This window comes from Eublepharis macularius, chromosome 4, assembly GCF_028583425.1.
Source record: "Eublepharis macularius isolate TG4126 chromosome 4, MPM_Emac_v1.0, whole genome shotgun sequence".
In the NCBI taxonomy this organism is placed as follows: domain Eukaryota; kingdom Metazoa; phylum Chordata; class Lepidosauria; order Squamata; family Eublepharidae; genus Eublepharis; species Eublepharis macularius.
Window position 1 is genome coordinate 69642713 of NC_072793.1, and position 60948 is coordinate 69703660.

Sequence of the window (60948 nt, forward strand, 5' to 3'; positions counted from 1 at the left end):
GTCCTCTTTTGCAGCAGATCAGCCTAGGCAGCATGAATAATCCTAACCAAGTAGAGAATCTCTACATCAATCCTGCATATTCAGATATCCAGCACTTTACAGAAACTCCAAATTATTTTTGAGGATACTCAAGGCAAGTTATTGGAGATGCTATAGACAAAGCAAGGGAAGGTCACAAAGGGCATGTTCATGCTAAGGGAATAAATCCAACAATCCATGCAGTATGTCTTTAAATCACTGGAATGTAGTAATTGCTGGACAAAAGAATAAAAAGCCACTTAAAATAGTAGGCAATTTTTAGTAAACACTATTTTAATTAATTATGTATTTGTTTTCTCAGAACTACCTTTCCACTTATACATCTCCTTGTATTAACTATATGTTATGCAGTTAAATCCACAAGCACCCAGTGCTTTTTTGTTTTTTAAAAAGGTGCTGGTATTCAAACTTATGGTTGCACTGATTCCAATCAATTCCTCCCTCAGCATTGAGAGAGGTCCCAATAAGGTGCCAGTACTCAATATCGGTGAACGCTGCCACAAAAAGGGCCCTGAAAACTCCACACAGATTTCAGGTGCCTATAGGCTTAATTTAGCAGTCTTCTTCAAAAAAAGTATTTTTTAAAAAATTGCTAAATAATATGGATCTCACTTTAAAGAACTAGATAGATAGGTAAACACAAAGGTTAGGAGAAAACTGGCAAATGCCACTAAAGGAACAATCCCAAGCAGGTCTACTCAGAAGTAAGTCACCAGACTTGTTCACCTGGGGTTCTGTTTGCTTAACTTTAGGGACCTGATGAGTACCATTCTGTTTAGCTCCCTTGTGGATAACTTTTTTTTCTTTTCTGCTTCATTTATTAATTTTTCAATTTCTGACTGTTCTGGCTTTTATTAGTGTGATGTTTAAGTGAAGTCATATAGTGTTCTTTTATTATATCTGATTTTATTGATGGTTGATTTATTATTGAATGCTGGAAGCCACCAGCTCTCAGAGTTATGGGAGATACACTTTAAAATAAATAAGGCACTGTATATAGTGCAAGGGATATGGAATAGCTGCCAGCACTCTTCTTTGCAAAGCAGGAAAGACCAGCGGTAGCTTATGGACTGTTTGGGCATTATTTCCCCCTCAAAATTCTTCATGGAGAGAGACTGGGAGCAGGTTTCAGACTCATGATGAACTTCTTCTTCCACAACTCCCCTTATCCAAGGGAGAAGAGGGTTTTAGTCTTTTTTTGGTCAGGGTTGATTCCACATTCCAATAACCAGAGAATCTTATGATTTGTTTTTTTCACTTTTTTGTGAGCAGAACAATTATAATGACGGAGAAAAGAGCACCCTCAAACCAAAGATCTACTTTTAGCGTCTTCCTAAAGAGTAGGGGAAAGAATAACATCTAAATAGGGTTTTCAAGTGGGTAGCCATGTTAGTTTGTAGTAGAAGAGCAAGAATCGGGTCCCTTAAACACCATCTAGATTTCCAGGGTATGAGCTTTCGAGAGTCAAAGCTCCTTTTGTCAGGCAAAAGGAAATCTAGTTGGTCTCTAAGGAGCTACTGGTGCAACTCTTCCTCTTCTACTATAGACTAACATGGCTACCCACCTGAAACTCATGTCTGATAAAGGGAGCTCTGACTCTCAAAAGCTCATACTTTGGAAATCTAGTTGGTTTAAGGTAGTACTGGACCCAAATCTTGTTCATGTAAATAGGGGGTCTTTCTGAGTATGACAGGCATCCCCAGATTTACCCCACCATTTTAAAAAGTGAGTTCCCAGTCAGGTACTCCTTTTCTATGGAGGCCCAGTTCTTGTCAGGACCTCAGTGGTACAGGGGAGGAGAGGATCCTGCTTCCCCCTGCACTGTTTTTCCTTCTCAAAATTGCGCCAAAGATATTATTTGCCTGCATGCTCTCCAGTGCTCTTTTGGGGAGGAAAAATGGTATGTGTGGGGGAGAAAGAATATCATCCTTCCATGCTGTGAGTCCTGACTCATGACCAGAATTGGGCCCCCACCATGAAGCTTAAAGGGTTCATGTTTAGGAACTCACTTCATAAAATGGCAAGAAGTGTGTCCTCAGGGTGAACCCTGTCATGTCTAGATGGGCACTTAGTTGCTGCTATGTGGCTTGTAGAGTCAGAACTGGGCCGTTTCCACACGGCTTACCTCTCTTTGTAATGTCCCAGTAGATCGCGCAAAAAACGCGAAAGATCGCGTTTCCTCGCGTGAGATTTTGCGCGACGTCATGTGATATCGCGCAAATCTCAAGCGAGAAAACGCGAACTTCCGTGTTTTTTGCGCGATCTGCTGGGACATTACGAAGAGAGGTAAGCTGTGTAGAAACGGTCAGGGTTTGCTGATTATGGATACAATTACTGGGGAGAAAGCAGTGTGGCCAGGTTGTCCCTGGCAACCAGAGGGTGGCTTACCTTTGTGTGTGCATAACTGTGCGGTCCAGAAAAATAATCATGTCACTTCTGATAAGTGACATCATCATGTCGCTGCCATGCCAGAACCACCCTACTATTTGGGGAGCAACTCCACTGATGTGATGGCATCACTTCCAGGCATACAAGACGTGGCATCATTGTGTTGCAGGCAACATCGTGATGTCATCCGCAGAGATGCATAAGTTCTCTGTTTCTTCCCTCACTGGCCAACTGAGCAGTGATGGGGAGTGCAGTCTGGAGGCTGGCAACCTTAGGAGTAAGTCTTAGCAAAAGAACTTACCCTTGTGCCTTTGAACAGATCTTATTTAAACAGGCTTGCTACCTGTGCAAATTTGCTAGGTGTGCTTAGTTGGTATGCCATCACAACACAAACTACCAGGCTCTACTGTATTAATTGTTTATGAAGTAACAGTCTGATTAGGAGACATTGAATAAAGAGGGGTAGGAGTGTCAGCTGTCTGGAGAAAAATATGTTTTGTCTCTTTAACAGAAGGTTGATAAGTTATTATCTGGTGTTACGATTTACCTCCAGTTCCACCCATTAAGCCTCTAAAGGGACAGGACATTTTTTCCAGGTCTGATGGCAACCCTATTTGTCAAGGTTAAAACTGCAGCAGACCAGCAGGCAGGAAAATAACAAGGTAATCTGTTCTCCTGCTACTTCTCTATATAGAGACCTGAAATCAGTTTTGGCTTACTAAAACTGAGTAGAAGGGCTTTGTTCCAGCATTTAATTTGCCTTAATTGATGCCTGTTGTTTGTATGATAAAACTTTTTGGCTTTGTTACAACCCACACACTAAACAAATAACTGGCATTCAACACTTTGGTAGAGATCATTCAGTGGCCACTAAGTCAATTATATTTCATATGCAAAAGGAAACAGACACAATCATCTCCAAATCACCGCAGCTTGTCTGAAACAACAACGTTTCTGTAAAAATGAAAGCAACTTCTTGCGTCCTTAATGCTATGCATCAGAATAAGTAGGCATCATAGCTTCAAACAGAAGCACACTTTGATAAGTCAGGTTCTTTCCTTATGTGGAGCTGCAGTGCCAACAACTTTCTCCATGATCCTGCCTACACCATGTCCTGGAGTTAAGCTTCCCAGTTGCCCACCAGTGGCGAGCAATCTCTTGAGGGTTTGCCCCATTGTCCACTGATCACTGGCGATCAGCAGGAGGTGGCAAACCTGGAGAAATCATAGGAATTTAAACTGACTACGCTCCAGAAAACAGACATTGTTAGAACAATAAAATGCAACCTTACATTTTTAATGAACACTAGAATGATGGAAGAAAGACCTTTCTTACAAGAATGCATATCTTCTTCCCTTGTACACTACACAATTCGTGTTGCAATCATAAAGAAAGGATCCAAACAGGAAAGCAGCAGGAAACCTCTGTTACAGGGCTCTCCAGCTTTTAATCAGAGCTACTTCTGAGTAATGAAAACCACTTCCCCCCCAGGGTGTTACCAAGTTTTGCTGTGTTCTAGAAAATGGACTAGGAAGAGCACCAGAAACGAAGCTATCACCTAAGCAGTACAGAGAAAAGTCCTACAAAATAAAAGCAAGCCAAGACTAGATTTTTGTGGGGAGGAATATTTCCTGGGTCTACTAGGGAATGCATGAGCTACTCTATAGCAGCCAGTGAGCTACCAGAAGCTCCCTGTTAAAGAGTCCTGCTCTATTAGGACCAAGCCAGAACCAGAAACGAGTTTTGAACTGCATAGAACTTCTCCTCCATGTTAAATAAAATAAGAGGTGGGGAAAGCTGCTTATCTTCCTCTTGCTTCCTTAAGGCAAGAGCCACAGCCATCGTAAGGAGGTCTGAGCCCTCAATTTCCCTTCCTTTTCATCATCCCTGCTGTCAGACTCAGCACTTTATCCTCCCAGACTGCTGCTTTTACTAAACTTTTAAAGATGGCTTCCCCCTCCAGAATGATCTTTAAGTACTTTTGTTTTCTTAGAACCACATGGAGGAACACATTTCCTACCTATGCGTGGACTTCTTTTCTTCAGAGGTCCTCAAAGATCCTTGAGCTGAGAGAACAGATTAAAACAGACAGGCAGTAGTGGCAGTTTTTGTTGTTCCCTGATGTTCAAAGGCTCACAGTTTCTATTACGCTCTCAGCTTCCATATTCAATGCATCTTCTATGGATCTCAGATTAGCAAATGAAAACAAAAAGTAGATCAGTAGTGCTTTCACTTTTATTTCTTGCCGTTCTATACAGCATCCTTTAGCAAGAGGGAGGGAGGGAGGGAGTACTAAGGAGAAGCTTGAAAAATAAGGCTTTACAGGCTTGAATTGGAATCAGAACTCAGCAGAGGGTTACATTATTTTTATTTACCTAGGCGTTGGACTGTTGCTTTTCATTGCTTGCTTGAAATCTCTATCTCCATCCTGTGAAATAAATTTACAGTTTTTAACCTGCTGTGCTGGTTTTATTGGCAGTTTATTTATTTTTTTTTTTTTGACTACAATAACACAAGGGATAGGAAAGAGGAAAGAAAAAAAAGAGAGGGAGGGAGGGGTGGAAAAAAGGGGAAGGTACCCTACAAACACTAAACACTAAACACTACATTTCTGTTTTCCCTTCATACTGCCATTATTCAAAAGTTAAAGCTTTATATTATATTGATGGAGTGGTTGACCTTACTAAATGCAAATTACAATTTAATTTCAAGTTAAATTTTTCTTCCCCTCCTGGGTCCCGGACGGAGTTCTCTCTGCGCAACTGCAGCCGCATTGCTCGTTTCCTCCCCCTCCCCCTCAGACTTCTCCTTTTCGTCTTGCTTGGTGCACTGGAATTCTGGGTTCCTGTCCTCAAAATCCCTTAGTTGATCTTCTGATAATATCTTAAAGGCTTGATCTTTATGGGTGAACCAGATTCCTTCCGGAAATAACCATTTGTACTTTATTCCACGTTCTCTCAGAAGAGCTGCGAACTTTTTATACTTAAAACGTCTTTTCCGGACTAGAAATGGGACGTCTTTCAATATCTTAATTTTGTTGCCCAAGAAGTCCAAATCCGCATTGTATGAATTATATAGGATAGTGTCCCGGATCCTCTTAGATGAAAAATCGATGATGATCTCGCGCGGCAACTGACGCTTCATTGCATACTTTGAAGTAGCCCGACGGGCTTCCAAAATGGCGCTTTTAACTTCTTCTTTAGTTGCCCTCGCGGGTGTCGCCAATAGTTCCGAGACAAGACCCCGTAAGTCCTCGTTTTCCTCCTCTTTCACATTCTGGAGGCGCAAAATTGTCTGTGTTCGTTCCACTTGTAGCCTGATCAACTGATTCTCCACCAGTTTAAGCTCTTTATTCGTAGCCTTCACGAGTGACGCACTTTCCCGAGCAGACTTCTCTGCCCCCCCCGCTGCTTCCTTGATGGTTTTCACTTCGCTCTCAATTAAGCCGACCCTTTGATCTGTTTCATTCAGCTTGTCAACAAAGGGTTTTATAGCTTCACCAACCGCCCTCCGTACAATTTCCTCCAACGATTCTCCCTTTAAGGCAGCCGAAACTGACTTGCCAAGGGCAGGACTTTGTTTCTTTGTTGCCATTTTGGGGGGGGGGGCGCCAACCAAATTTTGAGACTCAGCAAAGGGGAAGAGTGAGCCTTCTTGGCTTCAGATCTCACCTCTCCTTCACGTACGCTTGTAATAACAGAAGGAATTCGCTTACTTGTAGGCTCTCGCCTAATTCTGCTCTTTGCCGTTTCTCATGGCCCGGCAGCACTCGAGGCGCCGCGCACGTCCGCCGGCCTCCGTAGGGACAAACGGGCAATTAACCCCCCGCGTTGATTCCAGGGGGCTCTTCCCGCAGCGTCCCGGACCCAGCCTCCCTCACTGGGAGTTTTGGGGGCTAATCTTCGCAGATCAGCCGCCCGGACAGGGTGCTCGGCCGCTTCCTCTCGAGCCAGCGAAGAGGAGCGTCCGACATGGCGGAGAAAACGAAACCGAATCCTTTTATTGGCAGTTTAAATGCACTGTCGCCTGTTGTAATGTACTGATTGCAATTATTGCTGGTGGTTATTCTGTGATGATGATTTAAGTCATCACTCTAGGTGCATGACTGATGGGTGCCAGAGAAATCATTTAGGCAAAGTAGTAAACCAGCTGAGAAGGATGACTCCTTCTCAGCTGAGGAGGATGATTCGGAATATGCTATAGAATGGAGGTGAATAAAATAAGATTGTTATATAGTGCTCATGAAAGCTAGTGGGACAAAATTGTTATATAGTTAGTGGGCCAAAATTGTTATATAGTGCTCATGAAAACTAGTGGGCCAAAATATTTGGAGTGGTGGTGGAATACCTGCTATCCCTTGGATCATCCCTTTGACAAAAGCCAGCCCCAGAGACCTCGTATTGAAGGAAAGGTGATTCAGTTCAGTGATGTGATACCTGAGCAGGCTTTGACACATCTCAATATTTGGGGTGTATATGTTTTTGTAAATTGTACTTTGGTTTTGTAAATTCTCAGTCTCTCAGTGGAAAACTGGGATAAAATTTTATAAATAAATAAATTTTAGAAACCACACAGTATTTATTGGGATGTAACACCAAAATCTGGATTCAGAATCCAGATTTGGAATTAGAACCCTTTTGATTCAGAATCTGAAATGTAGAGAATCCAGAATTTCCAAATATTCAAAAGTCCATTAAAATCAATAGAGATATAGATATTTCCCACTTAATAAAATAACCCCAAAGGAAAATAACTTTTTAAAAGGTATCCCTCAGCCTTGACCCTTTCCTGGTGCCTGTGCAAAGAGTTGAGAAAAGGTAGCAAATACACACAGAAAGGCATAGTGGAGTACAAGACAGCTTGTTCTGGGGAGAAAGAAAATACCCTGCAGACAGACAGGTGGAAACTAGCCCAACAGCAGTGGGCACAGCACAGGAGTGAGTGAGCACAATACTGGAGTAGCAGCTAGAAGAAGGACAAGGGGCAGGAGGAGGAGGCAGCAGACTAAAGCATGTGGATTGAGGTGTGCCATTCTCTTATTCAAAGGGCACCTCAAGCTTACCTTACACAACGTTTTCCCACAGTTTTCCCACAGTTCCAGGCTCCAGCACAAGTGGTGTGGACTGATCATATCCCCCTGCCCGAGAGAACATCCACTCACTGGGCACTCTTGTTGGTGGGCAAACTATCACTCCCACTGCCACGTTGGCCAGGCTTCCCCACACAAACCTCTTCTCAGCTTAGCAAGCAAGGGGTCATTCCCTTTCAGCCTGCAGGGCTCCTGCATATATGCCTCCATCTCTGCCATGTCCTCCTCTGGGGTGGTGTCTCTGAGGGACAGGACTAGAGATGGGCACGAACCGAAATACGAACCAAATTTCATCATGAACCATGCCGGTTTGTGGTCTGTGAACAAGTGGTTCATCAGAGCCCATTTCTGATGAACCACCATGAACTTTAGGGTGGTTCGTTTGGTTCATTTTTTGGTTCATCACTGCAGACAGCCTGGTGCCAATCAACCAGTTTCTTAGGCAACGGGGGTTGGGCTTTCTGCAGACCGTATGCTGACCTGGAAGTGACCCAGAAGTGACCTTATGCTGACCTGGAAGTGGTGATTTGCTGGCCTGGAAGTGACATTTTCACAAAACAAATGAACTGGTTCGCAAACCAGGGCAGGTTTGTGAAAGTTCGTGGTTCATGAAACATGATGAGGCACGAACAGCATGGTTCTTTTTTTTTTTTCTGGTTCATGACCATCTCTAGACAGGACCCTGCCATGCTTGTCAGGACAGTGTCCCAGAAACCCTGCCCTGTTTTGCGGGTACATGGAGGGACTTGGACTGGAACACAACGGGTGGTACTACTATTCACAGTCCTAAGGGCAAGGCCAGTTTCCTCCTCCTGACCCCTCAGTGCCAGTTCGAACTTCGTCACTATCTGCTGCTACAGATAGCACAAAGTTGACTGTCATTGACCCCTTTTGCTGCTGCCTAATATCCATTGCCTCCTTGCCTTTTAATTTGAGAGTCCAACAGGGTTGCTAAATGATGCAAACCTACTGTGGAGTGTGCCCTTCAGCTTGCTGGCCAGGGCCCCTCTGGGGTCCCCATCCACTTAGATTGCCCCTCAGTTATGACCTCCACCATGCTAACCAGGCCCTGGAACATTAGAATCACCTCCATAACTAAGGACCTACATTGTACCCTCAACGCTTTTGAGGACATAGACCACCTGAGCCATAAAGTCCTACTCCTCTCTGCCCAGAAGAGCAGTCGTGGAAATGGGAGTCTCCAGGGCCCCTCTGCTGCTCCAGCACTTTTTGAATCATATATAAAAATAAAAATAAATACTCCCCCTCCCCTAGTTTTAGACTCTGTGATGAAAATGCCCTGCCACCTTTCTGGCCCAGTCAGTTATATTAGGTATGTGGCTGCCTTCTTAACCTGCAAAGCAACCTGAACCACCAGATCGAGGTGGTGGACCATACATCACATACATTTCATTTTTCCAGCCTGAAGTAACAAAGAGACCTTGCTTGTATAGTATATTCCTTTACCAAAGCATCTTTATGAACTATTTCCTTACAGTATGGTCCTATTACCTGTGCACAAAAGCCTTCCTGAATAATTCAGTTTTGTATAGTTTGCAGAAAGCCGGAAGAGTGGGAGCTTTCCTGACCTCAATTGTGGAGGCCACAACAGAGAATACATGTGTGGGCAGCTGTTGATTTTTCGCCCATTTGCAGGTTAGCATACCTCCAGAAGGCCGTGTTTAGAAGATTGAAGCTGCTGCAATGGAGCATAGTGAGAGAGTTGCTTCTGTAGATACAAGGGAGCAAGGCTATGAAGGGCTCTGTATGTGATACCCAAAACTTTGAATTGAGCCTGGAAACTGATGAGTAGTCAGTGTAGTGACTGCAGAATGCTCGTAATACGCATGCTCCACCTAGCTTCTGATAAAAACTGAGCTGTAATGTTCTCCACCAACTAGAGTCTCTAAGTAGATTTTGAGCAGAGATTTATATACAGTGTATTACAGTAGTCTAGTCTTGATATTAGCATGGTGCAAATCCAAGAGGCCAGATTGGTTGTGTCAAGGTAATGGGCAACCTTGTAGTCTACTGAGCTGGAAGAAATTTTTTTTTTTTGCAGTTTCGTTAACTTGCTTCTCCGGCAGCAGTACTGAATCTAGTATAACCTTTAGGCTTTTAACTAAGTCAGCCAGGGTCAGATTAACCCCACTGAAAGTAGGAATCCTTCAAGATCTCCAGCATCACTTCATTCTTGTCTGAGTTCAGTTTCAATTTGTTAGCTTTCAGCCATTTGACAACAGCAATCAGGTAGTGGCTCAGAATCTCTATTGCATCACCAGGGGATTTGGGTAGCAAGATACAGAGCTTAGTTTCTTCTGGCATTGCCCTGCAGTTAATGCTGGTCTAGGATGGCAATTGGTAATGGGGTGCCATTTCTGTCATGAACCTACAGAAACCGATATTCTCCACTAGGGAGAAGCGCTGGTCATCCGGGGCTCTCCTCTCCCCTAGGCAACAAATGAGTGTGGCATTTCTGTTCGCAGAAGGCCTGTCCTGCACCCTCCAGGCTCCTCCACAGTGCCCTGGTGCTGCTGCTGGAGATGGGGAACTTCAGCCTGCTGCCTCCCACCTCTTGTCATCTACCCATGTGCTTCCCTGGGCCTGGAGCTTACCCTCTGTTGGCCAATACCCTGCAAAATAAGGAAGCAACTTGGCCTCATGGTGCCCACTTTATGAACCAGCTGCAGCTGGAGGGTCAAGTGCAGCTGGAAGAGCAGTGTCACATGCTTCTGGAACAGTGCCCATCTAAGTTTCCTCTGCCTTTTCCACATCCAATGTGTGTGTGCTTGGAAGCGGAGATCTTCTCTAACCACAATGCTACATAGATAGGAATGGAGGCAGGAAGCAAATCATTCCTTGAAATTAATTGCTGGGCTTTCATCTGATATGATACTGAGGGGCAACACAGGATGGATTTAGACGGGAATGTTTGGTGCTCTTTGTAACATCCCTGCCTCTACCCACAAAGCACCAGTTCTGCTGATGCTTGGGCTGGCAGTGTCAATCTCAGCGCTGATGCCATTCTTGTCCTTCTCTGGTTCATCAGCCCCTGAGGTGAAGAGTGCCTTCCTCACCTCCTTCTTGACTGGCATGGGTGGCTTCCCCACAGGTGCTACCGGAACATGTCCGAGGTTCATTCACACCTGCCACACCATGAAGCAGCAGCATCTCTGCTGCCTTTCTTTGGCTGGGGCACGCAAACCCTGTACCATGGCCTGCTACTTTTTCATAGTGCCAGTGCTGAACTAGTCAGCGCTGAACTAGTCAGAAGGATCTCTCTCTCTCTCTCTCTCTCACACACAAACACACACACACGTTAGGCAGATCATGAAGTGTCAGGGCAACAGAAGATGAAGGGTCTGGAATAATAATGGCTAGTGCAGTCCTGAACACAGTTAGACCCTTCTAAGACCATGGATGGACTTCAATGGATTTAGAAGGGTGTAACTCTATTTAGGATTGCACCACAGGTTTACATTAAAGCCTTCTACCAATTTTAGTCCCTTAACTAGAATAATGAATGGAAAAATAGATTTTTGCCCCCTTGGCAAAATCTTAGTTATTTTCCTTTATATTAAAGTATTTTTCTTTTGGCAAGTCTTTCATGGATATTAAATACTTACTGGGGAAAAGTGTGTGTGCACACAATTTTCAAGAACAAAAATGTCTCCTCCCCACTTAAGATACATGCAAAGTGAAATATAAGAACTCTGGAATGTTTGAAAAATGATGCAGAAAATGTTCAAAAACACCTTACATAGTACATAATTCACGCAGGTAATGAGAGTGTTCAGAAAATTACCACCACATCTGATTTTCAAAAGTTTTTTTTATTTTGAAATGAATATCCTATCCAAATTAGTATGAAAATATTTCATAGAAAAATTGTTTCAGAATCAGCACTGAATATTTAAATATAAACTTATGTTTGATCCAAATAGCTTTAACATACAAAGGCCAAAGCCTGCAGCAGCTTTTTAGGCATACAGAATGGAGGGCCTGCCCACTCAGAGCACAGTTGCTTTTTTCCTCTTCTAAATATAGCCCCAGATATTTAATTCCAAATCTCTGCTGAAACTTCACTGTCTTTAATGTCAGACTGTGGCTAGATAAGGCACTCTCTGCAAGGTTCCCTTTAGAAGCAAGAATAAGTCCAGTGTCTGGCAAAGGAAGTTTTATTGCAGAAAAGGTCCATTATAGTCCACTGTCCTGAATAGGAGACTCAGGATGGTACATGATCATTGTTACCAATGAAGAGCAAGCATAGGATACAAAGTAACAATACCCATCTGGATCAGCCTCCCCCCACAGTTCTCAAAACAACATCTCTCAGTCCTGGGAAGCTGCTCTCCTCCAAGGCCAATGCTTGGTGGAACGGTGTTAGACAAAACAGTCTCCTCCGGTGGGAACGCTGCCTGGGAACTGGTGCACCTGGGAAGAAAACACTCAAACACTAGAAGCATTAGAAAATGGTGTCAGTACAGTTTAGATATACACTGGACCTGACATTTAAAAGGGAAGGGGTATTGGAGGAAGACATTAATAGTGCAGTTTAAATGAAGAACTTGTGATATAAATATAATCAAGTCCTCAGGACCAGATGAATTGTAGGGCCTCTGTTGATCACCTTTGAGAATTCTTGGAATACGGCTGAGGTGCCAGAAGATTGGAAGTGGGCAAATGTTGTCATCATCTTCAAGAAGGGGAAAAAGGAGGAGCCAGGTAACTATTGACCCATCAGCTTGGTGTGTCCATACTTAGAAAGGTCCTGGAACAAATCATCAAACAGTCAGTCCTTGAGCGTTTAGAAAAGACAGCTGTGGTTATTAAGAGTCAGCATGGGTTCCTCAAGAACAAGTCATGTCAGACTAAGCTTATCTCCTTTTTAAGAGACTTATTACTTTGGTGGATCAGGGGAATGCTGTGGACATAGTTTATCTTGATTTCAGTAAGGCTTTTGATAAGGTTCCATGTGATATTCTGGTTGACAAATTGGTAACATGTGATTTGGATCCTATTACTGTTAAATGGCTTTGTAACTGGTTGACAGATCATATCCAAAGAGTGCCTGTAAATGATTCCTCATCTTCTTGGAGAGGAGTGACAAGTGGAGTGCCTCAGAGATTGGTCCTGGGCCATGAGTTGTTCAAAATCTTTATAAATGACTTGGATGAAGGGTAAAGGAGATAATCATTAAATTTACAGATGATTTGCAGATAAATTGGGAGGGGTTGCAAACATAGTAGAAGACAGAAGCAAGATTCAAGGTGATTGTGACAGGCTGGAAAACTGGGCTAATACTAACAAAATGAATTTCAACAAAAATAAATGTAAAGTACTGCATTTAGGTAAGAAAAATGAAAGGCACACTTATAGGATGAGGGAGACCTGTACTGGCAGTAGTACATATGAAAAGGATCTAGGGATATGATCTAGTAGATCATATGCTGAACATGAGTCAGCAATGTGATGCTGCAGCTAACAAGGCAGATGTGATTTTAGGCTGTATCAGCAGAAATATAGTGTCCAGATCATGTGAGATAATGGTATTGCTTTACTCTGCTCTTGTTAGACCTCATTTGGAGTACTGTGTACAGTTTTGGGCACCACAGTTTAAGAAAGATGTTGACAAGCTAGAACATACCCGAAGGAGGGCAACAAAGATGGTGAGGAGTCTGGAGACCAAGTATTATGAGGAGAGGTTGAAGGAGCTATGTTTAGCCTGCAGAGAAGATGACGGAGAGGTGATATAATAGCCTTCTTCAAGTATTTGAAGGGCTATCACATAGAGGATGGAGCAGAACTGTTTTCTGTTGCACCGACAGGTTGGACCAGAAACAATGGGTTAAAATTAAAGCAAAAGAGTTTTTGGCTAAATAATAGGAAAAACTTCCTGACAGTTGGAGTGGTTCTTCAGTGGAGCAGGCTTCCTTGGGAAGTGGTGGGCTCTCCTTCCGTGTCAGTATTTAAGAAGAGTCTAGCTGGGCTTTTCAGAACGGCTGCAGTGGGAGTCAGCTATGTTTTGGGAGGGCTCCTCAAGACAGCTGTTCTCCATCTGGAGGGGGTCCAGACCTTTCTGGACTCCTAGGGGGGCTCTGGAGAAGACCCCTGAAGCTTTGGATGCTATTTGGAAGAGATCCTGGGATGCAGCCGAGGAAATCTCCCCAAATCAATCCTTCAGCTCAAGACAGAAGCTGAGCCATTATGGCGTTCAGCTGCTAGCCCCCGATAAGTCACTTTATCTTTCTCTGCAAAAACTTTCTGCTCACAACTGTTGCTGACAGCCTCCTCTGTGGGACGTGTGAGTTTTAATTGTTCATGAATTGTTTACGAGATTGACTTTATGGCTTAATTAGTAGATAATTCAACTTACATTGGGAAAGAAGATTCTGGGACATCAACATTGTTAACTAGAAAATATCCCTATTAAGAAGTGGCGTGGACCAAAGTTAAATACGAAGAACGATTTGATAAGATGGGAATGTTAATATAACAACTAACCAAAAATTGCTGAAGCTTAGTATGATTTGCAGACGTATGAGTTCCTTTGTTGTTGCTTCTGCTGTTATCTGCCCCATATGCTGAATGTGCAAATGAGTGCTGGAGGGAATTAATGACTTAGAGATATTGGACAGGAGTGAAAGGAAAATGGAATTTTAAGGACTGCTATAGAAGAAAATACAAGGAAAAAGGGAGATCATTTCTGTCTCTCTTTCTATGGAGAGAGTTCCGGCCCCCACTTTCCTCATATCGTTGGACTAGATAGCAACTTTCTAAACAGAAACTACGTATGTGGAGTTATTTGACCGATATTAACCCCACCAGATTGGACTTTCTCTACAGACATCTGCTGGAAAAGGAGGGATAATGGAATTGCTACAAAAAACCAGAACAGAGTTACAGGACTTGTTACAATCAACTACCAGTCAAATAAATAGTACACTAGATCAAATGATGCATCAAGTAGAAAACTTCAAAATGGAAATAATAGAGCTGAAGGTGATAATGGTAAGAATTCCCAGCCTATTGAATTCCAAGAGGCAGCAGACCTGAAACAGGGGACTGGTATACAAACACAAAAAGAAATTTAAATGGAAATATGAAAAAGAACGGAAGATAAAAAGATTAACAAATAAACAAAAGCAACAAAAGGGATCCAGAAAACAAAGAAAAGGTATAAAGAAGAGGGCGGAGGAACATCTGAAAGACATAAAAGAAGATAAGCTGGAAACTACTCTGCTACATTCTGCACTTGAACTGCAAACCAGTCCAAGTTGCATTAACCAGTGCCTGTTTAAGGATCTGAAGAAACCTAAAATCTAATCATCAAGGGAAAAAACCAAAAATCAAACTGAAAGTGTATTGGAAAAGAGGGGGGGGGGGGAGAAAAAAGAAAAGAGCATTATCAGGATACCCAGCTCAGTAAACACTAAGTTTGCTGGAATGATGATCATTGGTAGCTGAATCTGAGGACTTGAAAATGACTAGATATATACCTATGAAATAAGATAAAGTTGGGACCTAGAAAGTTTGTTGAAAACAAGTTGAAGAAATTTGATTCTTTTGATAAGTGGTAAAATTGATATAAGGGGGAGCAATGTAAGAATAATAATCTGTGCAACATGTTATGGATGAAATGATAAAAAGAAAAAGATATTTACACTAAAGCAAAGAATGAAAAAGGTAAAAGAATATAAGACTAAGTACTTGCAGAAACAACGCAGGAGAAAAGAAGTAGAATAATGAAAGAAAGGATAGAAAACCAGAATAAAAACTAATTAAGATGTTAAGTTAAATAAGCACTCTCTTCAAAAAGTCTTAGGGAGGTTATTATATGTTCAAATAACTGATGTAAAATGTGTAAGACTATTTTAAGTAAAGGTTGGAAAAAATGCAAAGTATATACCAAGTTAGGTAAATAGAAGGAGTAATTGTTTAAAGCTCCAGACAGCTTTCTAAGGCTAGAAATAGCGGTTAGATACTAGATCATATATATATATGAGTCCATAGTATAGTATAGACATGTATATCTGTTTAAGAGGGATGTTTTGGTTACTGAAGCTTTTCCCAGATAATAAAGACTATGAGAGACGGAGGAGATTGCTAGATAGTAGAGATTACTATACTGTTGGAATGACAACAAATATGAATAATAATGATGAAGCTCCTTTTCTTTATAAAATATAAAAGAAACTATATGAGTTATTATAAATACTACAATGTACTTAACAAGAATATTGCAAGATATATTAGAGGCTATTGTGAGCAGAGCAATATGAAGACATTCCCCTTCTTCCCCTTTCTTACCCCAGTCCCATTTCCCCAGTCTACCCTTTTCCCCATATAACTTGTTATGCTATTTTTCAATACCTGTGATTTATATTCCAAAACTAACCAAAAAACTATATATTTTTTAAAAAAGAAGAGTCTAGCTGGTCATCTGACAGGTATGATGATTCTTTGACTTAATATGAATGTACACAGATCAAGAGAGGGAGTGCATGAAGGAATGAACCGGTGCTTGGCTCTCGCAGCCCTTTCTTATAAGCCCAGGGTAATGCTGATTACCACTTTGGTGACAAGTTTGGTGTAATAGTTAAGGGCAGCAGGACTCTAATCTGGAGAACTGGATTTGATTCCCCACTCCTCCGCTTGAAAGGGGAAGGGAACAGTCAAGTTTAAGGGGCGGCAGTGATCAAAAATTTGGAAGCAACTGTAAGTTTATGATGATGTCTGCAAGCTGTGTTATCAAAAAGTTTTAAAAGGCACTAGGAAATTGGGACCATTACAAATAGTTACTTTTATCTTATTATGCATAACTGAAATTAGTTTAATTATTTATAATATAATTAGTACTATAATTAGCATGTTGGTTTAAAGGGAAAAAATTAAAAAATGCAACCAAGATGTTTCCCAGTGTCAATAGACAATTTTCTGGTCAGTTTGAAACCATTATTTAGGCATAATCAAAAAGAGTCCAGTAGCACCTTTAAGACTAACCAATTTTATTATAGCATAAGCTTTCGAGAATCAAGTTCTCTTCATCAGATGCCTGATTTGTTTTTTTAATAATTGCATGATACCTATTTAAAATATTGTACTGTATAGCTATAGTTAAAAGACAGCAATTAGGGACTTTAGGCACTGAGTGCAAGTGAGCAATATATACAACAAACTATTATAATGTAACTGAACTACATACCTAGTATGTAATTCCATACGGACAAAGATGAGAGATTAAAGGGTTTGGATATACAAATGTGTTCTTCTGCAGCTTTACAGTATTATAGGCACTCAGGGAAAGTGAATGTATGGAACACTGAAAGGAAGGAGAAAAGTTACAGGTACAAATAATTTTATTGTTTTAAAAAATAAATATAGGTTTAGAATATGCAAAACACCATTTTCAGATGTAAGCAACTGCATCCAGTGGTTATATTTAGAACTACATCTGAAAGGAGTAAAATAGTTTTACAAACAAAACTAGACTGTCACTGTCTCTGCATTATGTCAAATGTTGATTTAAAAAAAGCTCAATTTCTTCTAAAACTTGCATTCTGCAAAAGGAATTTATGTAGTTTTCTGTTTCATATAATCTTGATGTTTCATATAATCTTGATATTAAATTAATCTTGATGCTTCCACATCATTTCATGTTTAAAGTTTTTGTAGCAAAGAGTATCAAAATCTCCAGCTGAGAACTGGGCAATATGTGACAATACTTAAAATTGGAACACATTTTGCCTTTTGTGTTCATGCATCGAGCAAAGTCTCTCCATCAATCTGTATCTTCAAGCATCATTTATAAATCTGATTTTACAAAAAAACATGGATGTCAAAGCTCCTATGGCCAAACACATTTTGTCCGCCTATGTAGATCCATCTAACTTGCATAGCTGCTAGTGGAGATCCCACAATGGGATATACAGTATCTACATTCACAAAAACGAATGTATTGAAGTAAGTGCTTTAATAAATAAGTTCATAATTATAGGACAAAGCATTTCCATTATTCCTTTCCAGAAGAAAATTAAAGGAAATGTTTTGGTACTTTTCAGTTGCATACAGTGTAGTTTCATCAGAAAGATGTTGTTTTTAGAATTACTGGATCTTCTTCATTCTTGGACCTCCTTTTGATTTTGGATGTATTTCTATATTTAATTCTGAAAATAAAATGAAATAAAGTAATTGTTAAAAACACCACAAATCTTTGAAAATGCAGAGGTTAACTTTGTATGTACTCCCCCCACCACCACTGAAACAAAGAGATCAATATTCATTCAATGGGTAGAATTATCAACCAAATTCCAAATGCAAAACTGAACACTGGCTGTAGTTAGATTTATGAAGCAGCAACACAGACATACTATGTGCATTTACACAGCATTAGTTCCTTCCTGTTGTTCCTCAAAATTTAAGTTATTTATTTATAATTTCCCCCCAACTGTTCCTCATACAACTTTCTTCCACTAGGCCAGGAGTTCCCCAAGCAGCAGTATAGGTAGTAGAAACCCTCATGCCATTTTGTGCTAATCTCTGCTATAATCATATTGATTTCCAGTGTTTTTACAACATGGCCCACCTCAGCTGGAAGCCTGATAGCTTCTTCCTTATCTAATTCCGCTACAAATCATTCAGCCTTACCCTTTAACCCTAAGCATCTGATCAACTGTATCTGGAAGAGATGTGCCATAGCTTTCTGGGAGAAACAAAGTCAGGATTCCTGTTAAGACTGTTAAACTTCCCATTAAGATGTAGGGCAGAAATCGATCATAGGCACCTAGAAGAAAGCACAAGACAGAATCAACAGTAATATATATATAAATTAGAGACTAAAACAACGATTCTTGTGCCCATTGCATCAAATGTAATGAGGTGAATTCTCAATCAGCAAGATTTTTATATACAGAGGAAAGAAAAAACTGTGAGCCAGTAGTTTTAAAATGGCGATCCAGGTAGCATGGGGTGGCTTCGAAGCTTATTACGAGATCTTCACTATAAAGGTTAGCAATGATGGATAAGCTTCCCCATAAAACAACTTAGACACTAGGCAAGTGCACTTCAAAAATGAGCATTTTAACTACATATTGGACAGTTGGGAAGGGCATGATTGTTGTGTTTATTAAATATCAGGAGTATTAATATCATATCAAAAAGTTGTGCTGAGGAAAATGTTTTAATTAATATCAGAAAAAAATATCCATACTTCGAAAAGTGAATGAAAACAATGATGCCCTTCCAAAATTCAATTCAAAATTAAAACATAATTTTTGAAAATGCCTGCAGGCAGCAGGAGAGGGGAGGGAGAGGAAGCACACCCCAGTTGGTCAGTTGCATGCCTGCAGAACAACAGAATAGCTTCCCAACCGAATTCTGGATATTTCTAATATTTATCAGAAGTGAAATATCAGAATCAGGAAACATCAGGAGTGTTTTCTGAGATATGGAATATTGCCATGCCTCTCTGATACTTGAAATATTAGGCATCATATTGAGTGGGCAATATCCAATTGCATACTCCTAATTAGAGATGGGTACAAACCGAAATACGAACCAAAATTCATTACGAACCGGGCCAGTTCGTGGTTTGCGAACCAGCAGTTCGTGGGAGCTCATTTTTCATGAACCGTAATTAATTTTAGCTCAGTACATTTGTTTCATATTGTGGTTCGTCACTGCAGAGAGCCTGGTGCTGATCAATCAGCTTCCTAAGCAATGGGAGCGGGGGAGATGGGCTCTGCAAACCTTCTGCTGACCTAGTAACAACGTTTTCATGAACCAAACAAACTGGTTCACAAACTGGGGCAAGTTCGTGAAATGCAACGAAACATGAACTGCACGGTTTGGAATTTTCCCAGTTTGTGCCCATCTCTACCCCTAATATATCCTTCTACAAGTCTCTTCCTGTAGTAGAACATAAAGAATTTCTCATGTATAATGAAGAAGTATGTATTAGAAAATATATGTGGAAAGAGCAAGAGTTTGCTGGATAACAGGGCATTAGTACAAGGCTGGTAGAACATAGGAATGTTGCTGATTTACCAAGATATACAAAGTAAGGTGAGAGGATGCTGCCAATTCTGGAGGCCATTGAACTGGCACCCACTCCCATGTTCCTCACGACTGTTGGGTAGAGCTCAGCAGTATAGACGTAAACCATTGAGAAGGAGGCTGTGATCCCAAACTTTCCAATCATCACCAAGATAATAGATACCGCGTTGAGGTCTACAATAAAGAACCAAAGGCTGTATCAGTAAAGTTAACTGCTTCCTGCCTCTACTGTCATTCACTTTATTCCACTATTTTCAACAGGAAAAAAACCCCAGGAACAATTGTCACATTGGTCTGTTGCAGAAAACATAAATCTTGTGACAGCTTAATGATTATCAAAGCTATTTTGGTATAAAGTTTGAGTAATAAAAAATGTACTTCATCAGTTGCTCAAGATGGAACAGATTCTTTTATTTTGTAGACTGAGAGCCATGTCAGCTTTCCACTATAATAGCTTCCTGTGGCTGTTCCAGGTTGTGAAAACAGAATGGGGAGGGGGTGGGGGGAGAGCTGGGAAACAACTCTCCCCATGTGCTGCAGTCCCAATCTTAACTGGGCCACACATGCCTGAAAATTAAGTTTCTATCTTCAATAAGGCATCTAGTTTATCTTAATATGAACTCATCTCTAACAACTGTTAAACAGCAAAAAAGAACAATAAACAGAAAGAAGGCAAGTGAATTCATGGCTTTAATGTGATTAGATTAAAAAAGCAAACCATGAATTAAATACCACAAAAATATACAACATCCTACTTCCTTTCATAGTAACTTTCATGCAACTTTCTGCTATACAAGAGTGCGCATATCTAAAAGAATAACTGGCAAAAAAAGATCACGGTGGCAATCTTTGGAATTATTATAATCCCTTACCTTAAGATAAAGGAAGAAATAATTCTATGGGAGCTGACAGTACTATAGGTATATTTATGTTGCACTTAAGTATTTCATGCTAATTTTATACTAATGCCTGTTTGTCTCATGCATACAATGAATCAAATGCTGATATTGCTATCTGGCTCCTCCTTTCTTGTTACTACTGTTATAATCTCAGGGCCGGATTGAGGGGGACAGGGGGGGTAGTGTGCCCCCAGCGCCACCAAGGAGGGGGCGCCTGGGCGCAGCTGCCAGCAGCTGGGAGCACGTGAGTGGCAGCGTGCCCCCTATCCTGCAGGGCAGGCAAAAGGCAGCACGGGGGGCTGGGAGGCTGCCTGTGCCATTCGCCTGCTCCGCAGGACAGGGGGTGTCCAGCTGCCCCCTGTCCTGCAGGGCAGGTGAATGGCGTGAGTGGCTTCCCAGCCCCCCGCGCTGTCTCCGCCAACTCCACGGCGCGCTAGGGCACCCAGCTTACCGCGCGGGCAGCACACTCGACCCTGTGTGATAATGTCACGGAAGTGACGTCATCAAGCAGAGCCGGGAGCGCACATGTGCACTGTGTGTGCGCGCAAGGGGCCAGACTTGGGTTGCCCTGGGCGCTGGCAACCCTAGATCCGGCCCTGTATAATCTTCCCTTACAACAAGAAAACAAGGTGCATTGCAGGTGTGTAGGTGCCTAAGACTGGTTGGGCTGCTGCTCCCTGGCTCCAGGGCACTTTGATTCCCTGCATGAGAAGGAGGTGGTAAAGGTGTCAGCTGTTGCCAACGAGGTGAGCAAGCAGGGAGGATCAAGAATATCATCTCAGTGTTTTTATTTGTGGTATGCTTGAGAAGGAAGCTAATGCAAAAAGAAAGCTGATGGTATGCTTGTGAGACTTCCATTTTCAAGTGGTTTTCTCTGTGCAAAACAGCGTAAAACTTTGCCTCAAATAAATTGTCCTTACGTGAAGGCACCAACTGAATGAAGAGAAGAACACATCCGCCTAAGAACAAGACTCCTGCCATTGAATACCGTCGGGGAAGATTTTGGAGAAGCAGCCAAGATATGATGTATGCTGGCACTTCAATTACTGCTGAGAGGAAGCAATTGAGGTAGATATCGCCATGCAAGTTAGGAGTGTCCAAAGAAAGGCCAAAGTAGCCTATGGAAATGACCATCCTGAAAGATAGATCTGTATTGTAATCAAAGTATTTTATTGGACTAAAACTATATCCTAATTACATGTGGCAACAAGTATTCCCCAAGCAGCAAGAAACTTTGACTCTACTCTTGCTATTTGTATTAAAGTACAAACCTAACCATATTCATTCAAATCACAAAATTAATGCTAGTTCAGAGACTTTACCATGCAGCAATCTTCTTCATATGGAAGAAGTGGATATATGTTCCTCCTTTCTTCTCCACCATACATTTAAAGTAACATTTACTTTACAAACATCTGTAGAGGGTATGACTTGATATTTCATGTAAAGTAGGGCTCCCCAACCTTTTTCAGCCTGTGAGCACCCTTGGAATTCTGACACAGAATGGTGAGCACAGCCACCAAATGGCTGTCACAGAAGGTGGCACCAGTCACAAAATGGCTGCCAAGGTGACATTTTTAAAAATCTGCACAGTAATCAACTATCTAATGGCCAATTAGAAGCCTTGCTGGGCAAAAGCTCCACTTGACCTCGAACACTTTCTAAAAAATATTTGGTGGGCACCAGGAAAGGTGTTGACAGGTGCCATGCCACCCACGGGCACCATGTTGGGGACCGCTGATATAAAGCTTTACTCAGTTTTCTTGTTGAACCTTTAAGGTGGCTTAGGAAAAAAAAAAGAAAGCAAAGCAATCAACATAGGACATCCCATAAACAATGCAATAAGACTAGGATTACAAAAGAAAAAAATGGTGCACCAAAACCAGTGTAAGACATGACATATAATATATAATGAATATTAACAATGAAATGGAATTACAGAAGTAGAAGACAATGCATTAAGAACAATGTATTTCAAAAGCACACTTCTGAACCATTCAATTATACTACAGCTTTATTCTCTTTATAAAAATGTCAACCTGAACAATTCTGTTACACAATCTGTGGAATCAAAGGAGTGTGGGAGGCTTCCTGGCCTCCTCAAGCAGGTCATTCCATATGGTGGAAGTCACAGCAGAGGATTCGTGAGTACGGGCTTTTGTTTTTATACATTTGCAGGGCGTAGCACCTTTACAAAGCTTTGCTCAGATCAGTGACATTGTTGTGCCAGAGCACAGCAGGAAAAGCGGTCCTGCAAATATATGGGTCCACAACCATTAATGGCTTTCTATATGATACTCCGTACCTTGAACTGAACCTAGGAACTGTTTGGTAACCAATGGAGTGACTGTAGAATGCGCTTAATATACATACTCCATCTAACTCCTGAGGGTTAACTAAGCTGCAGCATTCTATACCAGCTGGAGTTTCTGAGCTGACTTCTCTGGCAGACTCATATAAAGTGAATGGCAGCAGTCTAGCCTTGAGGTCACTGTGACATTTTAATTAAGTATATTTAAGTAAAATATTTAATTAAAACAGATCAAATACACAAATTACTAATTAAAAAACAGTAACATTAAAACATAAAAAATTAAAAGGATCAGCAAACTCACAGCCATATGTGCTGGCACAATTTACTCTCCATCAAGCTCTCTGGAATAAACATGCCTTACATGCCTTCCTCTCACCCACTCTGGCAAGTCATTCCAAAGGACCGGGATGACCAAAGAAAAGGCCCATGATCTCCCTGTAGCCATACAACTAGTCCTAGCAGAAGGCACCTCAAGGAAGATGCTATGTTTAGAATGGAACTGGCACTGGAGAGTATAATGGGAGATGTGGTTCAGTAAGTATGAAGGCCCTAGGCTGTGAAGGACTTTAAAAGTAATGATGACTAGCAATCTGAACAGGATAGATCCATGTATTCAGATTGGCTGAGTCAAGATAGAGAGCCATCTTCTGGGCTAAATGGAGGGAAGAAAGTGCCTTTTTCCTGCTGGATTAACTTGCTTCTCCAGCTGTAACCCATCAAATGTGGGAAATACAACCCCACCAACATTATTACCTCTGTCTCGTCAGGATTCAACCCCTCCCACACACACACATTTTGATAAAAGTGAACTGCATGAAAGACATTAATGTGTATACAGATCTCTGCATACAGTCTCCACCTCACACATTTCTTTAAGTGCACAGTAGGGAACAGAGGCACATAACAGTTTCTCTGCATATGAACAGATTGCTATCCTTTTTAAAGTATTTAATTCAACCAGTTTTTAAAAGGTTATTAAGACCACCGCTTCAGACTGCAGGTGGAAGGAAATGAATATCTGAGTGCCCTTTCATTTATAAGTGTCTGTATGTATTTAAAAACAGCAGAGCCATGAGGCCTGAACCTTCTCCCTGACATGTTAATTTATCTGCTAGAGCATTCTTTGGGGGTGAGAATTCAGCTTCAAAGAATCTCATTTTGACACAGTCTAGTGTCAGGTGCATCATGCGAAGCTGCTGATTACATGTTTTAAACCAGACACACATGGAGAGACAATATGGGCAGTTTAGAGTTCTAGTTTATGGTAAAGAAGCAAAGCCTAATTCGTTAATGCACCAGAATTCAGAGCAGAGCTAGACATTACTTCTGGCACGGGTTTGTACCTGTGTCAGCTGAGGCCATTTTAACTGATTTGTAGTTTTCTAACAAAGATCCATGAGGCCCCATCCAGAACAAGCACAGAGAGAAAGAGATGGTGACCTGTCAGCAAGTCTGCTCAGCCCATCGTCATCTTCTTCGTGCTCTCACAGCCAGGCAGAGGACTGAGGGGCAATCCCTCTCTCCCCCAAACTGGCATGCTGGGGCAAATAGGTGAGGCCATACCTCTGGGTGAGCTGGCCAGCTGGCAAGCCTGAGCACTAGGGCTGCCTCACTCTGCACCTGTTCTGGATGGGGTCTTGAAGCTCTGTGTTAGAAAACTACAAATCAATTTAAAAATAGCCTCAGCTGACACAGGTACAAACCTGTGCCAGAAGTAAGATCTAGCTCTCAGACAATACAAAAATCATGTTACAGGTGCAGGACATGACAGGAGGACACAAAAAAGAAGGATCATGCAAGGCAGAGGATGTGACATCTGAATGCAGAGCTACTTTCTCAGTGCAGATGTAACAATTCGCACAATGCTAAGCATCTGCTTCTGCCCCTCTCTCCTCCCCATTCCTCTATCAAATTTCCATCTTTTGTAATTCAAGCTAACCTAGTGTGATACCAGTCTCTACCAATGTTAACAGTAACCATGGTTAGTGACAAACCAGAGTTTGTAATGAGGACAAGAAGCTATATTGTATTCTGGTGCTGGAAATTCTATGGCCACAGAAGTGCTCTATTGCATCTAAGTAATTCAATCATGCGATTTTCCACTTGCAGGCTTAAGTGGTGCAGTCCAGAAACAGTCATTATATAACTGATTTTGTTAGACTTCTAGACTGTGAAAGTCTAAAACTTAAATATGGATTCTCAGGGAAACAACAGCCAAAAGTAATAGACTGTAATTTAGATTATGAGGTCTTTGGGGGCAGGAATATTGTCTTATGCTACTTTGTAAAATGCCATGTACAGTTGTAGCACAATTAACATTGACTACATTTTATGAATTTGAGACTTCCCATCTACAGAAATGAAATTCTTGGGTCTTAGCTATTTGGGTGAACAATTGGACTGTGTTCAACATTTGCTCACCATAGGATCAGAGACATGATAGTGATAGATCTTATATTTCGGGTCCTCACTAGGTCCAAAATGCTGTTTGTCTGTTGGTCCCGGGAATTCAAATCTTCCAGCTAGAGAGATAGATACATATGTGTATGAAAACCAATGTATTTTTACTGAAATATGTGTATGTAAACCAATGTATTTTTACTGAAATATGTGTATGTAAACCAATGTATTTTTATTGAAATAAAACCTCAACAACATGGCTGAGCAAATGACAGGCAATCTCTGTAACATGCTGGATGAGAAAGAAATGCATTTCTTTCCCTAGTACAGGGAATTACACACACACACACACACACACCACCACCACCACCACCACTTTTCTCTACCCCTTTCTCTCACTGCCTCCTCTTCTTTCCATATTTTCCCATCCACACCACACAGCTTCTCCCCCCTTACCCCACTTCCCCCTTCCCTCTGTCTGCACCTCTTTGTTCAATCTAATATTTGCTATCCTACCCCTCTCCCCACTGCTGTCTGCCTGTCTTCCATTTTCCCTGCAATTCTGCCCATCTCCTTCCGGCTGCTTTACCCACTTCCCTTGCTGCTCTGCCCTCCCACCCCCTTCCTTGCTGCTCTGCCCTATACCACTCCTTCTCACCAACCCACCTCCCTCCAGCGGTGCTGCCTCAGTCTCAGCAATTAGCAGCCAATGGGAAAGTTTGGGGAGGGTGGCTGAGGCATTGTGGTTGCAGGCAGGTGGGTGAGGAGGATCCTCCAGAGCCAATGTCTAAATTTTCCCCTCAGCTACTAACCACTAAGATGGAGGCAACGGAACTGAATGCAAGCAAGTGGGCAAGGAGGCCCTATCTCCTTCTCACCCATCCTCCAGCTTGGATGTCGGCAGTGGAAGAGAGAAAGTTGGTGCAGTGGAGGCTCCCAGTCATCCTTACAGATCTTCCTGCCTCCAGCAATACTGCTTTCATGTGTGCAGGGGAGGAGGAGGCTCCCATTTCTGTACTCCCCACACCCACTGCAGTAATGGTCTGTTTGGTTTTTTTTAACTCCCACTTTTTTGGTGAAAGTTTCAGATTTTTCTACAGAGAAAAATTGCTCTGTCAATGTGGCTGCAATTTGGAGATTTAAGTATCCGCAGCATATTGACTACACTGTGCAATCCACCTTGAGTCTTAATGAGAAAGGTAGATTATAAATAACGTTAAGTAAACAAATAACTATTGATTCTGCTTCAAGCTCTGTCCAATTACATAGGCCCCAATTTAGGTATCGACACATGTATAACTGTATCACAATGATTTTCACTAGATTTCTGACATTCCCAGTATATTTAGGTTTCCTGGAGAGGCAGCATATAAGTTTTCTAAATCAATAAATGTTTTCCTCTAATAATAGGCATTCTTGGCTTTGAGACTTTTAGAATATTAGCAACATTATTCTTTTACAGTATTTATAGCCTGTTTTTATGTGATTTTCTTGCCATTATTCTTTTAACTATTTGATTGTGTCTTCATGTTCACTTAACTTTTATTCTGACCTCACTTTGAGGCATAAAACGTTCAGGTCATCCACCTGCCCACAAGGGATGTTATCCAGAAATCAGTTTAAAAGTTGCTTTGGAACTTGTTTGATTTTAAATTGTTTGTTTCCATTTTGATGCAACATAAGAGCGAGCAATCTCACTACAGCCCTGGAGTCACATGAAGCTGCCTTCCATTGAATCAGATCACTGGCCCATCAAGGTCAGTATTGTCTTTTCAGACTCGAGTTGGCTCTCCAGGGTCTCAGGCAGAGATCCTCCACATCACCTATTACTTTATCCTTTTTTAGTGGAAAGTGCTGTAACTGAACCTGAGACCTGTGGCTCCATCACGGAGCCACAGACAAGCCTCCAAGGTTCACTTTTTGTCTTTACTAAATAATGTCAAGGAAAGGAATTGTCTGAATACTTTTAATAAACAGACCATTATAAATGGGCACAAATCCAAGGCTTTGGGTACAAAGCCAATGCTTTTGCAAGCTATGTTTCAAACTATGTTTTTGCATCCTACATTTCATCTCCTAAGCCAAGAACCCAAGACATGCCTAGAGAGGAGACAGCAGCACAACTTTTCAAGCATGTGGCAGCTTTATAAAATCCTAAGCCTGAGGCAATTTGGGGGGGGGGAATAATCAGCAGATGTAATCATATGCGCATTTACCTCAATAGGATCAAATATTATAGCTGGGGCTTGAACTCCATTCTGTTTTGCAGCCTTCTGAATGATGGCTTCAGCCTCCTGAATCCTTCCTTGAGCGAGCAGCCACCGAGGAGATTCTGGAATGAACCTGCAACAGGTTTCAACAGAACTTGCATGCAACGATTTCCTCAGACACCTCATTTTGACAACAAAAGACTTTAACTGTAAGACTGGCCTTGCCTTCTTGCCATGCTAGAACAAAGTCTGTTGTGGCAAACAAGGGTCAGCAACACTAACTGACAACACATGCAGGGAATTCAAAAAGTAAAGGAGTTAACCACAATTTTACTCCACTAATTATGAAGTATAACAGAGAGTGCATCATCAATGGGGGGTAGCCATGTTGGTCTGCTGCAGCCAAAATAACAAGCACATCATGCGGCACCTTAAAGACTAAACAAATGTACCACAGTATAAGCTTCCTTGAGCAAGAGGCCATTTCATCAGATGGAGGAAGTGTTACACAGAGCTGGCAGAGAGATTTATACTCAACACACAAACAGCAGGTTTCCCTACATGTTTATGTGTACTATTCAGATTCATCCTACTTTGCCAATTCATTGACAGCTGGGAATGGTCCACTCTCATGTGCACAGGAGTGGATTATTTATTCTTTTGACTGGATCATTTTTTTACCTGTACTCTGCAATGTAATATAACACACATCATCCTGAGAAACTCTCTTTGCAACAGCTCTTTTCTCTGCCAACTGAATGTAATGCCTCATGCATCAAAGTGTGCTCTGGCTTAAGAAACGTTATACCAAAATAGTTTTCAAGGGGTCACAAGACTCTTCTATTGTTCCATCAATTAAAGGGTCATGAGACAGCAGTAACAGTGCACTGAAGTATAGACTGAAATAGATCATGCCTGTGCAGGGCAAAATACAGCAACAACATAGACCCGAGTTTTTATGATAGCTATTAACAGAATCAATATCACATCTGGAAGTTTGGAGGCCTAAACAGAGGTTATATATTAGATAACAGCAGCCACACTTCACCTCTCAGCTTCTAAATGGTGTGTATATGTTCAATGATGGCAGTGGGACCAGCTCTCACAAGACTGTCAACACGCTTACAAGATCCTGTAAATATACATCTGTAAAAGGTATGACTGGTTAGCCCTGAAGCAGTTCCAAAACATGATGTGAGCGGGAAGGCTCCAGGGACACAAAATGCCCTCACTGTGAAGTAGCCCCCAAAGTGAGGGAGACTGGGGAGTGGAGACAAGGTATGTATTACAAGATGCAGACTATGTAATACTAAATGATAGGTGCAAGAGGCCAGAATTACCCTTTTGGAATTTGAGAGTTTGAGTAGAAGGTCCACCATTGACAGAGATAAGGAAAGAAGAGAAGAGATGGAAAAGGAATTGTAGTTATATAGGAAACAGTGGGATGGTCTGGCAAACTTGAATTAGTGTGTGGGGGGATTGGGACCATTGTAAGCAAAGATGTGCATATATACCTTTGTGCCATAAGCTACATGGTAAACAAAAGCCCCTTCCCTTTTTGTGCATATACTATTTATGGCTTGCTGGCTGTATGCATTTGCCCTATGAATCCAATAAAGCAGAACTACTTTATTAAATAATAAAACTACTGTTTTATTAAATAATAAAACTACTGTGGCCTACTCTAACCGTTACTGATACAATGTGTTGTTTTGAACTGTGTAACCCAAAACTAAATTCACAATTTTTTCTTTGTTCTAAGTTTTAAGTAATTAACTAACTCCCAGATTTGGAAACTGAAAAACGACTGACAAAAGACAAAGTACATCAATATATCTAATAGTCAGCATGGCTCCATCTGTGGATACTTAAATCTGCAGATTGGGGTCGTATAGATACAAAAGAGGTATTTCTGCAAACCTGGGGGGGGGTCACCCAAGTTTGCAAAAAAATTCTAAAACTTAAAAAGAGTTTACAAAAAACAAAGAACAGTTTTCTACACAAGTGTAGACAACTGTTTTCCTGCTACATGCAGGTTTGTGAGCAGGTGAGCAGGGGAAGGAGAAGTGGGAGCCATTGCTGCCACTCAGCTGCTGAGGCGAGGTGCTGGAGATAGGCAGTAGAAGGAGGAGCAGAAGAGCCCACCTCCCTCTTTCACCATTGAGGTGGCAGTGCTGCAGGCGGACTGTCTGAGGAGGAGGAGCTGCTGCTTTCTCCACCACCTGAAGCAGCTGGGCATGGGAGGCAGGCAAGCAATAATGACTCAGTCAGATAGGCTGGCTGGCAACTGGCTGACCTGCTGAGTGAGAGGGAGTGGGGGATGGGATCTCCTCTACGAATCTCACAGGTCCCCACTTGTTTAATTGCCTTTAAAAAGTACTTTGGCACCATCTTATGGGGCGTTTCCCCCCAAGAGAAGCAAATGGGGTCAAGTAGCTTGTGAGGAGAAACTGATGATGAAAAACGAAACTGAAAAGTGGGCTTAGAGGGATATAACTTTGCTTATGATTACACTGTAAATCTACAATAGTATTTTTATCATTACAATGATTATGGAAATAAGTAGAATTATATAGCAGAAGTTATAGCTCAAACCAGAACAGTGTACTTTTAAAACATACAACGAATAACCACTGAATACTCTAGACTCTTAGTTAACAAGTCATATTAAAAACTGTCAAAATACTGCAAGGAATAAAAATGGGAATTCTTATGGATGAGAACACCAGGACAATCTATCTTGATGGGATAGTTTATCTCTTGGGGTACTTTTCTTTTGAAATCTGTTGTTTGCTTGCTCTTTGATGCAAATCTGACATTTTATAGCCACATATGCACAAGAGAATTGTTATGTAATCTTAATTGCTTGAGAATCCAGCCCATTTTAGCCATTTCAGGGGAGCAGCATTTGTGTTCGCAACTAAAGTTATCCCTATCAATAATCTAATAATGTCCATTCAAGTTCCTGAAATATAATTCCAGTCCTCATTAACAGTGCAATCCTATGCAGAGTTAGTCTGGTCTAAATCAATTGAAATCAATGAGCTCAGACTGGAGTAATTGTAGGATTGTACTGCAGGTCAACCAGAGTTTTCTCACCTACTTTAAGGGCATTAGCAGGTATTATATATAGGGGTGTGGGGGGCGGTGTCAGAATGTGAACACCTTTGTTGTAAGGTACACTCACCACCACAGTGGAACATACAGCAGCCCTGGTAAAGTAAGAGTCAGAAGTAGAGTCCGCCAATCTCTGATGAAGTAAGCACACAGTGGCAGCAACATGTAGCCAAATGCATAAAATATGCAAACACCTAATGTGCAATATATAATGCGGATTGATTTGCCAAGAATTTCTGTGCCTGTTCAAAACAAGGGATAAGTTAGTTAAAATTCAAACTTTTAAAAAAGCTGTTTTCCATAGTACATAGCGTGAAACTACCTCTATAAGAAGAGACATAAAAACCCTAGGTTGTTGTGTAAGAGCTATGCCTGTAGCTTTATGTTTGACCCTGCATCAAAAGTAGTATTTAGGATTGCAGCAATGAGAGAGGATATCATGCTTGGGCCCTGAAGTTCTTTGCCAGCATGATATGATTTCAGAATGCTAAATAATCTGACTGATAATATTTCCACACTGTAGCAAGTCTACAACATTTGAAAACAAGCAGCACACATCAGTATAGACTTCATACAGTATTTTAATTGACAAAGATTTCAATTAAAAGAGTACAGCTCCCTCATCAACATGGATACCTTGGGCTCTATTTTCCATGCAGTTAAGTTGCTTAAATTCCATTGCATTCCGTGATAGTTAAGTAGCTTGTGTGAAAGACTGCAGCAAACAGAACAGAGTGGGCCATTCCCTAATTGTATTGTGGGAGAGATGCAATGCACGTGTTCCTGGAAACTTCAGAATAGTTTAAGAACATCTTATACGCTGTGTTCATTTCAGTTTTGTCCATAAAGCCCGCATGCTGAAATCCAAATCTTAATGTAGTTTTGTAACTGAAATGTAACATACCAAGTTTACTTTTATATGGACTGCAGATTTTGATTTAAGCAAAGGAAAGTTTAGAAATACTTGGTGCTAAGGTTTGCTTAGCAATGTCGGCAGGACTGCTGGGGCTTGATCAAAAGACACCATTTGTGTGTTTAACTATAACAAGAATGTGTGTTACACATGAAGACGGTCCCATACCAAGTACAAATGCAGCCACATAATTGGAGATCTGTCCCATTCCAACAATGAGAAAGAGAACTGAAAACATTTCCCAGCTTGTTGAGAAGACCTGGATGAAGCCAAACCCAGTCTGGACTCCCATTGTTGCAAACATCACATTCTTCCTACCAAACCTGCCATGGGACCAAATGAGAAGAAAAATAACCATGTCAAAGGTCAGTTAAATAGAGTATATGCACACACACAAAAAGAATAAGGCCAGTTCATTCACACTATCTTTTAATCTTAGCCAAACATTTGAGAACCATCCACATTTTAAATATATTAAACATCCAAAGCAGAAAAATCTCCTCACTGAAGGTGAGCACTTGAATGATGGAAGAAATTAACACCTATAAATTCTTTCAGGTCTCTTATTTTCTAGCATATTCCTTCCTTACAAAGAGCCCCGTGGCGTAGAGTGGTAAGCTGCAGTATTGCAGCCCAAGCTCTGCTCCCAACCTGAGTTCGATCCTGGCGGAAGCCATGTTCAGGTAGCTGGCTCAAGGTTGACTCAGCCTTCCATCCTTCTGAGGTATGTAAAATGAGTACCCAGTTTCCTGGGGGTAAAGTGTAGATGACTGGGGAAGGCAATGGCAAACCACCCCATAATAAAAAAAAAGTCTGCCAAGATAACGTCGTGATGTGACGTCCCCCCATGGGTCAGAAATGACTCGGTGCTTGCACAGGGGACCACCTTTACCTTTTACCCCCTTCATTACTGTGGCATATGAGGAATTTGCCCTCAAGGGAAGGGGGAAGCAGACATAGGGTAAAAGTATTTTCCCTTCTCTTCCTTCCAAATTTCTCATCAAATGTGGACTCTGACTGGGGTCACCAAGGTTCAAATCCCCATTCAGGTATGAAATGCACTGAATTACCTTAAGATAGTGAACCTAACCCATTTCACAAGGTTAGTAGGAAGTGGGGTGAGGTTTGCTACTTTGAGCTTCTTGGAGGATAACTAAAACAAACAAATTCATTACAGTTGATCAACTCAATTCTAACTAAGTTTTAAAAGCTGTGTATAAAAAAGAGAGAGAAATAATTTACTTATCGGAGAGTAGTCCAGACATAAAAGATCCAACCAATACACCCACAAAAAACAAAGAGGTAGTTAAAGGTGATTTCCAGTCGTTGTCACACACAAGATTCCACTGTAAAAGAAAGAAAAGAGTATTTTTAATTTATACACAACATTAATTTTTTAAAATAACCAAACAATAAGTTACTACAATGGATCCTTTGTGTTATTAGCATTTACATGGGGGAAAATTAAAAAATAAAAAACTATACAGTTATGAAAGAACCAAAATCTACTGTTTTGACGTAACAGTACCAAAAGCAATCACTCACAGTATACCTTCACAAAACAGAAGCCTAGCTTATGTGGAGGGATCTATTTCAGAGTTGAATTTTTCAGCTTATGGTGAGTTGGATAAAGGCAGAAGTCTCCAAATAACTGATTGCTTATGCATCTCAGCTATTTGTGCCTCAAAGATGATGTATACATCTTCTTTCAACAAACTTTTGATCAGTTTAGATATCATGCAAAACTATGGTTTATTTAAACTTTGGTTCCTTTGTGAAATGAGGAATTGGCTTTCAGATGGTCAGTGAATCCTGGCTTGTGTTGGCAAGTCTTGCCTTCAGCATTGTCATTCTTTCCTCTTGACAGATACATATCCCTGCCAGCCTCATGGCAACCAACTGATCAAAAAGCCTCCCTGCATTAGTAACTCATTCATTACTGATTACTGGCAATGTCAGAGAGGAGAGGCTTGTGAAATAAATGTAAACAGGATGTTTGTATAAACCATTTTGTTATTAAAATGTAGGCTATCAAGATATTGAGGGCACAACTGGCATAATTGCCTTTCTCACTTTTATTATTTATTTATTTTTATCTATTTACTTACTTCATTTATATCCTACCATTCTCCCTAATGATGCCAAAAGCTAGCTTACATAATTCTTATCTCCTCCATTTTATCCTTCCAACAACCCAGTGAGATAGGTTAAACATGTGTAACTGGCCCAACGTCACCCAGCAAGCTTCCATGGCAGAGAGGGGATTCGAACCTAGTTCTCCCAGGTCCTAGTCTGACACTCTAACCTCTATAACATGCTGATTCTCATGGATACACAGAAAGAGCTTGTGGCATTCCTGTGTATCTAACAGGGCAGGAATGGAAAGAGGACTCAAGTTTGTCACCAGGCAGGCTGGGAACTGAGGATGGAAAGAGGCTTGGAGCCAGAGCGAGACGGCTGAGGGCAAGAGCATTTTTGTTTTTGACCAACTCTTGGCAGGTGACTCTGTAGGCTGGGTGGGCTGGAACATAGCCAGGAAACAAACCCTGAATAAAATAACATACAGTTTTTGTATGCCTTCACCCGCATTTTTTGTGCAACATTTTGCAATGTTTCGAAAGCAAGTAAGTAGTGTGGAAAGGGCCCTGGATAGCCCAAGAGAGCTAAAATCCCACCAGGGATCATCATAACTGAACTCTGACTTGAGGACACTCTCTACCACCACCACCACCACCACTTTTGTATATAATACCATAAGACCAACAGAAGTTAATAAACTAGTTCCATATTCTGGCTAAGGTCCAAGCTTGAGATAGCCTAATTAACAATAGTTAATGTGGTGACATGGATTCTGATAATCATTTAACTATGGTTAATTAAACCATAGTTTCACATTATATCTGAACTGACCCATTGGCTTCATTCAAGCATCATGATAAAACTGCGACTGAACATCATCAGGTCTTGTTGCTGCACATGCACAGCTTGATTCAAAATTTCCTCATTTGATAAAACTTCAGTTCTCCATGATGTCTAAATGCAGGGACCACAGAAGAACTGGAGGGTCTCAGAAAAATGAGCACTGTGAATTGTGCCCAGTAGCCAACTGGCAGCCAGTGTAGTTCTTTTAATGCTGGTGAAATAATGTTCCCTATGAGCTACACTAAATAACAATTTTGTTGCTGCATTTTGCAGTAATTTAACCTAAGTGTGATCAAAACACGGATAAAAACAGGCAGATTGCACTACTGAAGAAAAGGGTGTAATTGGTGCATCAACTGGTAATTAAAAGCTCTCTGAGGCCAGATTCAGAATTAGATAGCTGATCGAACATAGAAAGGCATATCTAAGGATGGTCTGCAGACATGGATCTGATTCTGAAGCACTTCTAAGTGGTGAATCTGAGTCTTTATGAGGAGTGTAGCCCCACTTAGAATAGGGTGATTCCTTATTTCCCGATTAGCATTAGTGACCACAGTGCCTTAGTCTTGTCAGGGGTATGATTCAGTTTGATATTCATCCACTCAATCGCTGCCTCCAGATACTTGTTCAGAACAAACTACAGAGGAGCTGCAATGCAAATACTGCTCATTTTAAAACATCAGTTCTCATAACTACATAATTTTGAGTTTGAAATGTATACCCCATATATAAGGTAGTTTAGAAAAATGGTACAACAGCTGGGCTTTCCAACATAACAAAAATTGCAGTAAAATATTCATTTTAAAAATGCTTATGATCTGGGGTTAAACATAGAAGGGAGAAAGAGAAAATATGCAATGAAGGTTTAGAATGTATGCAGACATTTTTAAAAAAATCTTCCAGTCAAGTGGCTACACAGGAGATGTGAATATTTCCTGCTGTACTTCCCCAGAATCATGAATACCATTAGATATATCCTATTATCTTCAATCCTATATGTAATTTTGACTGTGGCCTCAGAGTGCAGATCAAAAAAATCAACACAACGGGACCAACTAACTACAGACAGGAGAGAGAGTCCCACAAACCTCAAAAAAGAAAGAAAAGAACTCCCCAATTTGCAGAAAAACTTAAAATAGGGGGCAGAGTTTAAAATCTCTTCAAAATGACAATTGATACAAACGAAGCATTGCAACTCAAACAAACAAACCAACCAAATAAAATCATCAACAACCTGCCCAGAGGTGGCTTTGAGAAGAAAGCACACCTGCTGCATTTTCTACACCCATCAGCTGGCTGGGCAGGGGGATTTGGAGAGGAAAGTGCTTCTGGCATGGTTGTTGATCAAAACCCAGACCCATCACCACCTGGCCGGTGAAGCCTGGAGCAGAAAGTGTGCCTTGCACCTTACCTACCCCAAGATGCTGCTTATCACAGTGAGAGCCTCACGGACCAACCGGGGAGAGGAAAATGGGATCCCGTCCCTATCTTTGTGAGTCTCTCTAATTGTTTTAATCAGTTTTCTTAAAGATGTCAGAGCAGTCCACCAGGAGGAGCTAAAAGAACAAGAAAATCGCCTAAAGAACTACTGTAACAGAATAGGCCTACTGCCAGTCTTTTGTGTATCCAACCAATGGAAACCATTGTTTTCCAAGATCCTCCCCAGAAACAACTACTCCGGCTTCACATTCATTTAATCTCAATAGTATGTTAGGTAATATATTAAATACAGAAAAGACACAATCCCTGCTCCTAGTGATAATATACTTCATCTGAGGGACAAGAAGAGAGGGGTTGGGGAATGACCTTGGGTACATTCCTTCAGCTAAAGCTCTAAGCATACTAGAGGGAGTGATATGGCTGCTATGGAAACCCTAGCCCTGCCCCCAGCCACTGAATAATCTGCAAACTGGCGGAGACACAGCCAGCCTACAGGGGCAGTGGCAGAGGGCTAGAAGGATAAATCTGATTAGGGTGGTCTTGCCTGCTGTCCAGTTTCTCCTGATAATCTCTCCCTTTTTTCTCCACCTATGACTTCCTTCCTTTTTTTGCTGCATTCCACTTCCATTTCCTTCCCATTCTGCATCCCTCTGTGACCTTTGTAAATAAAATTTTACAAATAAAAATTGAAATCCCTTCTAAGAATTTCAAGTTTTCAGGTCTTTAAACAAGAGTCACCATCTGTCCTGAAGCACTGATAAATACGAGAAGTAATCTCTAATCTAAATGTTACACACACTTGGATCTCTTGTGTCCTGACGATTTACTGTAACTTCAGTGTATCTGGTGGGGGCTACTGTTTGTTCTTCAGTACTGTAGTTATTTTCTTCTGCAGGGCAAACTTGCACTTAGGAAGTTGATTTTGGTTGGGAAAACAGATGGAGAGTGCAAAATAAAAAAAAGCAGCCCCTGCAAGTAATTTTAAAAAGGCTCAGGAGTTATAGTCATTAATGTCCATTGTAACATGCAGTTTGTTCCTTAGTTCACTCCTTCCCAACTTTTGAATATAAAGAGTCATACATAATTAGACTTGCAGTGAAATCCTACATAGAGTTACTCCAGTTTAAGCCCATTGACTTCAGTATTCCATTGAATAAAGGCCTCTGTTTCTTTTTCTAAGCAAGGCAATTTTACAAACGTGGCATCTTGTAACACAATACTGGCAGATGAGGGGGGGACAGCAATTGCTGAATGTTGCCTGACTAAAAAAGACAGTCTTGTCCCACTGGTACTATGGCAACACTATATACAATAGATTCAATGTCTGGCTTTAGCTGTGCACTTCTCATATCTTTTCTGCTATCCTCTTTATCTCCCACACATACTTGTACTGCTTTATCTACCTAAAATGCTTCAGAGGAATAAATTCTTAAGATGAGCAGATGCAGATAACAAGAGCTCTTTGTGATTTTAATAGGTATTGGCAGAGGCCGGAATTTTGGAAATTGCATCTTACAATGCAGTGGTAAAAACAGCTGCATCTACCCCAATTTTCCTCCCTTAAACATTATTAAAAGTACAAAGGAAAAAGTCATTCCTGGATTGCATCATCCTAGTATTTACAATATCAGTCTTGAAAAAAATTATACTGTGTTTGTCCTTTCATTGCAAATTATAGGCTACAGACAGGACGGGAAAAGACAATCACCAGGCAGGTAAACATTCAGCGACAGGACCATTTTTTGCCACATGGGAAGTTTTTATTCTCTTGCTTGCTTTGATCAAGGCTAAGAGGGCAGTCATTTGCCTCTGACTCCTCAATCCCACTCTTGAAAATGCCAATGAATAGGATATCTATGATTGCTTTCATTTCTCATTATCATGTCACTAAGGAGCAGAAGTAACGATTTAAGCAAATAGTGCTTCCACTGTGATCAGCATTTGCAAGAATGGAGGAAAGAAGGTATGCATTGTCTGTCATCAGTCTCAGTAATAAAGTTGTCAACTGGCCAGGAAAAGAGTCTTGTCCCTTTAATATGTTTAGTATGCATATATGGACAGATGAAGCTTTTCATGGCATGAAGCTAAATAACATCACTTGGCAATTGCTACAGATCAAACTGATATTAACGGGCCAGCTAGTGGGATCAGTTTGAATTTGGCAACCCTACTTAGTAACCATGGATTCTATAAACCCAAGGTCAAAAAGTAGATTAAACCTGTCCTTTCCAAGCTGAATGAGACATGAGATACACTTAATTCCAGGAGTTAGTCAGAGCATGCATATTATACTCAATCTGCAATCATTCCACTGACCGCCCATCAGTTATTGATTTCAATTCATGGTACTGGCCGTTACATATAAAGCCCTTCATGGCCTTGGACACACAGGACCACCTCTTCCCCTTTGCTCTACCATAAAACTACACTTATATGGCCTTCTGCAGGTACCAAACTGCAAACAGGCAAGATCAACAGCTGCTTGTACACATGCATTCTCTGTAGTGGCCCCCACCTTATCGAATGCTCTGCCTGAGGTCAAAATTGCTCCCATGTTTCTGGCATTCCAGAGACTACATAAAACAGAGATAAGATCTTTGTAACATAATGGTTCAGGAGATATTTCAATGAAAGGAATGAGTCTGTGGATGGAATGTCAATGTTGCTGGATGCATTATCATGTTCCCAGGGGGCTATATTTCCACTTATGTTATAGCATTTACTGCTTGTCTAACATGTCATGTTTAATACTTATGCTTTGTTCACATCTCTGCTTTAATTTGATTTCTAAAATCCTAGTCCTACTGCACTGCTTATTAGATGTCTCATCCTATTTATTGTGTTGATTACACTATGTAAGCTGCCTTGAGTCTCAGTGAAAAGGCAGACTATAAATAACAAAAATTAATTCCCTTCTGGTGGTAACTGAATCTCAAATTCAAATCACCAGAAACACAACGAATAGTTGTTAAAAAGTGAAAATTTCAGCAAGTACATCTTTCTCATCTCTGTTAGAGATAAAACAATCAAAATTGTTCCATCCATTCAATCATAACGAGCAGAGATGGTTTGTCCCAAAAGAAACCTAGAAATCAAATCTGCAGGTACCTTAAGACAAGGACTCCTCATGCTTGGGCGTAAGAAAATCCCTTTAAGTCATTCTTACCAAATGGCTATTGTGGTATTCATGTCACTGCACTTTGTCCTTTAGAGTTTTAATATCTACAAAGTAGTGTAAAATTTTCAGTTAGTAAGTGTTACAAAAAGTAAAACAGAAGTTTCTCATTTTAATAATTTTTTTTCAAAATCACTAAGATCAAAATGACCTCAGCTGATTAAAATTTAACTTTTCTTTACATCAAGGAAATTCAGAATTAAAATGTGGATTCAATTATTTATATTCACCCCATGAACCACTTTGTCTTAGAGGTACCTGGCTGAATAGGAGCTTTTAATAGAAGATGCCCATTTATTAAACTTCATACACTTGTTGAACAAAAAACAGTTCTTCCTTGTATCAAAGAAATATATTAATTACAATAAGCCAGGTGATATGTTAACCCTCCCCCACACTCTGTATACTGCTCAGATTGGGTATATCTGTTGGACACAAAAATTCCATGCCCTGCTTGTCACTGTGATTAAAAAAATGAGTTGATTAGTTGGCAACTCTTCACGTGATTTGGAAATATGAACCAAATGGCAATGTCATTATCTCACACTGCTAAACTGTTAATTGCTAAACAAATTGCTAAATTGCTCTTGACGGCAGATATCTACTCTAATGCTCCACCCTTTACCCTACCTTATCAAGCAGCTGCTAATAGAAATGGGACTAATATTTAAACATTTTATGGCCATCATGGGCAGAGATCTAACTGGCCAAAGGCTGGGTTCAAGCCATTTATATTGTCAATGGTAGAAGATATAAACAGACAAGTGGATCAACTCAATTAAACAGTTTATAAATTATAAGTACAAAGACTCAGCTAGTCAATCAAAGTAATGATCAAATTAGATTAGATGCATTGATCTGAGTGTGCATGGGTGATGGCTTATAGTTTAGCTTACAGAGGAATCCTCATGTCCCAGAGGGCAGACAGACGTCAACAGACATAAATCAAAAAAGAGGATTTCCATGTGGGTGACTGATGGACAGTTCAAACTTAGAGCAACAGACTGAACAATCTTGTAGTTTTTTCCCTTCAGAAAGGGCATCTGGATTCCAGGAACAGTCTTCTCAAACTAGTCTTCTCAGGAACAGTTCTCAAACTGGATAGTACCTTAAACAAGGAAACAAAGAACTGACCAGGACCTGCTCCTATATCAGGATGTGTTGACCAGGCAATGTTTAGTCTTGCTGAGCCTCAAGGGAGCTTGCAAAAGTTTGGGGTCATGGGCCCAATGGGCAACTACTATAAAAGGCAACCATCAAGGAAGCTTCAAGGACATGCTATAAAAGTCAAGTCCATTCCCTGCATCAGAAGAGGAAACCAAAAGGGCAACATCAGAGGTCTCATAACAACAAATAGTTACTGGTCAGATCTGGCCACCTGTGTGTAAGAGCTGAATGGTAACTTAGTAATAGGAGGCTTAAGATGTAACATTACCCTCTTGATTACTTTTTTCTTAAATTAGTGAAGTGCTGCAGTGTCTGGATTCCTTCTTCAATGACATACTCCCTCACAGTAGTGGGCTGATCACCCACAGGTCTTGGAATATCGTGCACAATTAAATGACAAGAATTAATTAGTATTTTTACTAATTGGCAGTTTATATTATACACATGAATGAATTAATTCATGTATATCTTTTTTTAGGGATCTTACACAAACATAGAGAATGGATTGGATGGGTTGTCCATGTTGATTAAATATCTAAACTATCAATACTCCTATCAATATAGGAACTTTTATCAATTCTCCTATCAATACTATCAGAACGATCAATACAGGAACTATACTGTTGATCTACATAACATTCATGAGAAACAGCAGGAAGGAACAGGATAACTGATGGTATTATTCCATCTTTCTAGTCTGTGATGCTTGCAATGTCACTGTGCATATGATTTGCTACTCTTGGTTTCAATCCAAGCATTGCAGCATCCCAAGTAAGAGCAAGCACACAATATATATTTAAACTAATATGCATCTTTTTCTAACAACGATTTTAAATATATCTCAAACTAAGAAAAGAACCAACCTTGAAATCCATTCTTAACACTTTGAGGAGATGAGATACATGTGGACTTCAGGTTGTGTCCCGGGCTGAAGAGTGCAACAAATTGTCATTCTGCTATAAATGAATATTGGTGGTTCTGCTTTTTCAGAGACATACATTGAAGTCTGAATATCTTTTCTTACTGACTCAAGTGCCATTCTTAGCACTCATTTATATTGATTTTGCCATGCCTCGGTGACAAATTGTTTAATGAGCAGCTAATCTGCACTATCTGTACAGTGAAACTGCTGAAAAATTACGCAAATAAGCTTTTCTTTTAGTTTACTAAACTACAAAGTTTACTAACTGTGTAACAAGAATGCTTGCTTAATTCAGCAGCAGTTAGAATTGTATACTGGCCTAACAGAGTTGCTTCCAGCTGACTCAGGAGTCTGAATATAGCAAATCAACTCATGCAAAAGGTATTTCATTCTCTAGTACCTTAAACAAGGTTACTGAAGTTCACTGAACAAGACTGAAGTTCTTGTACAGTGAAAAAGTAAATGGTATTTCTTGAGAAAAATATGCAAGAACTAGAAACAGGAAAAAAGACACTTGCCAGCAGTTCTTTGACATTTATTTATTACTAATCTTTTTTGCAACAATGAATAAAATAATATCAGAGATTGTACATGCTGACCCTGCCAACAGAAGCATTGATCATGGAATCCACACTGAGCTGCCAAAGGCTATCAGATCCTGACAGCCATTTAAGCCACATGTTACATAAAATACTGTTACCAGTTGTCAGGAAGAGCCTGCACTGGTTGATAATAGTTTATAAATAAAATACAAGCTGGAGACTGGAAAAGACTTGCAGGGGCATCTCATTCTCCCCTCTCCGATTTCCTATTTCCCTTCCTTGGCAGCTCCCATAACCTCTCCCCTTTCCTGCTTCCTTCTCTTTTCCACCCATCAGCCAACCTATCTTTATCTGCCCCCCCCCCGTCTTCAATTTTCCCACCTTCCCTCCCCATATAAGCCTCTTCCTAGGAAAACTCTGACCAAGTTGTATAGGGCCTGATGATCCGGGACCAGTTTGCATGATGGGGAAACTGTAACAACATGTAGGGGGAACTTCATTTTTTCTTATATCCCTCTCACACTATTTTCTCTTTTCTCTCCTGTTGGCAACACCCATAACATCATATTTCCCTGCTTCCTTCTCTCCTTCACACCCACCCAGCAAACTACCTTTCATATGCCCCCCATCATTAGGTATAATTATTATTTATTAACTTCATTTATATCCCACCTTTGGGGACCCAAAACAGCTTACACAATTCTCTCCATTTATCCTCACAACAACCTTGTGATGTAGGTTAGGTTGAGTGTCTGATGGGCCAAAGTAGGGTTGCCGTGTCCTCTGGGGCTGAAGTAGAAGTTGGGGGGGGTTGTTGGGGGGGGGTGCACCAGCAGGACCTTAGCACTCTGGAATGTTCCTTTGTGGCACTGAGAATGATGTCATTCCAGAAACAACATGAAAGCAACGAGTTGCACTGAGGCCGATTCAGTAGTGTTTGGGGCTGATTTTTACTGGATCAGGCCCTGGTACAACCCATTGCTTCTGCATTGTTCTGGGAATAACATCATTCCCTGAAGCAAGGTCCTGAGGGCTCCAGAGTTTCCAGCCTGTTCCCACTCCTTTCCAACTCTGCCAGCCAGGTGAGAGGTGGCAGGGGGCAGAGGCTGGGACTGGGGGATCCCCACCTCCACCCCCAGGAAGCTGGTAACCCTAGCCCAAAGTCATCCAGAGAGATTCCATGGCAGGGTAGGGAGCTGAACCTGAGTCTCCCATACCTTGTGTGAAACACCACTATACCACACTGACTTTGGGGGGAGGGGTTGTTGTTGAACAGCAGCAAGCAGCCAGGCCTGACTGAGTCACTGAAGTTGTGTGGTAACAAGTCACCCAGTGGTTGCTACTGAGCCTGACCCCAATGAATCCTCCCTCAAAGGCAAAAGCAGCTCTTCCCCCTCCCCTCCCCTTTTATTGACAGAAACCAAGGCTGGAAAGATGGGTTTTTGTGTGTGGTTGTCTAGCAGTGGCCACTGAGGGTACTTGTTTCTTAAGACTACATTCATTCCTTTTATCATTTGGGTTTTTTAAAAACCTCACTTCCCTGTTGATTTTTTTAAGATTCCAGATTTTTCTGCACATGTGGGGCTTTTCTCCAGTTTGTAGAAATGTCTGTCTCGTCAGGCCATGGCATAAATCTCCAGTTTAAATAGCCAGAGATAGGGCTGTGTTGAGAATTAGATATACTGAAAATGTAGAAAGTCATTGGTCACTTTAAAACAACTTATTTCAGGGCATTTGCCTACAAATGAAACATTCAGTTTCAACAGACTGAAAATGCAGATAGTTACAACATGGTAAAATTCACCTCCCCAAGTAATCCATAATACAGACTACCAGTTCCTAATGTGGTTGCACACAAACTTCCAGAATATAGTAAATAGTCTTCTGTTTCCATCCAAGCAGATATAAAGGGCTAGCTCAACGCAAACCTTGTTGTTGCATTATCCCATGATAAGATGGGTTTTAGGGTACTGGAGGGGTGGGAGAGCACAGGAATATCTACAGAGCTAATATTGGATCTCAGGCATAGGGAGGTTCAGCAGCAGTAACCAGATAAATCACTTTAGACTTTTACCAACTTGTCTCCCTTCTGAGCTTCTTCTCAATCAAAGGGGCATTGGATCTGTTGACAAAGAACCATTAGGGTTGAAATCCTTGCTGTGAAATTCCAGGTAAATAAATATCTTTCCATAAATATGAATCAGCAGAAGACTATGGCCGAATCAACACTTCCCGACCTTCTGCTTTTCCTACACAATAATTGCACTGGATTCTATCCTGCAATATCCCAGTCTGTGTTCACATCCCTTCTCTTACTGAGGCAGCGTCGCGCTATACTTCGTCCACATCCCTGGGAGAATCGCGCAAAATGGGGCGGGTTTAGATCTGCCATAGCCAATGACGACATCGGTACTTTTTAAAAAAAAATTTAATACCAGATTTCCATTATAGCAATTTTTCACTCAATTGCTATGGTGAGGCCACACCCCCTTTGATGCCTGCGATTGGTCAATGTTGTTCTTTGCCATTTTTCTAGATATTCATTGGACCATTTTTCTGGTGGGCAAATCTGAAATGATATTTAAGGTGGGAGCGATCCAAACTCTCTTTGTTGGGTGTTAGAGGCAGATGTTGGTCACCACCATGGCTCCGAGGGAGACGATTTTGTTTTTCATTGTGGGACATTGGTAGGACAGAGGTGTTCACAAGGCTAACCACCACAGACTACTTTGTTACTGCTCAACTATGATTATAGGATAGCGATTATTTGCTATATCGATAATTTCAATATTTATTTTTTTAAAAAAACCTGGAAGGAGTCAACCTTTGCAGCCACAGAAATTACCTAGGCTCTCCTTCAGCAGTAAAACATAATTCATTGAAATAAAAATGACGCCCCCCCCCTTGATGCCTCCACAGGCATTTTTCAACGCCCTAAACCACTTGTTGGTGATCTTCATGAACGGGATTGCGCAATAGCGCTAGGAATGCCTCCCCTTTAAAAAAAATAATAAACAGTACGGGGGTGCGGGCATGCCTCAGACAGAGTTGGAACCATAAGAATTGCTTTGCAAAGAGGGACGGTGTTCCGGAAAGGCAAGAAACAAGGAAATGGGGTTGGTTAAGAGGGGGCGGTCTCTTTGGGAACCGCTTCTATTTGTTCACATCCATGGTGAGAACTGCGCAAGAGAAGCATTTGAAAGTGTGACAAACTCATCTGAGGTGCAGCGCAACAGATGCGAAAGAATGGCAGGATTGAGGTAAGAGTATGTGAACAGCCCTCTGAGAAGCACATAAATGGCGGGAAAATTGCAGCAAACTTGAGGTGTGTGGATTCGGCCATTGTTGACAGCAGAACATTGATAATTTTCATCAAATCTATAGCCCATTAAAATAAATGTGCTTTGAAACAAAATGAGAGCTAATTTACAACAATCTGCTGATATCTTTCTAATATACAATAAATCTTCAGAATATTTCATTGTTTTAACATCATTGGGCTTGAATCTCCAGCTACACAGCAGCAACAGGATTTCCAAGTTTAAGGTTGAAAGGATTAAACTGTTTAAGCCACATGCATCTGTCTTGGAATGGAAAATTATAGAAACAACCACATCACATCAAGAAGTTGATATACAGGGCTCTTGAATAAGTAGACCTGTTTCTCGGATTTAAAAATCTGGACTTCCAGCGTAGGAAAATACAGGTTTGATAGGAACAAACATTGCTATTCTGCAGCTTAAAGATAGGTTATTACAACAATGGAGAAGTGCCTTCAGCTAGGAAAATGCTCTTTGTATCCTAAGTCACAAAAACATGTTCTCTTTGAGTTTCACTGTGAAAGTAATTAAAAGAAGTTGTATTTATGTCATCTGAGTTAAAATGAATATTTTCCTAGATGAAGGCACCTTTTGATTGTTGTAATGATAATAATAATTTAATATACTTTTTTTAAAAAGCCCCCTAATTTTACAACAGGTTTACAATAATTAATTTAGTTAGGTCAGTGACTGGACAGTCTAATGGCCACGGTCAACATCCATTGTGAATATTCATCTGATACCTATAGCAGAATTCAGTGTGGTTGCTGACAATTTCAGCATTTTGGACATTCACATATGTCAGACATCAACATATGGGAAAAAATACTAAGTACTGCAAAATGTGACCCACAATGTGTGCCCTTACAAAAGTTTCTTAAATATGACAATTTGGGCTGTTTGAGGCCATCTAGGAAGGAAATGAGAGAGAATGTTTCTATGGCAACATTACACCTCATTCTAACACATTTTTATCCCATTCCTTCCTCCAAGGAGTTCAGTGCAGAATATAAGGTAATTTCACCTCTTTTTTATTCTTACAATAACCCTGTGAGCTAGGTTAGCCTTGAATACAATGAATTACTCAAGGTTATTAGTGAGTTTCCTAACTGTTTTGAATCCATATTTCCTCACTCCTCAGGCAGGCCATTCCGTAAGGTTGGGGCTACCACAGAGAAAGCACATGTGCAGACAACAGTTTATTTTGCCCAACTGTTGGACAGTATCTGCAGAACACCCAGTCCAGGTGAGCGAAGCTGCTGTGGCGGAACAACATAGGGGTAGAGGCAGTCACACAGATATGAAGGGCCAAGACCATGAAGGGCTTTGACTGCAACAGTCATGACTTTGAAGTGAGCCTGGTAGCTGATGGAAAGCCAATGGAGTGACAAAGAATGGGAATGATATGCAAACTCCATCTAGCTCCTGAGAACACTAGCTGGAGTCTCCAAGTCAACTTTGAAAGGAGACCTAGTAGACAGCGTTACAGTAGTCTAGTCTCAATATTACTGTGCCATGAATCCAGGTGGCCAGATTAATCATGTCAAGGTAGGGGGCTGTCTTCCAGGCTAGTCTGAGTTGTGAGGAGGACTTTTTTGCAGCTGCGTTTTCTTGCTTCTCTAGCAGCAGCGCTGGATGTAGTATAACCTCTAGGCTCTTCACTGAGTCAATTTCATTTTTTTTTTTTTTGCTTTCAGCCAGTTGACAACAGCTGTCAAGCAGTGACTTGGTACTTCTACTATTATCGCCAGGGGATTTGGATAATGAGATATAGAGCTGAGTGTCATTTGCATTTTGATGTCATCCAATTCCACAGCTACAAATGAGTTCTCCTAAAGGCTTTACATAGAGTTTGAATAAAATAGGGGATAAAATTGTGCCTTATGGGGGATAAAATTGTGCCTTGTGGATCCCCACAAAATAATTCCCAGACTGAGGAAAGCTGGTCTCCATTAGCACCCCTTAAGTTTATCCCATGAGGAACGATTTAAACTAGTCCAAGGTACATCCCCTGAAACCTACGTCTGTCTCCAAATGTCTCAGCAAGATGGCATGGTCTGCTGTGTCGAAGGCTGCAGATAGATCCAGGAGGAGCAACAATGAACCAGGCATTTGTCTGTATTCAGGCAGATGTCATCAATTAGTGCCACTGGAGACATTTCTGTCCCATAGCTTGGCCTAAAACCATACTGGAAAGGGTCCAAAGAAGCAGAGTTGTCCAAAAAGGCCTGGAGCTGGTTGGATATTGCTCTCTCAACCATATTTCCCAGAAAGAGTAGATTAGAGTCTGGTAAATAACTGGCTACATCATTTTTACCTAAGGATGGTTTTGAAAGGCTGAGGGAAGGTGGCTTGAATTACTGACTGATCTATGATATACTGCGAGGACTCCTTTATGCGGCCTTTACAGAATTTTAATGGACAGGATGGGTAAGGATCCACAGTACAAGTAAAGGCCTTCAGAGATGCTAGAATTCTGTCAATATCCATCAATGTGACTGGGTCAAAATGATTCAAGAACAGATCAGATGGCTCACCTATATTACAGGTGGCATCCAGATCAGAGAGTATTCAAGCTATTTTATCAGCAAAAAACTTTGCAAAAGTGTCACAGCTCATTGTCTGTTCTAACTGTCTAGTTAATGGGAGCAGTGAAGTTGAACACTCATTGGACCCTCTTCAAGAACACCCCCAAACAAACATAAAAGCCTCGTTCCAGAGCAAAGCCCCCAAGTTACACCTGACCTTTCCCAGGCTCTATTTCTGTCATCTTTCAAGCTGGACAATTTTCTTGAGTTGACTTTCATTCCGGCTTGCATGGTTTAACGCTTTTGACAGAACAAAAGGCCCTTTCCTTTGAGGCTCACCTGGTACCTACCCTACTTCAGGAGCATTGCCAAAACATTTTATGTTACATAGGCTTTTAATTAAGGGAATTGATCTTTAAAAATTGTTTTTGTGGTCTGCTTCTAGCCTGAGGACTGTTTTACAAAGTCATTTTAGGTTGCTGAACATGCGTAAGATTAGTAAATCATAAATTGGCAAATTTAAAATTGAAAGTGTGAAAGTAGGTTAAAGACTACAGATTTTATCAACTGCCTCAGATTTAAAAGTGCTTATATGCACAAAATCTTTGGTTGTGGAATGGGGAGGAGCATTAAGGAAAAGTAATGGCAGGCAACGATCTGCAAAACTTGTCCTGCATCAGACTCTTTAGCATATTAATTCAACCAGTTCCTTGAAAGCTGCTGTGATGGACTTTTATTTTTAAAATCCGAGAAGTGCTGTACAAACAGCTGAAGGACTATTAAGGGTTAATCCCTCAGAGACCCAAAGAGCTTTGAGTGACAGGCTATTCCATGGAATCTGATTGAGTAGCATGAGCTGGAAAAAAGAGGGTCTGTTTTTCAGCCCTAGCTGAGAGGGTTTGAGTGTGAACAGTCGAGATATGGAGTCCTAACTGAAAGCAGTTTAACACTGAAAGGAGAACTGGGGAAAAGTTGGCAAGAAAGTTTGGGAAGTAGGTGCAGACTCCCATTCGGGCCAAAGAAAGAGAATAGATCTTTTAAGGAGAGGAGACTTTCCCTACCCAGTTAAAGAGGGCGGTAGCTCTGGAAAAGATACCTGGTCAGGTGTGGTTGGAAATTGCCATTTGGAGACTTCAAGATTCAGTTAAAAACTGAAGAAAGCACTGATGTTTGAAGAGAAGGGGTCTGGGATATTAGAAAGTGAATTATCAGCCTTCTTAAACACAAAAGAGACAGAGAACATGAAAAAAAGTTTACCAGTTTGGGGAAAACGTGAACAAAAGCCTCTAAACATAAGAATTTAAGATTCTGTGAAGAGTGTAAGAACTAAAGTCTGTGCATGTACTGATTTTACCTCAGAGATTTCTATGTTGAATTATCTCAGGCATTTTCACCCCCTGGTTTTACCTGACTTTTACCCTCTAAAATAAAATTAATTATTCTTGAATTTAAAAAACAACTCTGGTGCCATTTCTGCTGTTTAAGGGCCAAGAAGAGGGAAGGAGGAAGAGAGAACATTATAGCTGCCAGGCTTATCATGATTACTTTAATCTGTACTAGGTCAAATGTGCCTACCTCAGCAATCTAGGGTAAAGTCCATATTCCCTCCCTTTTATAATCTGCCATTTTGTTTGAGGATGGGTGAAGTAAATGGGAGCTTTCATCCTTGAGGCAAAGGGTAAGATGATAAAAGACAGAGAACTGTATTTTATCAATTTGTTGTAAGAAAAAGGAAAGTTTCACAGATTCCCCTAAGGAAGCTTTGTAGCAAAATGCATGGGGAATTTTTACTTGGTTAATAAATATTCTTCTTCATTTGCACTATTGGTTTTTGCTATTTTCATTCTTCAGAGCTTAATTTAAACCAGGTGTCACTTATGCACCAGAACCTGTTTTCAGGGCCAAGGCTCAACCTTGGAACATGTGAAAAACAGGGTTGCACTTACCTGTAACTGTTGTTCATTGATGTCTTCTGCGAAGGCACACATGGGACTGTGCATGCGGAGGCCTGCTGATCAATGAAGTTTTGCTGCTTTATATCCACTAGGGGGCGCCTATCTTCCCCAGAGCACATGTGCGGCTGTTTCCCGCCAAAAATAGCCCATGCTCTGGGAGAAGCCCCTATCCACAGTTTCTCCTGAGCCGCCAGACTCTCCAGGTAAGTAGTGAAGAGCACCTAGCAGGGCAGGAGGGAGGGTATGCATGCCTGCACAGAAGACCTCAATGAACAGTTACAGGTAAGTGCAACCCTGTTTTCATTGTTGGTCTTCTGTGCAGTCTCACATGGGAGATTAGCAAGTCACTTACCCAAGGAGGAGGGTTAGGCTCTTCACTGGAACAGTGACTGTAAGACTGGTTGGCCCACTACCACCTCTTTCCTGTTGAGAATGCCAGGGTGTAGTACCTGATGAAGGTGTCTGCTGAAGTCCATGCTGCCGCTCTGCATATATCTTGCAAGGGTACTCCCTTAAGGAGTGCTGCTGAGGATGCTTGCAACCTGGTAGAATGAGCATGGACCTCCAACAGACAATGTAGGTTAGCTTGTTTGTAAAACATTCTATAGTCTGGACTACCCATCTGGCAACAGTCTGTGAAGTAGCTTTCCCCCTCCTTGTTTTGGCCTGCGTAACCAACAAATAACTGGACATCCACGCTAAAGGGTGCTGTACAGTCCAAGTAAAAAAGAAATGCCCTTCATGTATCTAAAGAGTGAAGTGTCCTCTGAGCCTCAGAACTGAAAACACTGAGTATTATCTCCTGAGATGTATGAAACTTAGAAACCACCTTCAGAAGGAATTCTAGGTTAAGCCTAAGTACCACATTTTCTCTGTGGATCTTAAGGAAAGGTGGTTCTATACATAATGCTGCCAGTTTGCTTACTCTCCTCTCAAAAGTAATCGCTACTAAGAGTGCCACCTTCATGAAGAGGAACCTCAAATGGTATGTAGCCAAGGGTTCAAAGGGTTTCATCATACATTTTGCTAAAACCAGATGTAGTGACCATTGAGGGACAATCTTGGACACTGGTGGGAATATGTTCTGTAATCCCTTAAGGAACAACTAAGAAGTGTAGAGAGAAAAAAAACCCTGTCTTTTTGTCTACAGTAGAATGAAACACTGAGATAGTGGCTAAATACACCTTGACAGAAGAGACGGAGAGACCATTCTGTTTAAGCTTTAGTAAGCATTCTAATATCTGGGCTAATGGACAATGCTAAGATTTTCTGGCATCGGGCTTTCTTGCCTTTAGGGTAATTTCAGCTATCTCCTTCTGGGAGTCTCCCTACTAGAGAATTAGCCACGCTGTCAGTTTGAGTCTGTGTATGGCTTCCCTGTAGGTGAATAGATTTAGAACCAAGGGCGGCTATTGAAATGTACCTCTGGTCAGTTGTAATAACCAATGGAACCATGGTTGGTGAGGCCAGAATGGCATCACTACAATGGCACTCGTTCCCTCTTCCTGTATCTTGCTGATCACACAAATAATCAGAGGAATGCGAGAGAAAGCATAAAATAGGTACCCTGATCAAGTTACTTGGAAAGCATCTCCTTGTGACACTGGGTCTAATTTTCCTTTGGAGCAGAATAAGGGAGTCCTTGTCACAAATAAGTCCATGTCTGGGAAGCCCCACTGTCAGAACAGCTGTAGTATGCATGATTCTTTCAGTGACCATTTGTGAATGGATGAACCTAATCTGCTCAGTCTATCTGCAATGAAGTTGGTTGCTCCCAGAATGTGGACAGCCTGAAGTGATATATTCTGTCTCCCTGCTTGTTTATATAAACATTGCTGTGCAGTTGTCTGTGAGTATTTAAACATTTTTGCCCTTTATCATATCTGCAAAGGAGATAAGCAAATAACATATTGCCCTTAATTCTAGAGTATTATTATGCAGCCTTTGCTCACTTTCCAATCATAAGCCATGCACAGAAAACGGTCCACAATGAGCCCCCCCCCCGACATTCAAGTGTTGAAGCATCTATAGTGAACGTGTCTTCAATTCTGGGTGAGCCAAAATCAACTTCTCCTAGTAAGTAGGAATCCATTAACCACTAAAGCAATGATCTGGATACTGCCCTAGGAATGCTGTATGAACTGGGTAGTGAAGTGACAGAAACCATAGTTGCAGTCTCCTCATTTGTAACCTGGCTAAGGTTATTACAGCTGTGCTACCTATGAGACCAAGGGCCAAGAGTGTCAGTATATTAAGTGCTGACTGAAATCTACAAGATGTGAAGGATCTCACCAGAGACTTTATCTTCCATGATCTCTCTAATGGCAGAAAAGCCCTATTCAGAGAGGTGCTGCGGACTGCTCCTATAAACTGAACCCTCCTAGATGGGTTCAGGTTAGATTTCTTAAAGTTTATTACGAGCTCCAAATTTTGGCATGTTTCTATTATTAATTTGTCCTTGCAGAATATCTCTGGAGTGGGCTGAGATAAGCCAATCGTCCAAATAAGGGTATATGGAGCATCCTTGGGTTCTAAGGTAAGCATCTACCGCTGTTATGCATTTAGTGCAAACTCTATGGGCTGTAGTCAGTCCAAATGGTAGAACCCAGTATTGGTAAATATTCCCTTCAAACATGAATCTCAAAAATTTTCTATGAGAAGGATGGATAGAAATATGGAAGTATGCATCTTTCAGGTCTAACACAGTGAACTAAGACCATATTAAGGGTCACTATTCTAAACCTGCATACCCCAACCAACCTATTAAGTTCTCTTAGATCTAAATTAGGTCTAAATCCACCATCCTTTTTCTGAACCAGGAAAAACCTGGAATAAAATCCCTATCAGGATTCAGATGTAAGGACCAGTTGTATTGTCTCTTTCTCTAATAGCACTGCCAGTTTCTTAGCTAGAGCAGGTGAAGAGTCCTGTTTAGATTTAAGAGGAAGACGCAGAGACGGTAAACTGTCAAACTCAATTTTACAATCACTGTCAATGATCTCCAACACCCATACATCAGAGGTGATCAGGTACCAAGCTGAATGAAAAAAGGAGAGCCTATTACCAAACAACACTATACAGTGTTCCTGTTCTAGTCAGAATTGTTTTGGGGTTTGAGCCAGATCTTTGCTAGAGGAAGAGCTGCTCCCCTGCCTCAATTTATGTGCTTGTTTTCTTCTTTGGTATTGCCCCTGATGAGCAGGAGCTGAGAGGCTCTGAGGATACTGATACATTTGGTATCTGTAGTATTTGCTCCTATAAGACTACTGTTGTTTATAAGAAAGCTTTGATCTCGATTGCTGTTGCAGTGGTTGGTCTGTCTTTTTGTTTCTCTGACAGGCAGTCATCAGTTTTAGCAGAGAATGTTTGGCCCTCTAATGGTAGGTCTTCCACTTTGCTACATGTCTCTACAGGTAGAGCTGTTGGACAGAGCCATGCATGTCTCCTGAACACTACTGCTGATGCCAATGTCCTGGTAGAGGAGTTGGCCACAATTCTGCCCATGTTGATCTGTTGTCTGGACAGTCTCTACGCTTCTTCTTGAATCACCTTTACTAGAGCTCTTTGATCCTCTGGCAGGCGATTGTTGTACACTGCCATCTTGTACCACAAAAAATCTAGTAAGCTCCCATGATTGCTATATAATTTGCAATCTTTATGTTGAGGGCTGCTGAAGCATTGATTTCCTTCCCAGCCCATCAAGCTTCTTCCCCTCCTTATCGGCAAGTATAGTGCAGGGTCGCTCCTGTGTTCCATGGTCCAAAGGTTCCCACAGTGCCTGGGCCTGCCTTCACATTCTATAGTGTGTGAGTAACATGGTTGGGCCATCCCCTGCTGATGGTGATGTCCATTGCCAGCAAAACTGGACAGAGGTGGATAAGGTTCTTCTCTGTGGGTTTGTAGTGATGTGTGGTCTCTGTCACTGCCATGAGCATACTACTCGCCACTGTGCCTCCTGGCACATGGCAATGGAGTGGGTCCTTGTTCTGGTCAAGCTGCACAGAGATATCCACTCTGAAGCAGTGGAATGACTCCTTCAAGCCAGTCCAGAAGCATGTCCATGCCCTTATGGCCCAGAACATCTCATATAAGTGGATGATGGTAGAAGGTCTGTCTGGTGCTGAAGCCACCATGCACATGGTTATCCTGCTTGTTGTCAGCATCAAGATCCTGATCAGTAGGTATGTGGCCTCAAGGCCATGATGCAGCCCGAGCTGGCAGCAGGGGTTGCCTGTCTAGTACTTGCTCACACGCGTCTTTCCTCCTGGCAGGAGAGGACCACAGACCCATCTGCAGGCCTAGGATATGAGGTCATCAGTGCCATTGTGCCATCAGATAGGGTGGCCCCTTGACCACCCTATCTGATTGCTCTGTTAGGCTCCCTGCGTCCCCTGCTACCAGTTTGACAATGGCATACCAGGAAGGGATGGAAGTGAGCTATGGAGTAGCCAATCCCAGCATGATAGCTGTGGACAGGAATGAAGGTGAGGTGGCTGCAGGCATGAACGTGGGCCTGAGGGCTGATGAATTGTTCTCCATTCTCCTCACTCCCCCAGGTGCTTCTGCCCACCAGTACCATGGGGTCAGGTCCCTATGGATGTCAACTTGTGATTATGTGGTGCCTCCTGCCCATCACAGCCATGCCATTGCACCTCAGTGATGTCCTGTGGGCATGATGGCACAGATGCAAGGTAATGGGCTGTGCGTCCCCCCTGATGTGGCTTTTGCATGGTCCCTTGTTTATGTCAAAACCATTTAGGGAACTGACCAGTAGCGCCACTGTTTTACATAAAGAACTGTCTTACATAAACAATTTCATATTCAGATTTTGAGTAAAATCATTTCACTCATTTGAAAAGGGGAAAAATCATAGGAGATTTTTGTGTTCCCCCAAATTTCCCAATTTTTCCACTGGAAAAACTGAAGATTATTGAGTGATGCATTTTGAGTGAGATAAACCTTATTTTAGAAAAGCATTTTACTGATTCCAAGAGAGAAAATATTTCATAGGGTTTTTTGTGTTCCCCATTTTTTAAATGGAAAAAAACAAAGAAAATCCGCAGACTTTTAATGGTATATATTTGGAATAAGTAAAATACTTTCGAAGATGAGGTTTTTCTCACTTGAAAACATTTCATAGGGGTTTTTTTTCAGCACTTCTCCAAATTTCCCAATAGAAAAAATGAAAAAAAAAACCGGTCCTTAGGTTAAAAACAGGGGAAACCCTGCCCTCCCATTTTTCTGGTTCTTTTACAGGCCTTTCCAACTTTAGAAGTATGGTTTCCAGAAGTATGGTTTTAACAGTGCAATCCTAAACAAAGTGACTCTGTTTAGGATTGTGCTGTTAGTCTAGTAGCCTCTCTCATTTAAATTCAGCACTGGAAACGGCACCCAAAACCATCTCTTAGAATCAAACCTGTGATCAGGGTTGCGTAGGTAAAATGGTACAGTTATTTGAGAGGGCATAGATGGCTTTGCCTCGCAGCAGGATATTGAACTCAGCAGACCTTTGGCGGATTCTCTTATGACTCTGCAAAATAAACTGGCTTGATAACACTGAATCTGCTCTTTATTAACATGAACTCTGATCCCCTGTACTTTCTACATCTTTTGGACACTCAAGGAGTACTACGGACTATGTACACAGATAGTATGCATATAAATGTTTACTTAACAAGGCAGTTAAGTAAAACTGCTGACTTAAGAAATACTTGTCAACTTCTTAGGATGTGAAAATACATGACAAAATTGTCTGCATGAACTTATACTGCTGTTTTAAGAAATATCCTTGGAAGCGTATGCCATAGAAACTAACACTGAAATAAAGGTAGGGAGGGGTAGGTTGCCACTTAATTAGAACAATCTGGTACAATCTGGGATAATTGTGCCCTATATCACTGAAATATACATTATAAAATAATAGAGACTATCAGTTAAATACAACACAAGTATAAGGAAGGATATGCAATTCAAATGTGTTTTGAAAATTTCCCTTTCAACTCCTTATCATATATTTTTAAGACTTTATACCTCACTTTTTTCCCAACAGGGACCCAAAGTGGCTTACAACATTTTTGTCTTCTCCATTTCATCCTCACAACAACCCTATGAAGTAGGTTAGACTGAGTGTGTATGAATGGCCAAGGACACCCAGCAAGCTTCCAAGACAGAGTGGCGATTCAAACCTGGGTCTCTCAGATCCTAGTTCAACTCTCTTATGCTGTCTCTGGTAGTATACCAAGAGAAAATATTACCATACTTTCAACCATTTATTAAGTAGCAAAACTACGGGAAGTACCACCACATAATCGTTTCAGCCCTTTCTGCAGATTGCTTATTATTTCTCTTTGACTAAGGCTGCAATCCAGCTCTTCACAGTGAACACAATGGAATTTTGTTTCCTGCAATCGTGCACAGGCTCGAGCTTCATTCATTTTTCTATCTGAGCAGCCTTTCCTGTGTTCAAAATAATTGTAGGCCCAAAACCATCAGATCACCTTGGCAAATAAGACTGTAATGCTATAATGTATAAATCTTAAAACAGTCTACTTTTATATATTATACACACAAAAACTTTTGCAGGTGTCCTACTGAAGATACCTGAAGCAAAATATTTAAGTAGAAAGGAAGCTAGGGGAAGCTAGGAGCTAATTAATAAAAAGAGCAGCAACAAGTTATGTGGCTTTATTCCCAGATAAAAATTCAGTGCAGGAGAGAAACATAAACCTCATGCAGATTAAAGAGATTATCTAGGGTGCTCAGAACCAATTATGCAATATAACAGCACTTTCTTTACACATACTGTCACTAAAGTGTGACCTCCCAATCTCCTGTAAAATCACTAGATAACAACCAGTGCCATCCTAAGCATACATGCACACCCACTTACAACAGGGTGTGACTCTGCTTAGACTGCCACTGGTAGTATCCTTTATCTGCCCCACAGTACAACAGTAAATTCAAGAATTGAGTCCTTGGTCGTTCATTTCTCATCATATCCCAAGGACATCTGAAACGATGATCTGTGTCACATGACTGTGTCAGAAATAACCTTATACAATTCTTATAGTGTACATCAGCAGCTAACTTGCCAGGAGTTACAACTGGGCTCTGCAATAGGTTTGTACACAGCTATCCTCAAAATAAGATTCATTCAAGTTGGACTCATTCATAAAAAATGCTGTAGACAGGATATACATTGTGTTTTCTGCTTCATCAGAAAACAAGGAAAGGAATGGATTGCATTTACATTGCCAAATTACCCTATAATTTTAAGTCATCGTCAGGACCGGTGTGCCCATTGAGGCAGGTCTGGCCCCCGCCTTGAGCGCTGAGGTGCCGAACAGGGCGCTGGAGGGGGCGCCGGGGGCAGAGGTGCGTGCTGTGGAGCTGGCAGCAGCAGCGCTGGCGGCTGAGCAGGAGAGATGGGAAGCAGCTCGCGTGCCGCCCCAGCTGCCTGCCATGCTTGGTCTGCAGCTGCTGCAGCTTGCCAGCCCTCCTGCCCCATGCTGCCACTGCCACCAACACATGCCCTTGGCCAGGCGCAGCAGCCATGGGCCAGGCTCGGCAGGCATCCGGGGCGGTGTGTGGAACAATGGAGCAGGAGGGCTGGGAGGACGCATGTGCACCTCCCCAGCCACCCGCCGCACCCGACTGGGAGCACGGGCAGCCTCCGTGCGCTGTCCCAGCCGCACTAATGGGACCAGCTTGCTGCATGATGACGTCATATGCAGTGATGTCATCACGCAGTCCGAGGCGTGCACGCACGTAGGGGCAGCAACAGACCTGATGCTGCCCTCAGCCTCAGGCGCCAGAAACCCTGGTGCTGCCCCTGGCCATCGTTGACAATTATAAGAATGCTTTACTGCATAGATATACTACTATTATTCATAACGTGCAGATGATTTTGGTGGAGCAAGTTAAGAATAAAATGAATATGGACCATTTAGATCTTTCTAAAAAGATGCTTGGGTGCTTTGCCAACCTCTCATTTCATCCCAAGCAAATTAGGCTAAAATCTATTTCTCATACTGGGTGAAAACAAGCACCTTTCAGAAATGAGAATAACTCCCGCCCATACCCTTTCTCCCCCCATTTCTGGGCCACCAAATAAGCTTGCCCTAGTTTGTCCACTTTATAAAGCAGCCATTCATCACGCTTCACCCAGCTTCCTCCTACTCTTTTGTCAACTGCAAGGTTGCCTCTGGCACCTTTCCTACCACTCTCTGAAACTACAGATACACACTCGCAAAACTCTTCCCTCTGCACGGAGGACTTGCATGTGTGGACTCTCAAACTCCGAACAATCTGCCGCTCCACGGACCTCCCAACGCACCCCGTGACGTTCCGGGCGCCCTTTCATCAGCGCCCATCTCTTCCCAGTGATTACACCCCCATTCTCCCCTAGGCGCCCCATTCCCATAAGGCTGCACACCACTGCCTTCATGCCACCTCGGCGTGCCCCTGCCATGCCCCTCCCCGCCTACCTCGGAGACGATGGTGGAGAGGTAGGGGTCGCGGCTGTACTCCCAGCCGTCCAGGCACTTCTCGGTCTCCACCTGGCTGAGGTTGACGTCGCGGCCGGGCTCCAGGCTCAGGGCGGAGAAGTTGCGCAGGGCGTCGAGGCGGTAGCGGCGGCACCGGCTGGGCACCTGCCGCCCGTCGCGCTCCTCCAGCGGGATGCTGGCGTTCAGCCACTGGCTGCTGAGGTTGGCGCTGGCGGGCACTCGGCACTGGTGCTCCGGCGTGCCGGCCAGGAAGACGGCGGAGAGCCCGTTGAAGCCGTTGGGGATGATGCTGGCGCTGAGCAGGAAGAAGATGAGGCGCTGGAAGGGGCCCCACTCGCCCAGGAAGCCGGTCAGCAGGTCATAATCGTACATAGTGGGCAGGCGCGGCGCGAGCAGGGGCGAGTGGAACGCGGCCGGCCAGCCGCAGGAGTGAGGGCGGGCGCGAGTGAATGGGCAGCGGAGGCGGCGGCTCAGCTACTCCATGCGGCGGCCTCTTCTGGCCGTGCTGCAGCTCCAGAGCTAGGAGCAATGCACGGCCCAGCGGCGAGCGCTTCGCCTGGGCCGGCGGAGAAGCCAGGGGGTGTGGTTTCTACACAAAGGCCTACACCGGGAACTGCCGCGGCGGGCCCACCGCCAAACTCTGGCCGGCTCTGCGCGTTGGAGAGGCGAGAGGGTGACGAGCCGTTGCCAAAGGGGGCGTTTTCCTTCCAGGAGAGCCTGTCGCTGGTAGGGGTGAACTCTAAGCAGAGCCGAGTGAACCGGCAGCTTCCTCCAGAGCCGGCGAGCTTGGCTGGCGCATGCTTGAATACGCGGGAGGACGGCTGCAAAACCCTCCTAGAAGCTACAAAGGCGTTTGGCATATCTTGTACGGCGAGCAAATCTCCCTCTCCATAAGAGCTTTGGCATTTTAATAGAGGGTTCATTTTATATATTAATATAATTGTTGGACTCGGTTTGAATGCGGTAGACAGGCACTGGCAACGGGTAGGGTTTCAACCTAGGTGGGCTGCTGGTCTGATCCAGAAGGGCTCTTGTGTTAAAAGGAGCTACGTCTCTCAGAGTCAGAGTGGCGTCTGCATAGTATTGGACAGGGAGATCTTGCTCACTCATGGAAGCTTCCTGGATATCTGGGAAATCTCTGTCGTTTAGCAGTCGTCCTTCCAGGTTAACAGGGAAGAACTGTATGCATGCCTCAGTTTTCCTTGGAACACACAAAGGTGTCAAATGAAAACTTGCATAAAACTATTTAGTTTCACTTCTGGAAAAATCTAATGTTAAAAAAAGAGCTTCCCATCCAAGAAGTAAAGGCTTGGATATCTCCCTTGACACAGGCTAGCTCTGAACAACTTTCAGGTCACTGGCTTTCTATGTGATTGTGGGCAATTGCTGAAAAACCAGTGTTTTCTTTATTCCTATTCCATAGCTTCACCATCCTCAGCCGTCCTCATACCCTGCTGAAATTAGGCTAATTTTATTTTTGTTTGTTTGTTTATAGTTTGCCTTTCTCCTTGAGAGTCAAGGAGGATTACAGAGGGCGAGTCAATAAAGTCAGTTTCAAAGTCATTTCAAAAGGCAATGTAATAGAACAAATTTACAAAGATAAAAAGCCAGCAGAAGTTCAATACAGAGTTGAAGAAATGCTGAAACAGAGCATAAGCAATTTTAAGACTGACATGACAAACAACATAGAAACTACCCAGTAAGATCATACAGCAACAGACGGTACGTAGTAGTTCTTTACAGTACAGCCCTCCTATCTGAGTAAAACGCCCTCTTAAATAATTTAGTTTTGCATAGCTTGTGGAAAGCCAGGAGAGTGGGAAGTTTCCTGACCTCTTCAGGTAAGCTGTTCCATAAGGTGGGGTACACCACAGAGAATGCAAATATACAGGCAGCTGTTGATTTTGTCCAACTGCAGGTCAGTATCCGCAGAAGGCCCTGTCCAGATATGTAAAACTGCTGTGGTGGAAGATAGGTGGAAGATAGGTACATCATATTTAAAGGAAGATAGTCCCATAAGGTCATAAAGAGCTGTGAATGTGATAGACAATATCTTAAATTGAGACTGGTAACAGATAGGTAGCCAATGGAGTGACTGCAGAATGGGAATACTATTCATGAGTTTCCTAACTCCTGATAATCAAGCTGCAGCATTCTGCACTAACTGGCATCTCAGAGTTAACTTTGAGGGGAAACCTATGTACAGTGCATTACAGTAGTCAAATCTCAGTGTTACCATGGCATGGATCTAGGTGGCCAGATTGGCCATGTCGAGGTAAGGGGCCATCTTCCAGGCTAGACTGGGTTTGTAGAAAGCAATTTTTGCAGCTGCCCTAACTTGCTTTTCTAGCAGTAGCGCTGGATGCACTATAACTTCTAGGCTCATAACTGAGTCTGGAAGAAAGGGGAGAGTACAATATCCTTCAAGATCTCTGCCTTCCCAACCAGCATCACTTTCATCTTTTCTGTATTCAGTTTTAATTTGTTCGCTTTGTTCGCCGTTAGACCACAGATTTCAGGCAGCAACCTAAGATCACTACTGCATCCCACAGTGGTTTGGATAGTAAGATAAAGAGCTAGATGTCATAGAAACATAGACCTGGAAGGGATCCCAAGGGTCATCTAGTCCAAGCTCCTGCACAATGCAGGACATTCACACATCCCTCCCTACTGCCTCCCAGTGACTTCTGCTGTATGCCTAGAAGAAAGCTAAAACCTCCAGGATCCCCAGACAATCCTGCCTGGAGGAAAATTCCTTCCTGACCCCAAAGTGGTGATAGGCATTACCCTAAGCGTATAAGAAAGAGGCTAGCACTGGCTAATCCCTTCCTGCCCTCCCTCTCTCTCTCTGCTTAAATTCATATTAAGTCATAGAATCAGCATTGCCATAAGATGGCCATATAGCCTCTCATTGGTGGTGGCGGAGAGTGCTGTCAAGTTATAGCTGACTTATTGTGACCCCTGGTGGGTTTTCATTGCAAGAGACTAGCAGGGCTGGTTTGCCATTGCCTTCCTCCGTAATCCTGATCTTTGTTGGAGGTCTCCTA

At 41.9% G+C, this 60948-nt stretch overlaps 1 protein-coding gene across 3 annotated transcripts; it reads right to left on the bottom strand.

Moving 5' to 3' along the window:
• Nucleotides 1-11361: 11361 nt before the first annotated feature.
• LOC129328211 (organic cation/carnitine transporter 2-like) lies at nucleotides 11362-58467 on the bottom strand. 3 transcript variants are annotated; one of them, XM_054977105.1, is made up of 13 exons: nucleotides 57881-58467; nucleotides 32666-32769; nucleotides 31592-31746; nucleotides 30581-30752; nucleotides 27400-27526; nucleotides 25205-25305; nucleotides 21390-21604; nucleotides 19562-19744; nucleotides 18164-18299; nucleotides 17625-17682; nucleotides 16722-16838; nucleotides 12027-12287; nucleotides 11362-11605 (listed from the first exon to the last, which is right to left on the bottom strand). In XM_054977105.1, the coding sequence occupies exons 1-11, from the start codon at nucleotides 58271-58273 to the stop codon at nucleotides 16722-16724; spliced, it is 1761 nt and encodes a 586-aa protein (XP_054833080.1). In that variant the 5' UTR covers nucleotides 58274-58467; the 3' UTR covers nucleotides 11362-11605; nucleotides 12027-12287. The 3 variants fall into 3 exon arrangements, with proteins under 3 accessions (XP_054833080.1, XP_054833081.1, XP_054833082.1); XM_054977106.1 differs by lacking the exon at nucleotides 16722-16838 and having other exon boundaries at nucleotides 17586-17682; XM_054977107.1 differs by lacking the exons at nucleotides 11362-11605; nucleotides 12027-12287 and having other exon boundaries at nucleotides 16721-16838; nucleotides 17586-17682.
• Nucleotides 58468-60948: the final 2481 nt, after the last annotated feature.

Bases quoted from the DNA above. Each gene is read 5' to 3' on its own strand.
- LOC129328211 (XM_054977105.1), bottom strand. From the start codon at position 58,273: ATGTACGATTATGACCTGCTGACCGGCTTCCTGGGCGAGTGGGGCCCC. The intron at 32,770-57,880 runs GTAGGCGGGGAG...TTTCTTTTACAG, and splicing joins TCTCCACCATCGTCTCCGAG to TGGAATCTTGTGTGTGACAA. The intron at 16,839-17,624 runs GTAATTCTAAAA...CCTTCCTTTCAG, and splicing joins CCAAGAATGAAGAAGATCCA to TGTTCCATACATTCACTTTC.